The sequence below is a fragment of the Vicia villosa genome, linkage group LG1, assembly GCF_029867415.1.
Source record: "Vicia villosa cultivar HV-30 ecotype Madison, WI linkage group LG1, Vvil1.0, whole genome shotgun sequence".
Classification (NCBI taxonomy): Eukaryota; Viridiplantae; Streptophyta; class Magnoliopsida; order Fabales; family Fabaceae; genus Vicia; species Vicia villosa.
Window position 1 is genome coordinate 91804936 of NC_081180.1, and position 72089 is coordinate 91877024.

Genomic DNA, 72089 nt, shown 5'->3' on the forward strand with positions numbered 1-72089 from the left:
TCACCTTCATATTATCAATTCAATATGCAAACTGATGTGGTATTAACAAACTGATATGGTATATGATTAGTAAATAAACAAGTTGATATGTAAACAAACTGGTATGGTATATGGTTAGTAAATAAACAAAGCCATATGTAAACAAACTAAACAAACTGATATGTAAACAAACTGGTATGGTAGATGGTTAGTAAATAAACAAAGCCTACAAATAATATTTTGCCAAACAAACTGATATGTAAACAAACCAACTGATACATAACAATATTCCACTGCTACAAGCCAACTGATACATAATGATACTCCTAAAACATTCTAAAAACCAATACAGAGAAAATTACAGGAAACATAATATTCCAAATTTTTTTCCACTTCAAAATCTGGTTCATTTGAGTTTGAAGTTCCATCAACATTTTCCATAATTCTTCATTTGTCACCCTAAATTTTTCAGACTACTTTTTTGCATCATTAATTTCCTTTGCTATGCTTTTCCAACCTATTCATCATAAATTACCCCTTCTCATCTCCCACATTCTCATAGAACTAATCGAAATAACTGCACCCTTTTTGCAAGGATCCCTGCAATTTTCATAAATGTGTCAAAATGATTTTTTTCATACTTGGACAGAAATCAAATAAACTTAGAGCTTACCTTAAAATTTGGACAACCCCAAAAATTCTTTCCAAAATTCTTAATTGTTATTACCTTGCGAAACACAATGACAAGTAGGTTTCCATCGTGAGCTTGTGTATACATTAGAATCACAACTTTCATGGTTCTTTTGCTTCAATAACGATGAACATTAGTCAGACTTCATGCTTCGATTTCACGATGAATGGTAGGAACACGATGACCTAAATAAGGAAGAAGTTGGAGAATACAAAATCGCCCTAATTTGATATATGATACAGAACACGAAAACACACAATGGTAAACGAAGAAGCACAGTGGTAATAAGGAAGATGAAGTACTTTGCCAATTCACCTGCTACATATGCTAACATAAATGGACGTTTGAGAAAAACAGACGGAAATGACTTATATGCATCTATTTAAAAGTTAAAGGACCAATGCAATACGATTTAAAATTAAGGAACCAAACTGAACCCAGAAGTATAGTTAAGGGACCAAAAAAGGATATTTTTTCTTGATAAGGTGTATGACCTACTACGGGAGAGGTTTGAGGTAAAAAAATGCATGACTATTCTAAAACATATTCATAGTGTGAGTGAAATTTTCAAGAATGAAGTAAATAAGTTGATTTTTCCAGTTCTCCTTCGTCGTTGTTCTTTCTAGCTATTGAGCCCTAACCAACAACTTCCATCTTATTTGTAGCTCCGAAAAAACCCTCAAAGAAGAGGGAACAGTATATAGAAGCTAGTAGAAAAAATTAATGAAACATACCTAATTTATATCTTCCAACAATATGAGAATTATGAGGAATTTCACCAACAATATCATATTAAAAGTGGCTTATAAATCATCATATCTGGTTTGCTATGACAATAATATACCATAATCTTTTTAGAGACCAAACATTATTGTATTTTGAATGAGGATGCTCAAATTCATTTGATCCCAAATAAAAAGAGAATTTCTTTGGCCACCTCCCAACCTTCTAGCTCACCTCTGGTGAAAAACCCAGAATACCCCTGACTTCGGAAATGAACTTCCGAAATGCAGGAAAAAGGTGTTTTCGGAGATGCATCTCCGAAAGCGCCTTTTTTTAAAAAAAAATTGACTTATTTCGGAAATGCACTTCCGAAAACACCATTTCGGAAGTTCATTTCCGAAATACTGCGCGTTTTGCAGATTAAGCAAAACAGCCCCCTCCCCCTAATCATTTACCCTAATCTTCTTCCAAACTCACACCCCAAGAGATTTTTGTGCAAACCAGTTCCAAGCTACCTCAAATGCTCCAACTACTTGCTCTATTACATTCAAAAGTCCTCAAATCCATTCAATCGGTAAGCATTTTGATTTTAAGATCTATGATTAAAATGTATATTAGGGTGTTTACAAATAGCAAAAAATGTATTAGGTTAGGTTTATACTGATATTTAGGATGTTTAGAATGTGTAGACATAGGTTTGATGTTTGGTTTTGGGGTCTGCCATGGGAGTTGCAGAAAACTCCATCGCAGGGGTGTTTCGGAAGTTCATTTCCGAAAACACCTCCATCCCAGTTTTCGGAAATGAACTTCCGAACTGTATCAGAATTTCAATTATTTTTGTTTCTTCTTTTGTCTCGCATATTAATCGATTTCAATTGTTTACAGGAACATGTCAGGCAACCAACCAGCACGCATCAGACAGGGGAGAGAGTCTCAGACTGCGTCGGCTAGACGCGAGCGGGCGGCAGCGCAGCTGGTGTCGACCCAGGGACGGGGGCAGGGCCGGGGACGCCGTGTGCGAGTTCCCGTGGACGTGGGAGAGGGTACATATGCTTCAGGATCTAGGAGTCGGCTGGCTCGGGTATCTTCTTCCCGCCAGCGAGAGGAGGAGGAGGAGGAGGTGCCAGTGCCATACTACGAGCCGGAGGGTGTACCGGAGGCTGACCCTCCAGCCGGGGAGGAGGATGAGCAGGAGGATGGCTATCCGGGAGGGCCCTTTGACACTTCCGTGCTGATTCACTACCACGATCACGTCGCTCGGCGGATCTGGGAGGGAGAGGTATTTTTTTAATTTAACCGTTTATTTGTCACAATTTTTTATAATCTAACCGTTTATTTGTCGCTTATTTAATATATGTCCGCTTATTTAATATATGTCGCTTATTTGTTTTTTTTTTAACAGGAGAGAGAGCCGCTGAAAATGGTCAACCACGCCCGCAAGATTTTCGGTCTGTTTAAACCAGCAGCTGAGTGGTTTAACGACCATGTGCGAGGTTCAGGGTTCAGCGGGCTCTGCATGACGGGGTACACCACGATCAGCACCGGCATGCAGGGGGCATTTGTGGAGCGCTGGCACAAGGAGACGTCCTCTTTCCACTTGCCGGTTGGGGAGATGACGATCACCTTGCACGACGTGCAGTGTCTTCTCCACCTGCCGATTAGGGGGCCGCTGTTGACCCACTCCAAGATCCAGAGGGTGGAGGCCATTGAGTGGATGATGCTCTACTTGGGCATGGAGCACGAGGTTGCTCACTATGAGTGCGCCACGACTTCTGGGCCTCATGTCCGGTTCACCACACTGAGCACTTTATTTGAGCATCATCTGGACGTGGCTGCCGAGGCTGAGGGTGCGGGTAACGAGCTGTTCACAGAGTATCACCGCGGCTGCGCTCTCCGGTGCTGGTACATGCATGTGGTAGGCGCTGCATGCTTTGTGGACAAGAGTGCCAGGTACGTCGATGTGACCTACCTCCGCTACTTCATGGACCTGGATACCGTTCACCAGTGGAACTGGGGGGCAGCTACTCTGGCATACCTCTACCAGAAGCTGAATGAGGCCTCCAACTGGAGGACGAGGCAGTTGGTCGGATCCTGCACACTGCTTACGGTACGTTTTATTTTAATACATTATCGTATTTATTTATTTAATTATGTTTCGTATTTATTTTTAATACATTATCGTGTTTCTGTTTCAGAGCTGGATCATCTCCTACTTCTCCCGCATCCACGACTTTCACATCAATCCTGCGTACGTGGACGCCATGCCCAGGGCCGCCAGATACGATCTCCAAAGGGGGAACGATGCGGTGGGACCATACCGTCTGTACTTGGACCGCACGATGCACGACGACGTCACCTGGAGGCCGTTCGTCGACTACGCTCAGATTGTCCCCTTTGACGACATTGCTCTATATTCAGGCTGGTTGGCATGCGGGACCGGCATCATGGTCCGGTATCTCCCAGAGCGGTGCATGCGTCAGTTTGGATTCGTGCAGCGGATACCCAGGTCACCGTTTGAGGCTGCTCCCGACACAGTGACCCGAGTGCAGCTCACTGCCATATGGGCGGAGTGGCAGCAGCATGTGGTACCGCAGGAGTACCGTCTCACTCGGGTCACACAGGACTGGCACAGTGAGGAGGGGTATGTCACATGATTCTACCGGGTGTCCCATCCTCTACTGAGACCCGACGTTCCCGGCGCTCCTAGGCCAGCACATGAGGAGATCCTGGAGAACCAGCAGGCCGAGGATGACCACGCCATTGATCTCCTGCCGATCTGCCAGCGGATAGAGATGCTTGGGCGGGACGCCTTGGATCGGGGTGTCGTTCTTCAGGGCGGTCCAGACGCAGTCGCCGTGATGGAGGCGATCGTCACTGATGCGGGCCGTGCGGCGGGGTACAGGCGGCAGAGGAGGGCTCAGGGTGAGAGGGTTAGGCACACCCAATTGTGGTCGGGTTTATTTATTTTTTATTTTCGGATTGTATATTGCGCACACTATTACTATTTGGTTCGGCTTGTATATATTATTTGGATTTTATTTATCGTATTAGTATTTTCAGTTTATCTGTTGCTTATTTTATTTGGCGTTTGCGTTTAATTAAAATGCGAGACTGTTTAAGAAAAAACATAAAAAAAAAACACAGTTTCTGCATAATTCGGAAATGAACTTTCGAATTCACCCATGAGGTGTTTTCGGAAGTTCATCTCCGAAGATACCCCCCATGAGGTGTTTTCGGAGATGAACTTCCGAATTATGGAAATTTTTTTTAAAAAAAAAGCGCTTCGGAAGTTCATTTCCGAAGCAGGGGTATTTTGGGATTTTCGCTGGGGGTGACCCCCATAGGGAGGTGGCTAAAGAAATTTTCAATAAAAATACCAAACGACCTAAAAAATTGAAAATAATATAAAATTAATTAATTAATATTGTTTTGTAAAAACTACTCGAATCAAATTTTAAATTTCTTTTTTAAGTCAAACCATACGACTGACATTTATTTTATTTATTCATTATTAAGATATATTTTATAATCTATTATTTTTTTATATTTATTAATTTAGTTGAATCTATTTATTTTACTATTTCAATATTTCAAACATATTGTATATTTTAATTCTTAGTATATGATGTTTTACATGCAAATATTAATATTAATACAGATCATACTATAACATGCCATAACGACCCACATTAAGGATTTAAAAAACGATTATTTTGTATTAAATAAAAACAATTTTAAAATTTTAAAATGTATATTTTCCAATATTTAATTATTAAATAAAATAGTAATTTTATATTTAGCTAGTACTACTACCATACAAGTAAAGTTTTTCCATATAATTAGTGAGTTGATAGTGAATTAATTATATAGAGTTAGTGTCAAAATATATATATATATATATATATATATATATATATATATATATATATATATATATATATATATATATATATATATATATATATATATATATATATATATATATATATATATATATATATATATATATATATATATATATATATATATATATATATATATATATATATATATATATATATATATATATATATATATATATAGAGTTAGTGACCAAAATTACAAAATTATAAAATATAAAGAGTAAAATTTTATATATATGAGATAAAATAGGGAGTAGACTTAAACTAAACCTAAACTTAAAATAGTGTCAATTGGTTTCATTGTTGTTGTTTTGTTTGATATTTGAAAAGACATAACAAAAACAAAACAAAGCAACCAAAATAAGGTTTCATTTCGGCTAAAGCAGCGGTCTCCGGGGTCCACCGTAGCTCAGCTCAGCCACTTCTCCGACGAACTCCTTCTCTCTTCTCCCTCTCACACCAGGTTCCTCTCTCTCTTTCCTTGTCCTTCTTTTTTGTACCATTTAAAAAAAAAAAATTGTAAGCTTCGGTGGAGATTCGTGGATTCGTATTGGATCTGTGTTGTTTAGTTTCGGTTGAATTTTGATGGGTTTGTTCCGTTTCAGTTTTTTTTGAATGGTTATTGGCTTTTAGGTTTTGTTTTTTTGTGGGTGTGTTTGTTTTTGAGTTTATTGAGGACCGTACATGTCCTTGTTGATAATTCTGATTGGAATTTTTGTCTAGGTATCTCTTCTACTAAAAAAAAGTTAATTTTTTAGCTTTTGCTTTTAATTTCTCTAAAGGGTTTTTGCTACAACCTGTTCTTAGTTATTTTTGTCAAGTCTTAACTAGGGTAACCTCAAATCATCATTGATTGTAACTTTTTGACCTTAACTCTATGCTATTTTTGCATTTACCTTAAAGAGAAAGAGCTACTATACAGTGATTGAATAGTGTGAATTTGATTCTGATTGTTTTTGCAGATCAGCTGCTGTAGAGGGAAGAAGAGAGTGTTGTTGAGGTTGTTAAACTTTCGAGAAGTGTTGCTGAGGTTAAACTTTCGAGACGTCTTGCTGAGGTTAAACTCTTCTTGTACTCTTCAGATTCATGACATTCCGTCCTTTACACTTATAGTGATTATCTTCGTGGATTTGACTTAAAGTGCGGTTTTGGGGGGTGACAGTGCAAACAAGAAGCTCAAGTTTGACACTTATTTTGTCAAAGTGGTTGTTGCTATCACCGGACGATCTTTAAGAAAGACGACTCATTGGGTAAATTGCCTGTTATTAGGTTTTGTTGAGTGATAACAAATCATTATGGCTGTTGCCGAGAGGGGCAGCAGCAGCGAAGGCTCAACTTCATTCAATTGTTACAAAGTAGCAAACTTGACCGAAACCATATTGAACGCAAAGCAAACTTCCAATTTGAAAGACCGATACATTCTTGGGGAGCAGTTGGGCTGGGGACAATTTGGTGTCATTAGAACATGCTCAGACAAAACAACCGGAGAGGTTTTGGCATGCAAATCAATTGCTAAAGATAGGTTGGTGACTTCAGATGATATGCAAAGTGTTAAACTTGAGATCGAGATCATGGCAAAGTTGTCTGGGCACCCAAACGTTGTAGATCTTAAGGCAGTTTATGAAGAGGAAGATTTTGTTCACTTGGTGATGGAGCTTTGTGCTGGAGGGGAGCTGTTTCATTTGTTAGAGAAGCATGGGAGGTTTTCTGAATCTGAAGGCATGGTTCTCTTTAGACATCTAATGCAGATGGTTTTATACTGTCACGAAAACGGCGTTGTTCACCGAGATTTGAAGCCCGAAAACATTCTCTTAGCAACTAAATCCTTCTCGTCTCCAATTAAATTGGCCGACTTTGGTCTTGCGACCTACATTAAGCCTGGTACTTACTTTATTTGCTTCCTTTGCAAATATTATTCTTCTATAATGCGCGGTTTTCATCTTCAAATATTTGGGTTTGTTTAAACAGGACAGAGTTTGCATGGTTTAGTTGGGAGTCCATTTTATATAGCTCCAGAGGTATTGGCGGGTGCATATAACCAGGCTGCGGATATTTGGAGTGCTGGGGTTATTCTTTACATTCTGTTGAGTGGGATGCCGCCGTTTTGGGGGAAGACAAAGTCGCGAATATTTGAAGCTGTTAAGGCTGCCGATTTGAGGTTCCCTCCTGAACCTTGGAGTCGGATCTCTGAATCTGCTAAGGATTTAATAAGGCGAATGCTTTGCGTAGAATCTTCTCAAAGGCTCACTGCCCAAGAGGTTTTGGGTAAGTTACACATGCTTTTCTTTTGCTGTTCATGCCTATTTGCCGAAGCGACTTGATTCATATTCATAATTGTAGGTGTTCGCGGAATGAAAATAAAATTTTTGAGTTGTTGAAACATTAGAATGACTGTTCAATTGAGATGTAGATTATCACTCAATGATGGAATATAATAAAGAATATTGATTTGCTGTTGATAACAAAAAAGAAAATCTATTTAAAGCAACAAGTATATTTTAATAATCTTTATTTTTTTAATAATTTTGATACCAACTTTTCCTTTATAGACCATTGCTGGATGGAAAGTGATCCAACAAATCTGGAACAACTAAGTGAAAATAGAGTCGAAAATTGCGGAGAGTGGCATGTCGGCGGCGACTCATTCTCTTCATTTATGTCCAGAAATAATGACATCAGTTTTGGCGGTGGTTCACCTGCATGCGACGCTCAATCACCTATGTTCTCATGCAAATCATCGTTTTCTTCCATTTTCGTGGAACCAGTGACGCCTTTTTCTGCTTCTGGCGGGTTTTCATTTCAAAGCTCGGGAGGTCCAATTGGTTTGGAATTTTCTACTCCTGTTTCCTCTATGCCTAGCTTTGCATTTCTCAGCCCTAGTTCTTCTGTCGAGCAAAAGAGTCTTATATTCGAGTTCGATTCTAACGCGTCAGAAGTAAATGCTATTGCTAAAGGTATGTATAGAGTTTTTTGTTTAAATGAATATTTTATTATTATTGATTCTTTTTTTAGCTTATTATGTGATAAATATACTATTGCTTCTACTACTAGATTCTCCTCTTTGCCTTGGAAATGATGTTAAAGAAAAGGATCACAAGCCTATAGAGACTAAAAGGGCATGCGGAACAAATTGTAACCGGACATTGGGATTCCACAGCAAGAGAAACCGGACAATTGGACTCGGCGAGTGTGAGCAACTTGATCTTGTGGTGACCGAATCCGTCATTCGATGGTTATCATGCACACAACTTCCTACATCACCAAATTCATCTCTTGTCTGTTGAAAGGATATATTTCTGGACAGATTGGTCTGGTGTGGTGCGAATTTTGCCTGTCTAACAGATTGTACATCTTTCTTAAGTTTGCATTGTTGTGGTTAGTTGTGGTCTGGTTTGTGCGAGTTGTGGTTTAGTTGTTTCTAATCTTGTTGTGGTTCTAATTGGTCTGTTATTGCGAACATTTCATTTGTGTTCTCATGTTGATAATTATCATGAGTGAGTTACGAGAATTTCGCCGAAATTGAATCTTGATGGTAATCAAGTGTTACTTTGGTGTAATTGAAATGTTTGGAAATGAACTGTAAATTAATGTGTTAAGTTATTGTAAGTATAATTCTGTTGTGGGGAGGTGATTTTTGGTAATTGCAGCAGCAGTGATATGACAATATGCAGTAAACTTCACAATGCTTGTTTATTGGGCATGTTGAACCTGGAATGAATTCTCTCAAGTCTGTGATTTATGCACAAGAGAGTAAAGTGCAATCTTTTATCATTCATATTCATTCTATTTAAATGTCTCATGTATTTGTCTCTCTTGAATGCTGAGAGATCACACTTTATCTTCTTTTGTTGAGCTATTTTCGGAGGTTAAATGAAAAATGCATGTCTATGTGAAAATATAATGTTTTCTACAAACTATTGTTAGACTTGAAAGTTTATTTTTAAAAAGCTTTTTTTACTCAAACCAAACAATGTCATTCGAAGGATTCCACCCCAAACATTTAAGATTCTCCCACTTTTAAAAGAACACAAATCTTAGAGTTAGTGATGCCTAGTCGCCTCCCTTTGTTTGGTGTGGATGCCTCTTTCTTCCCTTTTGATGGTTATCACATGTTTTTTTGCTTCGTGTCTTCAAAGATTTAAATTTTCCCTCACCTTGATATGGGCAAATGCCCTTGGTTTTTTCAGGTTCTTAACCGTCCCTTCGGCCTTCACACCTAAAACTCTACACCTTCCTTTAATTCTTCATGAGAGGGATTGTAGTGGTATTACTTAGTTGAATATGCAACACAACAAATTAGAGAATTATACATACCAACCCTAAATTAGACCTGCCACCCCCATATTTTTTTATTCTAAAATTATCTTTGAGCAAGTTAGTAGGGGTGAAGAATGAAATTTTCGGTAGAATTTTTTAAAATTTTTAGGATATATATATATATATATATATATATATATATATATATATATATATATATATATATATATATATATATATATTTTGTATTACCGGAAATTTTAAATTTATGGTAGTCCAATTTTTATTTTTTTTTTGCAAAAATTACCGACAATTTCGAAAAATCCGGTAATTTTTTCGAAATTTTCGATAAAAACTCAGAAATTTTAAAAAATTCAGTTTTTTTTCGAAATTTTTGGTACACCCCCCAAATTTTCGGTAGAAACGCATATTTTTTAAAAATTAGGATTTTTAAGTAAGGGTATAATGGTTAAAGCATACATTGGGGGAGTGACATGTATAATTCTGGGGTCGCATGTATAATTCTCAACAAATCAAAACATTGCAACAGTAAAAAAGACGAAGCCTTGGGACTCAAATTAACAATAAGTTGGATTTTCTTTCTCCTTATGATGATAATGACGTCCAAGATGGCTCAAAGTGATGCAAGAACTACATTGACAAGAAGATTCTTTCTCATAAACTTGTCCAAAAAAATCATTAAGCACCGACCTAGCAAACATCTAGTGTAATCTGGTTGGTTTGAAGATTGTGGAGGCCGAGAAAGGTCTATTACATATTACCATGGAAATAATTGAAGAGTACAAATGTATCCTTAATGAAAACTCTTGGATCTTTCGTAATTTATGGAATGTGCTCACACCTTGATCTCAAAACATTTTTCTTAAGAAGCTACTTTCAAGTATGTCCCCAACTCACTTATATTTAAATTTTGAGAATATCCATCCAAATATGTTTAAAATAATAAATCAAAAGATTGAAAATTAAATATCCTAAATAAAAAAACAAAATCGGTATGATTAATTATTTACCAGAAATAATTTTTGCTCCTTCCGCTGTTTTATTTCAGGATCATATTGAATACATATAACAAAGTAAAAACCTCAAACATGAGTTTTAACTTTTAAGATAAAGATTAATGTTGAATGCTACAACAATACAAACTTCAAAATCTGTAGGCTCAAAGTAAATAAACAAAATATATGCAAGTAAGAAACTAATGAGAATTCCAACAAAACCGAAAACAAAAAAAAAACATATAAGACGAGTGTTGATTTCAAATCTAATGGGTTTGATATAAGATCCAGTGGTTTTGATTTCAGATATGGTGGTTTCAGTTTCAGATCCACCAGGAGGCTGTTTCATTTAAGTTAGTAAGAAGAAAATACATGTGCGAATTGAAATCAACAAAACCATGAAGAAGAACATATATTGATGATGCAATAGATGAAGGAGATTATTTTTGCAAAGAAGATTTAAATTTGAAAGTAGAGGGAGAATTTTTCTGATTATACCTTTGTAGAAGACAAAAAATTAGAAAACATAGTTTACTTTTTTGAACCAATCGTTGCTGACCCAGTTTGATTATAATAAAAAGTGAAAGCATATAGAAGTAGTAACCAGATGGTGTAATATAATAGTTTAGATGAAAAAAAGTAATATTTGGACATAAAATGTCTCAAAATCCATGACTTGGTAGAATTATAGACACAACTTCCTTTCTTGTATTATAGATTATTATATATTTTATTTATATGTTTTCTAAAATATATAAAATGTTTTTAAAGTTATAAAATATTTTTCTAAAAAAGTAACCTTTTAACCCATTTTATTTTTCTTAAATCCACACACTACCCAAGCTCCAAAAAGAAAATGAAGATACCCGACCCGTTTCTACAGAGGTTTTACCCAGTTAAGGTAAGCAGGTTCCTGTTGTACGTTAGTGCTACCAAGGTTTCTTTTCCTCTATGCTCCATCTCTGACTCCGTTTGCTCTATCCTCCATTTCCCCAGCGCCGTCATTTCCTTTCCCTACTTCGCACACTCCACACCCACAACAATCCTCACTCTTCACCAATGGACTCCACCGATATCAAGAAAGACCAAGCTCCACCAGCACCCGAAGACCCCGAGAAGAAGAAGAAAAAGGACGAAAAGGTTTTCAATCTCATCCCTCAATAACCCAGATTCGATTTGCATTAATAGGATTAAAAATCGATGCTTTTTCAATCCTTTTATTTCTTAAACCCTTTATTTGTAGCTAAAAATAATGGGTTTTCATTCTTGTTTTCTGATGTGACAATTTTATTGCTTTTTTCTTAGGCAAGGGAGAAGCAATTGAAAAAGGAGAAGTTTCTTCAGAAGCAAGCTCAGGTGAGTATTCATGTGTATTCTTCATTGACTATATCTCGTATGTATTGTTTGGTGAGTTTTTTATTTTATTGCTTTTGGTTTCAGCAACAACAAGCGCAACAATCAGCAGCCAATGCTTCCAAAAAGAGCGAAAAGAAAGCTGTGAAACGCGGTGCGGAGGATGAGAATCCGGCTGATTACATTGATCCGGAGACTACATTGGGTGATAAGAAGCAAATGTCACGGCAATTGGCGAAACAGTATAATCCGACTGCAGTTGAGAAATCGTGAGTGGTGAATTAGTTTCCGTGGTTGTTAGTTGTTAGCTTTCAATTATATGAAATGCTTATGTTTTATGTTTTGTGCTATTAGGTGGTATGAATGGTGGGAGAAATCGAAGTATTTTGTGGCAGATGCTAGCAGCACTAAACCGTCTTTTGTTATTGTAAGTGTGTTCTTGAGCTTTATTATGATGCCGTGTGAAGTTAGTGTTGTTTCGGTTTTGCTACTAGAGTTAAAAATAATTCAATTTTGGTGCATGCACTAAAGACAGTTATGTATTATTCGAGATTTAAACGTGAGAACAACTCACATGTGGCTTATGGAGTGTGATGTGATCTTTCTTAGGAAAAATGAAACTGTATCAGTTCATTTGTTAGAGTGGCTTACCGTATAGGTTAAGAAGTTTCAGAAATGAATTGTATTCCTATTGGTTTTTGATGGTGTCGGTTGAAATGCCGCAAAGAGATTCTCAAATTTTGTGCTCTTAATCAATGGTTATCTTTATTGCATTTTATTGATCCTGCTGTAATTGTGAAAAGATTAAGCTATAATCTTGTCTCTGCTTCCTAGGTACATACAGAATGGCTGTTCAAAATCAAATGATATGGAAAAGTTACGTTTTTTTATGCTCCCTTTTTATGTATTTAGAATCTCACTGTGCTATAATTTTAGGTTTTGCCTCCACCAAACGTGACAGGTGCTCTCCATATAGGTCATGCTCTAACAGCTGCAATAGAGGTATTACAGAATTCCCTTTTTCACAGTTCAGTTTTTCTGTTTATAACAGGTAATGGCAGTGTGGTATATTACTTGCAGGATACAATGATTCGTTGGCGAAGAATGTCTGGATACAATACTTTGTGGGTTCCTGGGATGGATCATGCTGGAATTGCTACACAGGTATTGTTTGCAAATTGATATGTTGTTCATCAGCTTTTTTGTAATTTACCATCTATTGTGGTTTTTTGTTATTTGGCGGTAGGGGAAGGACCCCTTGTTTGACTCAGGGTTGGATTTGATGTCGTTAAATCATGTTATTATTATGCGCAGGTAGTTGTAGAGAAAAAGATAATGCGTGAAAGGCAACTAACCAGGCATGATTTGGGCCGTGAAAAATTTATTGAAGAGGCATGTTGAATAGTCTTTGCAGTCAAAGTTCTTAATAATTTGATGCTTGATATTTTCTCTGTTAGTTCTGACTCTTCTGACATGCTGTAGTGAATATTGGTAAAAGTAGGTTTGGGAATGGAAAAACAAGCACGGGGGCACAATTTTGCAACAATTACGCCGATTAGGAGCATCTTTGGATTGGTCCCGTGAGGTAAATATGTAATCTGTTTAGTGTTATACCGTTTTGTGCATGTGTGTGCATGTATGGAGAATCTGTTGAAATGGAAAGAAAATAAGCTCAAAAGGAGTATAGAACAATCCATTGTGCTGAGTGTGTAGTTACGCCCTGATTAAAAACTTGTGCAAAAATCTACAATGAAGTAAGATAACTAAAATAAAGCCTGTCCAATGGGAGTTAAATAGCTATTTTTCATCATTATTTTTCTTTTGAAGTGTGATAACTGCCTTTCATAAGCATCTGCTTTCTATTCTATTCTAAGTCTTGCTCTATCTTGCCAGTGCTTCACAATGGATGACAAAAGATCTAAGGGTGTAACAGAGGCTTTTGTGAAGCTTTACAAGCAAGGCCTTGTCTATAGGTGAGATGGATGTTGATAATATGTATAGTCTTTACGTAATGCTTTTATTCATATATTTCCTTTCAATTTTAATTTTATAGTACACAACTTATTGAGATCCTTGATTGCATAAGAATGAGTTTTAGTCAATACATTGTTGGAAACAATATAGGGTACCTGATAAGGACTGCACTAATATTTACATAAAGACCAATGCAAATATAGTTGTGCCTGTAACTGTCTCGGATCTTTTTACTGTATGTTTCCCCTTCAATCTCTTGCTCCGCCTCTCCCACACACATGTTGCTAGTATAAGGCAAAAAAGCTTTAGATAAGCTTCCCGCCACGATGGATCTGTAGTCAAAACAAGAATCACATGGACTAAGGCCATATTTTGGAAACATGATATAATTGAAGCTTCAGTATAGGCCTATATATTTTAGTGGACTTGGAAACTTCTTGGCTGGCAAAGTAAAATCATATCATATATTTATGTAGAGCAAGTCAAATTAAAATATCATGCTGATGTGATTCTGTTTATTGAGCTGAGTGCCCTTTCAAGTTTTCTTAACATTTATGAATAAGTGAATCTTTTGTAGATACTACTTTTTTTAAGCATTTTTTTCATTACTGTTGTATTTTGTTTCGGGTGCTCCCTCAACTTTTCAGTTTCTTATATCCCATCTTATACTTAATATTACTCTTTTGTCCTTGTTACAGGGACTTACGGTTAGTGAATTGGGATTGTGTGTTGCGAACGGCAATATCTGATATTGAGGTATGTGATGGATGTACTTAGCTTCTTCATTTGTTGTGTTGCATATTTAATGTATTAATGTAATTACTTAGTAAGGGTATATAAGTAATAGGGAATGAAGTGATAAGGATGTTGAGAGTTCGATCCGCGCTCTCAGCATAATACTACAATTACTAACAATACTAACATTTTCTGTTTCAAAAGTTAAAGAAAGAAATTAAATATAATTGCTTGTTGCATGCAGGTGGATTATATTGATATAAAAGAAAGGACCCTACTAAAGGTTCCGGGATACGACAAACCTGTTGAATTTGGAGTTTTAACAAAATTTGCATACACTTTGGAAGGGGACCTAGGTGAAGTTGTTGTTGCCACAACTAGGATAGAAACTATGCTTGGTGACTCTGCTATTGCTGTACATCCTTCTGATGACCGGTACAGCCAATTTCATGGAAAATATGCTGTTCACCCATTTAATGGAAGGAAACTTCCTATAATTTGTGATGCTATTCTTGTTGATCCAAAGTTCGGGACAGGTGCTGTGAAGGTGATCACTAGTTTATTTAAGGTTAAAAGTTTCATCTGTTATTTCTCAAGCGATGTTGTAAATGTTACAATGCTTTCTTTATGGCTTGCAGATTACACCAGCCCATGATCCTAATGATTTTGAGGTTGGGAAACGTCACAACCTTGAATTTATTAATGTTTTCACTGATGATGGGAAAATAAATTCCAATGGAGGCTCTGAATTTTTGAACATGCCACGATTTGAAGCCAGGGAAGCAATAACAGAAGCTTTACGAAAGAAGGTATTGTTATAGAAATCTATTTTCATAAGAATTCTCTGGTGCTTAGGCAACTAATTTAACACCTGTTTCATATGAAACCATTTGGTGTTTAGGCAACACATGTTATGTGGAAAAATTGTGTTGGAAAGTTCGGGTGTGAAATCCAGTATCTTAAATGGAAAGTTGTCTTTGTCTCTGTTTAATGAAACACGATAATTGGCCATTCAATGTTTCATTTGCTTCCTTTCATGTAGGGCCTTTATAGAGGTTCTGAAAACAATGAGATGCGCCTCGGTGTCTGTTCAAGAAGCAATGATGTAATAGAGCCCATGATAAAGCCACAGTGGTATGTCAATTGCAGTGATATCGCAAAGGAAGCTCTTCATGCTGTCACGGATGAGGAAAACAAGAAAGTAGAGATTTTTCCAAAACAATATGTGGCTGATTGGAAGAGGTGCTTATATATGTTTGCCTTTTGCAATTTTGTATATTTAATAGTTACCCAACTTATTTTTCAGAGTACTCCTCTGAAAGTGGTCTAAGATTTAAACTTTTACAGATGGCTAGAAAACATACGTGATTGGTGCATTTCAAGGCAGCTATGGTGGGGTCACCAAATTCCTGCATGGTACGTCACTTTAGAAGATGATACACTGCAGGAATTGGGTGCTTACCACGACCATTGGGTAGTGGCTAGAAATGAAGAGGAAGCTCGGGATGAGGCTAACCAGAAGTATAATGGAAAGAAATTTAATTTAACCCGGGATCCTGACGTTCTCGATACATGGTTTTCTTCTGGTCTATTCCCGTTAACAGTGCTGGGATGGCCTGATGACTCAGAAGACCTGAAGGCGTTCTATCCAACTTCTGTTTTGGAAACTGGCCATGATATCCTCTTTTTCTGGGTTGCTCGTATGGTGATGTTAGGAATGAAATTAGGTGGTGATGTGCCTTTTAGCAAGGTGAGGTTACTATCTCATTCATCAATTGAACAAAGCTAACCGATCTAGTACATGCCTAGAAGTTTTTATCAATGGCCTTCTGACATAAATACTTACAATTATTTGCAGATTTATTTGCACCCTATGATTCGTGATGCACATGGACGCAAGATGTCTAAATCTTTGGGGAATGTTATTGATCCCATTGAGGTGATAAATGGGATATCACTGGAAGGTCTACACAAGAGGTTAGAAGGCGGTAACCTTGACCCTAAAGAATTAGCTGTTGCCATAGAGGGTCAGAAGAAGGACTTTCCAAATGGTATTGATGAATGTGGCGCCGATGCTCTCCGTTTTTCCCTGGTCTCGTACACAGCTCAGGTGTCAATCTCTTACCAATTGTTTACATATTTTTTAGCATCAACATAGCTAACTTTTGTGATTTAACAATTAACATCTGTTTTCGTTCATTTCAGTCCGACAAAATTAACCTAGATATTCAAAGGGTGGTTGGGTATCGCCAATGGTGTAACAAATTATGGAATGCAGTACGATTTGCTATGAGCAAGCTGGGAGATGATTATATTCCTCCTGCAACTTTGTCTCCCGATGCTCTCCCGTTTAGCTGCCAGTGGATACTGTCTGTGTTGAATAAAACCATATCGAAAACAACCAAGTCTCTAGAATCATATGAATTTTCACAAGCTACTACTGCTGTGTATTCTTGGTGGCAGTATCAATTGTGTGATGTGTTCATTGAAGTGATCAAGCCTTACTTTTCTGGTAACGACCCCAAGTTTACTTCCGAAAGACGCTTTGCTCAAGATACTTTGTGGTTTTGTTTGGACAATGGCCTGCGATTGCTCCATCCTTTTATGCCTTTTGTCACGGAAGAATTGTGGCAACGCCTTCCTTCGCCCAAGGAATGTAAGAGAGCAGAATCTATTATGATAGCTGATTATCCATCAGCTATAGAGGTTAGTTTGTTTTAATATTTTGCACCTTCCCCCGTCAATTTAATAATAGATAATTGTTTGTTTAGTCGAATCTTCAATTGTTCTATTTTTTTAATCTCAGGGCTGGAATAATGAAAAGGTTGAGAGTGAGATGTACCTCATTGAGTCTACTGTGAAGTCTCTCAGGTCACTGGCAAAAGAGAGACGTGACAGGTATGTCAGAGGCGATGCCCTTATAATAGCAGCACCTTGTATTAGTTTCTCTACTAACTAAATTATTATTCTATCGGATGTGCTTTGCTGATTTCGGCAATGATGACTATTTTGCCAGGCGACCGGCTTTTGTTCTCTGCCGAGCACAGGCGGTTACAGAGATTATTAACAGCCATCAATTAGAGATTACAACACTAGCTAATCTATCCTCTTTGACCGTAAGTGGCACAAGCTGTTGTGTTATCGTTAAGCATGTATCTCATTCACGTCCACTTCATTTGAGTTACATATTTCCACCTTTAATGCCGATGATATGATTCACAGGTAATCACCGAAAGTGAAGCTGTTCCTTCTGGATACGCTACTACTGTCGTAAATGAAAGCATTTCTGTTTATTTAGAGCTTCAAGGAGTTAATTCTGCAGAAGCTGAGCTTGGAAGGAAGAAGAAGATAGATGAACTAAACAAGTACGTTAATATCACTGTTTTTGGAGAATACTTTTATACATAGGCCAAGTCATAGATACAAAAAGGTTGCGAATAATATGTTATTTGCAATATGACTTAAATCAACATCAATCAATATATTAGTTGAGCATGCTTACATTTTCGGTGGAGTTTCAAATTTGTAGCTAAAATTTTTGAACTACACTTTATTATTTCCTTTATGTGGTGGTTTCAACAGAACTTGAACTTATAGACTTGAGATTTTATTATGCAGGCAAATAGAAAGATTAGAGAAGATTATGAATGCTCCAGGTTATGAAGAGAAGGTTTCACTACAAATTCGATCAAAGAATGAGGAGAAGCTAGTATCTCTAAAGGAGCGCTTATTGCTCGAGGAAACGGCTGGACTAAATCTCTAGTTTCAAGTCAACTTGGTTGAAGATTAATTTTTCCTTGCATGAGGCAGAGAAAGTTCCATTTTTAGTTTGAAGTACACATTCTATGGCCTAATTTTTTGGCTCTCCTACATTATACATTTTATTTAGCAGTAAAAACAAATTTTGGTAATCTAATGTCATGAGATGGACACATCTATTGTTACAATATAAACTTTGAATTGTGAAGACCTTGTTGAGTAGTAAGAATATGAACACAATTTATCTTGAAGGGCCCAATTATGTTGTTAATGCATATTGAAAAGAGTGGATGCTAATCAATATGATGTTAGAAGAGTTGAAAAATGATTTCTTTTCCTAGAAAAGTAATATAAATATGATTTCTAGACTTGGGTCCAAAGAACTTGAGCTTGTGGTTACACACCACAATGCATCAACAAGGAAGTCAAATATCTTAATTAGAGTGGATTAATGTAAGATTGGCTTAAAATCATAGTGGGTTAGAACAAAAAATAGTAGATGCTAATCACTAGCTTGGATACTCATAAGTCATAACACATCATCCAAATCCAAAACTTTTATTAAAATTATTAATATATAAAAAATTTCAGCAAAAGATTGTGTACACTTCTTAAAATTAATGTACACTTTTTAACACCTTATCAAGTATCAACACCCAAAAAAAGAACTTTATTTTCTCAACCTACATATAGCATCTGTACTTGTAAAAAAATCAGAAGTATAGACACTATTACAAATTGTTATTTTTGGTAAAAGACTATCCTACAATTTTCTACACAAACATAGTTGTTATTCCTAAATTTGGTACTAGCATTTTTCTTGAATTAAACTCAGAAAGTCCATAATGAAACTTCAGTATCTACAAAATCCACGTCATCAAAACAAAACTCGTTCCCCCAGTAACGTGCAGGAGACATAAGAACCATGTTTCTTAAATACTCCGGCACTGTATCCTCTTCTTCCTCTCGTTGCTCCATCGCTGTCTCCGCCGCTTCCACCTTCACCGTTGATGATTCATTATCCTTTCTCTCCTGGCTATACTCACTGTTCTGAAACTTAGTCTCCGGCCGGAAAGCCTCCGCTGCCTCCGCCGCCGCCTTTTGAATATCTCTCGCATCCGACGTAGCAGGAACCGGTAACCTCCAAGCAGAGTCAGCAAAATTAAGAGAAGCAGACTCTCCTCTAAGCGCAATCGCGGCAACATCATGCGCACGCGCCGCCATCTCAGGAGTAATAAATGTCCCTAGCCAGATTCTTGTCTTCTTGTTAGGCTCTCTCACTTCACACACCCACTTGCCAGAATCCCTCTTTCTGACTCCACGGTAAACCGGGTGGCGCGTTTCTCTGAACTTTTTCCTCCCCGCAGGTTTCTTCGGCTTAAGATACCTCTCTGAAGATGAACATGGATCATGTGACTCCAAAATTTGATTATTGGTAAACATGTTGTAATAACACAATGATAATAGAAGAAAGTTTGTTAATTCTGTTAGAAAAAAACTCTATGGATAAGAGTTAGTTATAGTAGTAGTACTTGGCAGTTGTTATTCTGTTATTTTTGTTATTTGTGTGGCTTTGATATTGAATGGAAAAGTGTGGATTGAAAGGGGTATATATAAAGAGTGAGAAATGAAGTGTGTTGAAGGAAAGTGACATGGTGAAGATGTTTAGTATTCTGTGAATGAGGAGAAGACAGCTAGTGATTTTTCACACGGTATGGACGACGGTTAAGGAAATGAAAGTGAGACATGGGTTTATTTTCAGAAACTCTGTATCTAACACGTGTGGTTTTTTGTTTCCCAAGATAGTTGTTTCTAGAGTTTTTTGAAATATAGTATTTGGATAAGAAAAGGTTAAATTTGACTGAAAGTGAGAGGAAGGAAAAAGAGAAGAAGGACACTAGAAGAGGGAGTGTGTCTTTTGTGCTGGTCACTCCATATGTGTCCATGTCTACGTTATTATTTAAAATAAATTTTAATATTTGTGTTTTAAAATAGTTTGTATGTATATTTTAAACATAAGTATGGTGATAAAGTTATAATGACATCATAAAATTTGGGATTGTGATCTAAAGGCATTGCTACGTGGTAGAGAGAGAATTGTAAATTGTCAAAGGACTAGAGTTAGATTCTGTGGGTTGGTTTGGCTGAGTTCAATGTGAGGGAAATAAAATATTGGTACAGGCCAGGGGGAGACACTCTTAGCTTATGACTGTTCTGATTTCTGAATATTTAACTATATTAGTATCAAAATCACATACAGCACAAGCTGGATTTTGGTACAGCTCATGCTTGGAGTTCAAATTCGCAAGCACATGTTACAAAACAGACAAAAAAATATTTTTGGTTACCCCACGCACGCAAGGGTATCTTTATTGTTGATTTCAATGTCTTTCATTTTTTTCTTATGCATACGTTTATTGATGATTTCTTTTTGAGCTTTTCATCATTTATTATCGATAAATATTACTAGTATTTAATTGGTTGTCAAAATTTAACTTTTTTTTGGTTGGATTTGAGATGTCTGAGGATTGGGCCGAAGCGAAGCCCAAATAATAGAGGGTTGACATTTTCTGGTTTAGGCAGTGGAGTAATAACGTTGCGGGTGGATACAAAAAAGAGTAAAATTAGTTTAATTTCGACAGCTAAACCGACGAGATTCAACATTGAATGCAACTTCCGAGTTCTGACATCTCCTCCACGCTTTCCAAAACAGTGTTGGCAGTTCATAACCGTCCTTTTTATTTTTTAACATTTAAATAAAATCCTATATAAAAAAGGGTCACGTACAACTAATGTAATTTTTTATAGTTGATTGAAGAATAAAAAATTTGAATTTTAAAGTTGAAAAATATTAACTTGATAGTAGAGATCATTTGCGTAGAAAAATATATTTTAAAAGAATACAAAGTATTTTTTTATAATTTTAAAAAATAAAGTATTACTTTTTAAAAATGACAGAATAATATTTAATCTAAATTAAAAAAAAAAGTAAGAGTTTAAATTTGCATAAATAAAAGGTTTTTTCTTTACCCACATCCCTATGGGGTCACCCCAGCGAAAAGGCCACTTTACCCCTGCTTCGGAAATGCATTTTCGAAGTACTTTTTTTTTTAATTTTCTAAGACTTCGGAAGTGCATCTCCGAAAACACCAAATGGGGGGTGTTTTCGGAGATGCACTTCCGAAAACACCTTTTTTCAGATTTTGGGAGGTTTCGGAAATGCACTTCCGAATTATGCAGAAATTGTGTGTTTTTTTGTAATGTTTTTCTTAACAGTCTCGTATTTTTAATTAAAGGAAAACGCCAAATAAAATAAGCGACATATAAACAAAAAATACTAATATGATAAATAAAATCCAAATAATATATACAGGCCGAACCAAATAGTAATAGTGTGCGAAAGATATAATCCGAAAACAAAAAAAAAAAAAACCAGGACCCCTACTGGGTATGCCTAACCCTCTCTCCCTGGGACCTCCTCTGCCGCCTGTATGCCACCGCACGGCCCGCATCAGTGACAATCATCTCCATCACGGCAACTGCCTCTGGACCGCCCTGATGAATGACACCTCGATCCAACGCGTCCCGCCCAAGCATCTCTATCCGTTGGCAGATCGGCAGGAGATCAATGGCGTGGTCATCCTCGGCCTGCTGGTTCTCTAGGATCTCCTCGTGTGCTGGCCTAGGAGCGCCGGGAGCGTCGGGTCTCAGCAGAGGATGTGACACCCGATAGAACCATGTGACATACCCCTCCACACTGTGCCAGTCCTGGGTGACCCGAATGCGACGATACTCCTCCGGTACCACATGACGCTCCCAATCCTCAAATATGCCAGTGAGCTGCACTCGGGTCACTGTGTCGGGAGCAGCCTCAAAACATGAGTGTAGTCGCTGAATGGCCTCCAAGTGACGTCATCGTGCATCGTGCGGTTGAGGTACCCACGGTATGGTCCCACCGCATTGTTCCCCCTCTAGAGAACGTATCTGGCGGCCCTAGGCATGGCGTCATCGTACTCAGGATCAATGTGGAAGCCGTGGATGCGGGAGAAGTAAGAGATGATCCAGCTCTGAAACACAAACACGATAATGTATTAAAAATAAATACGAAACATAAATAAATGTGAAACAATAAAAATGAAACGTACCGTAAGTAGTGTGTAGGATCCGGTCAACTGCCTGGTCCTCTAGTTGGAGGCCTCATTCAGCTTCTGGTATAGGTATGCCAGAGTAGCTGACCCCCAGTTCCACTGGTGAACGGTAGTCAAGTCCATGAAGTAGCGGAGGTAGGTCACGTCGACGTACCTTGCACTCTTGTCCACAAAGATTGCAGCGCCTACCACAAACATGTACCAGCACCGGAGAGCGCAGCCACGGTGATAGTGTACAAATAGGGCGCTATTCGCCTCCTCGGATTCGGCCGCCATCACCAGGTGGTGCTCGAAATAAGCGCTCAGTGTGGTGAACCGGATATGAGGCCCATTTGTCGTGATGCACTCAAAGTCAGCAACTTCGGGCTCCATACCCAAATAGAGCGCCACCCACTCACTGGCTTCGATCCTCTGGATTCGGGAGTGGCCAAACAGCGTCCCCCTGATAGGCAAGTGGAGAAGACACTGCACATCATGCAAGGTGATCGTCATCTCCCCAACCGGTAAGTGGAAAGAAGACGTCTCCCTGTGCCACCGCTCCACAAAGGCCCCCTGCATGCTGTGGCTGATGGTGGTATACCCCTTCATGCAGAGCCCACTAAGCCCTGAAGCTCTCACCGCGTCGTTAAACCACTCAGCAGTCGGTTTAAACAGACTGAAAACCTTCCGGGAGTGGTTCACCATTTTCAAAGGCTCTCTCTCCTGTTACAAAAAAAACAAATAAAAAAGTATGTTAAATAGACCGTTAAGAAAATATTGAATAAACGGCTAAATTATAAATGGTTAAATAATATAGTCGGGCAAATTATAAAAAATACCTCTCTCTCCCAGATACGCCGAGCGACGTGCTCGTGATAGGTAATCAGCACGGTAGTGTCACTGGGCCCTCCCGGGTAGCCCTCCCCTGCTCCTCCTCCTCCCCGTGTGGAGGGTCAACATCTGGTACCTCCTCCGCCTCGTGGTATTTCACTGCCTCCTCCTCCTCCTCCTCTCGCTGGCAGGAAGAAGATACCCGAGCCAGACGACTCCTCGATCCAGATGAAGAGGTACCCTCGTCCATCTGCACGGGAACTCGCACACGTCCCCGACCCTGCCCCCGTCCCTGCGTCGACGCCAGCTGCGCCGCCCGCTCGCGTCTAGCCGACGCAGTCTGGGTCTCTCTACCCTGTCTGATGCGTGCTTGGTTGCCTGACATGTTCCTGAAAACAATTGAAATCAATAAATATGCGAGAGAACAGAAAAAACTAAAAAAAATTCATTTCTGATACACTTCGGAATTTCATTTCCGAAACTGGGAATGGAGGTGTTTTCGAAAATGAACTTCCGAAACACCCCTGCGAAGAAGTTTTCTGCAACTTCCATGGCAGACCCCAAAAACAAACTTCAAAACTATGTTTAATCATTCTAAACAACCTAAATAGCAGTACCAACCTAACCTAATACAATTTTTGCTATTTCTAGACACCCTAATAGAAATTTTAATCATAGATCTAAAACTCGAAAACCTTACCGATTGAAGAGATTGGATGGCTTTTGAATGTAGTATAGCAAGGTTATTGGAGCCTTTGAGGTAGCCTTGGAAGTGGTTTGCACAAAATTTCTCTGGGGTTGTGTTTGAAGTTGAATTAGGGTAAAATGAATGGGGGAGGGGGCTGTTTTGTTTATTCTGCAAAACGCGCAGTATTTCGGAAATGTACTTCCGAAATGCTATTTTCGGAAATGCATTTCCGAAATAAGACAAACTTTGAAAAAAAAGCGCTTTCGGAGATGCATCTCCAAAAACAACTTTTTCTTGCATTTCGGAAATGCATTTCCGAAGTCAGGGATATATATGGTTTTTCACCAGAGGTGACCTAGTAGGTTGGGAGGTGGACAAAGAAAATCTCTAAATAAAATAAGAGAAATGATATATGTACACTCTTTTCAAACACTACACCATAGATATATACAAAAAGCATATTAAATTTAATTTTTTAATAAGACATATTTACTTTGGTTTCTGTGCTATGCTATTTTGTTTGGTAATAGTATAGCCATTTTGTTTGGTAATAGTATACGGTGTACTGTACGGTGTATGAAATATTGGTGTAGAAATTGCAAACCCTGATAAAATAAATGTTTAAAGTCTATAAATTATTATTGTAATCATTATAGAATGCCTATTATACTATGAACCATAATCAACATTCAGATTCTCCTCTATCTAATTTTTTTAATACGCGAACATTTATATATATATATATATATATATATATATATATATATATATATATATATATATATATATATATATATATATATATATATAAAATTTCTTTAATTTATATTGTTTTTTTCTATTTTTTTATCTATTATAGAAATAATGTTATAGAGAAAATGTTTATGAAAATTAAAATTAAAATGGGAGAAGGAGATTATACTTCTTTTTTCTTTTAGAAAAAAGAAAAGTTAAATAATTATGATAATTAATTGTAATTTTAGCAAATTTACTAAATTAAGGGGTGCCCGTATTTGTCCGTATTTTAATGCGCGACAGACCAAAATTTTAGACCCCCACCCTTTAATGTGATCGGCTGCTCCGCTCTGCTTTTTTATGTTGTTTTTACGGGCACATAAATTAACATAAATAAATTTTGACATTAAAAATTGTATCGCCCCGTCCCGTCCCATCTTTTTTATGAATTTTTACATGAGAGACCTAAATGAAACGGTATGGGTGTTTGTGACCCCTAATTATTATTGTAAGTTTAGAAAGCCGAATGTTATTTTTCCTAAATTAATTGTCATTGATTGAACTAAGATGATAAAATATGTCAGGATGAGACTGTATTTATTTTGGGAAAAGCTAACATGTGCCCCTAGGGCACAAGTTAATGAGATATTTATAAAAATATTTCTTTGGAATGCGTGCATTTAATGTATCGAAACTTTAAATATAATTTTATTGTATTTAATTACCTTTAACTTTTTCTAATTATAGTATTCTTAGGCTGACCCATTTATTTTTTCTTAGCACTCTAAATTAATCTTGCTATTAAAATTTACTATCCGGTATGATATATTTTCTTAGCACTCTAAATTAATCTTGCGATGTAAATTTACTATCTAATGAATTTTATAGAACTAAACGTTTTGATTAACAAGAATAATACAAATTTTCTATTTTATCCCTAGTCCTATAGGTGATCAATATCAAGAATAATTTTATCAAGCACTATAAGTTGAACTTACTCACTAATGAATAGTTGTAGGACAATTTACAATTGGCCAAACAATAACAAGTATTAAACACATACTAAAAATAAACTATACATGAATGATACAATTTCAATTGAAAAATTATTTTAGAGCACAAGGTTATTCAAATACTGGATCTCATCCCTAACACTAATAAATTTAACGATTCATAATTTTTAGTACGAAAATTTAACAAATTAAAGATATTATACATGATTAAGTTTTAATCTAGACATATATTGAACAATGCCTCCTCAAAGCCTATACTGTATTTATAAGTTTGAAAATCTCCTTAATCGTCAAAATTCTGATCTCTCTTATGAAAAATAACGTTTCCTTTAAAATAGTCAAATTTCTTTTGAATGGATAATTTTTTTGTCTTCTTCTAATCATGAGCAGAACCAAACAAAAATCTGCACAGACAGTAGAGATGACACAAATAATTCCTTTTGAAGCAAAGGAATTTTAAATGTCTTTTGCCAGACATTAACCATATCAAGTAACATTCCAACGTCTCTGATCAAAGATTCTCCAAGACTCACTTGTGCAAGAAGTCTTCTTCAACGGCTCTTTTCTGTCTCTTTATATAAGGAGCTGAAGACTTGAAGAAACTATCAACGAACTATTGACAAACAAAGAGCTGTAACTTTGCCAAATCAAAATTGCACACATTTATCTTAGAATTTCTTAACACTTGTATATCTTTAAAATTCTTAAGTCTTAAGAGTCTTTCTGTGTTGTATTTTGTTTACACCTCTGATTGTATATCAAGTGTAATACTCAAACAATCTCTCATTTGTAAGTTAGATTGTTATAAGTATATTGTTTGTGTGCTTGAGCATATGAAGTCTCTTGCTTGTGTGCTTGAGTATTATAAGTCTCTTACTTGTGTGTTTGAGCATTGTAAGCCTCTTGCTTGTGTGCTTGAGCAATTATAATTAGTAGTGATTATAGTGAAATCCCTTGGAAGTACAGGGTATTGGATTATTCCTGTTTTATGGGAGGAACCATAATAAATTGCATGTGTATCACTTTCTCTCGCTCTCTAACTCTGATATTGCTTTTATTCGCTGCAAACAACTTACCTTGAATCAGATTCTAGACCTTGTGTTCTGAATCTGATAAGAGTGTTTTGAAAAAGAAAGAAAAAGCCTACACAATTTAACCCCCTTTTTGTGTTTTTTTCAACTTTAGGAGCATATTCCAAATTTATTGGAAAAGGAAAAATTGAGTCTATAATTGATTGTGATAGTGTCTTAATAAAGGGTAACGACCCTATATAAAATCTTTTCAAATTGGGAAAAAGTAATCGATTATTTAGGTCATCCAATCAATTGGAACGAGGACCTAATTGATTGAACAATTAATTTTGCCCATAGATTCCTTTTTTGTACCAACCTCTAGCCTATAAATACAAGCCTCCCCCTTCACTTTTTTCACATCCAGAAACATGAGCTATCTCACCCTTCTCACTCTTTCTCTAAAATATTTTTATACTTTCTCTCATTTTAGGTTAGCTATAGGGCTTTGAGAAAGCCCTTGTGTTTAAGTGAGGAAACTTGTTCTTGAAAAGGTAATAATGTAAATTCATCAAGAGTTCTTTTTCCTCTTGAGTGAATATCTCTTCCTTAGGAAGTGTTTGTTTGGGTTCAAAGCTAAACCCATTAAAAGCTTTGTTAGAGGAATTTAATATTAAGTCGCTGTTTGGTTTGTGAGTTGAGCCACTTAAGGAAAAACTCTCTTTTCGGGTTCCTAAAGATAACCAATGAAAAATCTTCTCAAAATTGTTTCCGACCAATGTCTATAACATATCTAATTAATTTGGGAGCATATCCATCAAATATTTCCTTTTATTGTTCTAATTGATTATAAAAAATTCTAATTGATTAGAACAATAATCAAATCAATTAGAGATTATAACGATCATGTAATCAGTTAGAACGATAACCTAATTGATTAGGAAATGGATCTGATCCATTTTCTTTTCTTTTTTGGCCAATTTTTTCCTATATAAAGGAGTCTTTGCGCTCTTCCAAAACAAATTTTTTGATTAATTACTATTCTTTCTCACTCATTATATTTATTTAAATTGTTCATATACACTAGTCATTATCTTAGTGAAAAGAGAACAAAAGACTTAAAGTTGAGTTATGTTCTTCTGCTGTTTTGATCAAATTGTCTTGTAACTGAAATTCAAGAGCTTAATTCTCTTGTAATATTGTAACTGATATAAAATTTGCAATATGAATCTTTGTAAGAAATTGATGTAAGAAGGTTATGGACTAAACCTGGTATAAAAGCTCAAAGTTGTTAGTGAAAATCACAACGGGAAACTAGGAATGGATTATTCTGCCTGGTTTAAGGCCAGGCCAGTGTAATTTTTGACGTGATCTATCTACCTCTCTCTTTTTATTTTCCGTGTTTTATTTTCCACAACGTAATCTCATCTTCTCATGTCTTAAAATTAATCAACCTTTATCATTTGTAAAAACTTTTCAAAATCAAATTACACAATTTACCCATTCTTGTGTTTGAAGTCACTTGATCAATATTCCTTCCTCCTAGTGTTTTTTGTGTGTTTTAGGACTTTGTTTGATTTCGGGGTAGGGTTGCGTTCTATTGTATTTCCTCTGTTCACGCACGTCTGTAAATTACTTTTCGGAGAAAACATGCAGATGTTAATTTTTAGACATTACAAATACTATGACATGATGTAATATCTTTGGTACCTTTTTCTTATCCCGCATTATATACATTTTTTGTTTGTAATTCCATGTTTGGATGTTTTGGATACCTTAGTGAGATTGGATTAATAGATACTTGTAGTTTAATTTAGTTTGATGATGTTAGGTGCTTAACTCATGTTTAAGGCATCAATAAGTAACTCAGATGTTTTCTTAACTTAGGGACATTCCAACATCTATAGATTATTGCATCAATGATTCTTGAAACAACAACATCATGGGAAATCTTCTCACCAAAACACGTTTGATTTCAATATATCCAGCATTCATAAACCATCTTAGTTATGGGACATTGCTGAATTCTAGTACTGCACCCTTTTTTCCTGCATAAATCTTTAATCCAGTTGCTTTCTTCATTCCAAGTATTATGCCTATGGTTCATGTGCAGCCATGTTAGCACTTTATTCAAAATCCTACTAATAGCACTGCAGCTAAAGAACAGATGATCGATCGTCTCGCAATCCCCACAAAAACTGCACTTGTCATCCGCCAGCATACCAAATCGTTGTAGCCTCTTGTTGCACCCCAAAATTTGCCCTCATATATTTGCAAATGTCATTTTATTTCAAATAAGTGAAATAGCTCAGTTGGTAAGGATTTGAGTGTAAGGCTTATGATTACACCTTGGGGAACAAATAATCAATTTTTAGAAAGAATTAATTAATTTGGTTATTCTTGATTAATTATTTGGTTATTCTTGTATAAATAATGTCTCAATTTTTCATCACAGTTTTCACGTACAATTATATGATATGGTTTAGTTCTGTTTTGTTGGTGGCTACTGTATTGCTGCTGTTATTATGCAAACTGGTTTTTATAGTTTTTTTTCTAAGTTTGGTTGTATCATAGCACATCTTGTGCATTTTAACTTAATAAAATTACCTTTTGACTTGTGAAAAAAAATGATATGGTCTCATGGTCTTTTTTTCTTTTTTTAAAATTATTTTTTGATCTAACAACTTTAGACCTTTCTTACAATTTTCACACTATCAAATTTTCACACACACAAGTCAAAATCACTCACTCTGTATAACAACCCACATGTGCAAAATTCACCACTAATTTTCATTTTTACGATTTCAACACAAAAGTTTTGCAGTAACATTAAACCTCACTTTCACATTCATACACCAAACTACCACCACAAATTCACATCTCCCATTAATAAATAAGCTCCTCACCATTATCAAACTTCATGATTTCTTACCATTAACATACAATACCATTTAGAGAGAGAAGCTCTCCCCTCTCTCTAAACTTATGGTTCCCCATGTTCCCCTCTTTTGATGGGTGTCACCTCCTCTCTTGTAGGGGCTCCCCTCCTTCATGGAGGCTATTCACCACCATTATAGTGGTCATCTCCTCTTCATTGGAGGTTCCTCCCCCACTGTAAGTTTTCCCTCCTCTCTTTTCATTCCTTTGAAACCCTCACTCATGTTAGATCCATACATGCTTTTTCCTCCAACCTCCATCAAGCTCTTACTCCTCTCCACCATTAACCATTAATCGTTTGCAACTCCAAACTCACCTCCACCAACCAATGACCTAGAGTGGTATCGACATGGAAAACGACCTTCACCGGAGCCGCCACCACCGGAAGATAAGGAAGCCCAGATTTTATGTGTGTGTTCATGTAATAGTTTATTTTATTGTGCTTGTTTTGTTGTGGGTTCTATTTTTTCTTGTTTGGTTTGTTTTGTTGGGTGTGTTGTTATTAGACTTAGGTTGTTTTGAGTTTGTGCTCAAGGTATTTGATGAAATTCCTCAAAGAAGCTTGGACGAAGGAAATGTGTTTTGGAGTAAGAATCTTAATATGGATGTGGCAAATCAAACTCTTCTTTTCAGTCAACAATTGTTTCATTCACAAGTTGTGAGTTTAATCAATATTGTGAACTTGAATAATCGATTTGAGCGTGATAAAACTAATGTCAAAGCTAAAGATATGATCTGTAATTGGATAGATTTAAAGATTAGAGTTTCAAAACTCACATGTCTCTTGTGGAAGAATTTTGCTTGGTTGATTGGATTAACGTTTTGGTTTGGTACCTTCCTTTTGGTTTCTATCCTCTCAAAGCTTTTTAATGTCCATAGCTTGTTAGTCTTAATTATTAGTGATGTTGTCAATGTGTGGATGGGAAATGTCCTAACACATTTTCTTTCTCTATGTTTGTACTCTCTCTTTTTCATCTAATGAATGAGATTGTTTTCTATAAAAAAAACATACGATACCAAATATGTAGAAAGAATTTCAACTTTATCATCTCTATAAGCCATGTTTCAAACTAACACCACAACACTTATAATTGTTTGCAATCCAATTCAATATGACACTTTATCATGTTTTTTTATGAACAATAAGACACCATTTATCACATGTACTAATACGTTTTTAACAAGAAGGAACATGAACAGACAAAACAAAAAGAGAACAAACTTTCTCTAAACAGAGGTGAAAGGAAGAAATTCAAAGCCAAGAGGAAAGAAATCAACGGAAGTATTGAAACTGAATTCTAGCCGACAAGACCAGATACCGACGCGACGCAGGCAACTCAGCCGTGACAATTCGCTCTCCGCGTATTAGTCGCCCAATATCATCCGATCTCCACGAATCCGCCCCGGATACACGAACACCCAGCACCGCAACGACGCCGTGCTGTTATATTTATTTTGATAATTTTTTTTCTAATTTTTTTTGTCCACATGAGTTTTTTTATTAATTCACTCATTGCAGGGGTAACATACTTTTTTTTTGTTTTGAATATAAAAACAATTATAAAAAAAATTATGTCCATGACAATATAATTATCCTATGATTACTATGAAAGTAATATCATCCTTAGATTTAATTGAATTGAAATCGTTTTACTTCTGGTAATTTGTCTATGAGAGAAGCATATGCCTTCAAATCTATTAACTTTCAATCTCACACTTGGAGAAAGCACTTGTGTAATCTAATCATTCCTCTCTTTAAGGCTTTCCTTGTTTAGAGTCTTTGTCATAATAAAATACCTAATGATGATAGTCTAAGATTGAGAGACATGAATTGGAGCCCTCAATGTAAGGTGTAGGTGTGTTCGCGGTGCGGTTTGGACGGTTTTGACGTGAAAAATCATCCGAACCGCAATAGAAAAAAGTGTGCGGTTCAGTTTGGATCGGTTGACTTTTAGAAATAAAACCAAACTACACCAAACCAAACCAAACCAATGTGGTTTGGGTTAGTTCAGTTTTTTTACAAAAATTTATTGAGTCATACATACACATATAGGTGACAACATAACTTTGTATTTAGTCATTTATGCGTTATTAAATAACAACAAAATCATCATATTTAGATAACAACTTTTCATTTAATATACAAAAATAAGATTAGATAAAAGTGGAATAAAAAACATAAATGTGGCATAAAACAATTTAAAAATATTATTATGAAGAATAAGTGATATGTACTTGATAAAGAAGATGAGAAGAAGACGCAATACCGCGTGGAGAGATTTGAGAAGACTTAAACTGAAACCGTAAGTGTGAGGAAGAGAAAATCATTCGTAATCGTAAGGCTAAGGCATAATAGGTTTGGGTTTAGGTTGAATATAGGTTAAGAGAAGTTTTAGGGTTGTAACATAATGCGGTTTGGTTCGGTTTATAAAATACAAACCGCAAATCGAACCGCGCGGTTTGTTAGAAAATGACCCAAACACATCCGAACCAAATGCGATTTTTTACGGTTTCGGTTTGGTTTGGTTTTGTGGTTTTCTATTGAGCCGGTTTGGTTTTGAACACTCCTAGTAAGGTGGTTATTCAAGTTGCAATTGTCTCCATTATCAACCTTATCTGGTACTCTCGTAATCAATCCAAAGTAAATAAGCGCTTGTTTCATTGGTAGAAAACTTTAAATTTGGTTCATTTTAAAGTCTCATTTATAGGAAACATTACTAAAAAGTTTTCTAACTCCTCAATCAATGACTTCACCATCATCAAGAAATTCAATGTCAAAATTCAGCGTTCTAATTCTCCCTAAATTATACAAGTTTTGTGGGAACCTCCTTCACGTTGTTGGCTTAAATGCAACACTGACGACTCTTTCTCTACACATTTGGCTTCTTCTATGGATTAATCATGAACTTTAAAGGAGATTTTTTCCATGGTTTTGCTGAGTTGGTGGACTTCAATTTCTTTTTTCTAGCCTTATTGTTTGGAAAACTCTCCTTTCTTTCCTTGCTCCTTTACTCATTTACAATAAGATAGGAATGCCAAGCTTTATATTTGTTAACCATTGAGAGGTCCCGTTGGATTTTGTCTTTTCCTTTATTTTTTCTTGAATTATAAGGTTCTTGGCTTAAGAAAATGACAATTAGTTACATTGTAACTTAATTACATACTAATAAATAAGAATGTCATGACTCACACTCCTTTTTATTAATATTTATATTAATATTCGTTGTTTATTATCAGACTTTTCATGTTTATATTATCTATTAAATGTTATTTTACACAATATTAATATTATAGAATTGTTATATTTGTCTGCTAATTATTAAATTAATTATTTTTAAGTTGCAATATTCATATCTAAAATAAATAGAAATCGTAAAAAGTTATAATTATATAAAGGGAAACACTATTAATATGGCAGTAGAGTTAAATGAAAACATTTTTTTAATGTTCAAATTATAAATGATGTTAATATTCATGTAACATTAATAAATTCAAATAGATAATTGAAATTATATCAAAAAAATTAATAAAAAACTTACGTGGACAAAAAAATTAGCAAAAATTAAAAAAAAAGTATTTTTCCCCTCCAATGTTAGGGTCATAATAATTTTTTTTTCAAATAAAACAAATTTTTTTAAAAATTGATAATAAAAAATTCCACGTGGATTTTAAATAATAAATAAAAATTAAAAGAAAATCCACGTGGGTGTGCCGCGTAAGCGAAATTGAAAATTCTATACCACTTGATTAACTGAGGGGCTAAAGACATGAAATCTTAATATTACAAAGAAGAATTCAATTTTTTGTACAAGAGATAAACCAAATCTTGCTAACATTACATGGAGATTTTGTATATTTAACCTTTAAAAATAAGGTGTTAAAAATATGATTTTTACATTTGTTTTTCAAAAATCCAGTATAACTCATAAAGCTCTAAATTTTTTCAATAAAACGTCATGTAATTTTTTAAAAATCAGATAAAATCTCAGAAATTTTCCCAAAATTTGGTATGCACGCATTTCTTTTTAATAAGTAAAATTTACAAAGGTATAAAAGCACTTTTATTAGATTTGAAGGGTGTAAGATTTAAAAATGGGGTTGACAACTAAAAATCTCAAGGTGATACATGCATAACCCAAGCTTCAAGTAAAAAAAAAGAAGTAAAGTCCAACTTAAATAAAAGGGGATAAACCAAGCTCAATACATTAGCACTTATGTCAGACTCTGACCCTCCTAAAATGTATGAAAAGATCAAATACTCTTTTCAAAATTTTCACCAAAAAACTTGAAATCTTTTGGACGATGCCGAATTTTCTTTTAAAAAGTGAGATTTTATTGTAAATTTTATTAGAAAATTTTAAAATTTTCAGTAGATTTTACTGAAAAAATTTTTGAAAATTCTGGAAGATTTTATCAGAAATTTCAAAATTTACAGTATTTTACCACAAATTTTGAAATTTCCAAAAATAATTACAACTTACCAAATATTCTAAATGAATTACTGAAAATTTCGTATATACTAAATTTTTTCAATATTTTACCGAAAATTTCGTTCGAAATAAATTATTCCTATTCCACCAAAGACATTTCTAAAATAATAAAAAATAGGGGAGTGCCAAGTATAATTTAGGAGATTACATCCCGAAGTAAGTTTTTTTATTAGTTTTGGCAATTACTCAAGTTGGGCTCATTACATTTATGTATCTTTATAAAGCCCATTTACCATATTGATCCAAATACAATTCTTGTCCTAAATAGCTTTTTTTTTTGACTATTAACCCTACACTATTTGACTTAACTAAGGGTGTTCAAAACCAAACCAACCCAATAGAAAACCGCAAATTAAACCAAACCAAACCAAAACCGTAAAAAATTGCATTTGGTTCGAATTAATTTGAGTCATCTTTTAACAAAACCGCACGGTTTGGTTCGGTTTGCGATTTGTATTTTATACTATTTTCGGATTAGTCACTCAACTAATGGACGGTTTTCCCATTTTCACGATACTATTTTCTTCCTGTTTTTCTTCTTACTTTTAAGTTATTGACATTGCCATTTTCACTTGACCATTTCAAGTCTTTATCCATAATTTTCTTTTGCGTGTATATATATCCTTGTCAAATTAAATACTAATCATAGTTTTTTTAACGGTGCATTGATTTCTCTTTAATACTATTAGTAGGAGTATTATTTATTAGGACATAATCTTTTATTTTTTTCTCTTTCCTTTTTATTTTTTTCTTTCATTTATACAAAAATTAAGTCTTAATTTCTCTATCTAAGGTTCTGTTTGGTAAAACTAGTTGGTAGCTGGTGACTGGTAGCTGGTGACTGGTAGCTGGTAGTTGATAGCTGGTGACTGATAGCTGGTAGCTGGTGATTGATAGCTGATAAGTTAATTTGAGTGTTTGGTAAATTAGCTGTTACACTAGCTGATAAATACAAAATGACACAAAATGACATTCTTATTAAGAAATTTATGATTTATTTATCTTATCATATTATATTATTAAATTAATTTATATTTGATAAAAATAAATATATTAATACAAACTTACAAAGCAATTTTAATATATGTGAAAAATTTAAGAAAATCAAAATATTTTAAATTTTTATATAAATTATATAAATAAATTTAACGAAATACATGAAATTTAAATTCAATTCAATTAATAGTAGGTTTGATGTTTGATAGTAGGTTTGATTTTTAATTAAATTGATATGATTGATTGATCATATTTTAAAAATATTAATATGATGAGGTTGCATGCAACAATAAGTATGAAAATCTTATATCCAACCTATCTTTATACTCTTGTGTAGAAATGTACACGGGTTGGATTGAACCGAGTCCAGTCTAATCTGTTATTCAATCCGTTCAAACTTCAATAAAATGAGTTCATCGATCAATCCGTAATTTTAAGGTCAAAACTAACCCGTTATTTTAAGGGCTGGGTTGAGTTTGCGCTTGTGTTTCAAATAATTTTTTTAAATTATAAAAAAATTATAAAACAATTCAATACAATTACATTCATTTATAAAATTCAAATTGCATGAAATATATCATATAATGTTTAATAAATTCATCTATGTGACATAACCTCATTGGTCTAGTACTAGTGTTGGTGATAAATGTTTTTTTTTTTTTGGAAAAACTGCGATTAGTAGTGAGATATTAAAATTATATTTTATTTAAAATAATATTAAATATAAAAAATCACTAATGTCACGTCAATAGATTGGGTCAATGTGTCTACATCTTGAAAAATTCAAACCCGACACCCAAATTAAAATTATACGGATTTTTGCGAGTTAAGTTGAATATACTTATAAATAAACGAATTCAGATAATTTATCGTTAGCAACAGATTTCTGAATAGACCTGTACCCATATACACCCTACTCTTGAATATTTAATTATAATATAAATATTTTTGTAAGGATGAATATGAGTATAATTATAACTATAATATTGAATTATATATATATATATATATATATATATATATATATATATATATATATATATATATATATATATATATATATATATATATATATATATATAATATTGTTTTTTTAGTAATTTATTGGCTTAAATTCAGTTTAGGTTTCTCTTTTATAAAAAATAAAATGAAGTTGGTGAGGTTTAGACTACCCCTTATAAAATAAATTAAATTTTAATCTATATTAATAGATCGTTTTGATTGAATTTTTGTTGGCTTAAATGCCATTTTAACCCTCTTATTTTAAAAAAATTAAATTAAATTTTTGTATCTTTTAAAATTTTTTTTTTTATCAATTATCTTTATTTTTTTTCCCGAGTTTTGGCCTCCACTCCATTCACTAGTCATATTTGTTGATGTGTTAATAATAAACCTACTGTATCTCTTTAAAAGTATTATTATAGTGGTTTAAGATACTATTTTTTTAACAAAGAAATACTACTTATCTATCATATTTTATTATTCTTTTATCTTAGATTAAAATAAGTGTCAAACTGTGATTTGTAATAAGAAACAAATGGCCAAAATTCAAAGAAAATTTTCTTAATAATATTGAAAAAGAAAAGAAAAGGTGGTTGTAGTCAAGATTCGTGATGGAGAGTGATTGACTAATTGTAGTATACGATGGCGACTGGATGAGAGCAGAAAGCGGAATTAGCCCCTCAACCGGGCCTCATCTAATTGCCTCCCTTCTCTCTTTTAACATTAATAGTATTAAAGATTTTGGGTCTGCAATCAAATCCCACTAATTCTCATATCATTCAACACAAAACTCCAAACCAAAGAGGGACAGTGTTTTACTATAAGCGGTAAACTTTAAGTGCAATTCAACTTTTATTATTTCTTTAAGAACTATTTTCCTTATCTATTGAAAGGGACTCCACACTCGACATAGACTTTGATTCTGGGAGGGGGAGAAGAGAATCAAACTCAATTATACATTCTCGGATTTCTTTTTCTTTTTCCATCACTTTTTAAAAGAATGGAATATAATAAATAAGTTAAATATATTTTTGGAAAATACTAAAAGCTTAGTTGACTAGCACCTACAAATGGTAGCTTATGAAAACCATGATAAAAGAAGTCCAAACTCATTAATAACATGGCAAAATTATTTGCAGAGAGATTCAATAACTCATTGTGGTTTTATTTGGAGGGGAGGGGTTGAACAATTACTTTCTTTGATTCTAACACGACATACACCACTTTTATTTGGAAAATGATCATCATCACTATTATCATAAGGATCATCTTTGTTTGTCCATTTTCGATTAAACACTAGCATTTCAAATAAAGCACATACCAAATATAACTTTTCTAACTCATTCTGAAATTTACCAACATTTTTTCTTTGTGCATGTAATTCTGGACTTTCAGTGTTTGTGTTTTTTCTTGATGACTAAAGTATAACCTCATGCCGACACCTTCTCCAACACCACGAACACGCCCACCATGTCCATCTGTTCTGATAGCTTCTACTAGTATATCATGTCGCAGTTCTGAAACAAATGTGCCTTCACGGGCCTCCTCTCTCTCTCTCTCTCTCTCTCTCTCTCTCTCTCTCTCTCTCTCTCTCTCTCTCTCTCATCTCTCTCTCTCTCTCTCTCTCTCTCTCTCTCTCTCTCTCTCTCTCTCTCTCTCTCTCTCTCTCTCTCTCTCTCTCTCTCTCTCTCTCTCTCTCTCTCTCTCTCTCTCTCTCTCTCTCTCTCTCTCTTCTCTCCTCTCTCTCTCTCTCTCTCTCCTCTCTCTCTCTCTCTCTCTCTCTCTCTCTCTCTCTCTCTCTCTCTCTCTCTCTCTCTCTCTCTCTCTCTCTCTCTCTCTCTCTCCTCTCTCTCTCTCTCTCTCTCTCTCTCTCTCTCTCTCTCTCTCTCTCTCTCTCTCTCTCCTCTCTCTCTCTCTCTCTCTCTCTCTCTCTCTCTCTCTCTCTCTCTCTCTCTCTCTCTCTCTCTCTCTCTCTCTCTCTCTCTCTCTCTCTCTCTCTCTCTCTCTCTCTCTCTCTCTCTCTCTCTCTCTCTCTCTCTCTCTCTCTCTCTCTCTCTCTATATATATATATATATATATATATATATATATATATATATATATATATATATATATATACTATATATATATATATATATATATATATATATATATATATATATATATATATATATATATATATATATATATATATATATATATATATATATATATATATGAAATTTCTTCACCCACCTCCTAACCTTCTTACTCACCTCTGGCGAATTTACCAAAATACCCCTTATTTCGGAAATACATTTCCGAAAACGTACTTTTATTGGAAAAAAAAGGTGTTTTCGGAAATGCATTTCCGGAAACACGAAAAAAAAGGTGTTTTCGGAGATGCATTTCCGAAAACACCCCTTTTTTGAGTTTTCGGAGATGCATTTCCGAAAACACCCCCTTTTTGGGAGAGGAGGGTGTGTTCGGAGATGCATATCCGAAATATTCCAAGACCAAATTGGTCTTGGAATATTTCGGATATACACTTCCGAAAAAGTTCAATAATTATTAAAAAATTAAAATCAAGGTGAATCAATACAATTAATAGGTATAAAATGAAAGTGAATCAATAAAATGAAGGTGAATCAATAGAATCAAAATTTACTAAACAATTTTAAAGTTAAAAATTATTTTACTAACTTATATAAACCAAAAACATTTTAATTTCATAAGTAAATTTTGAATGGTTTAGAATTAAATATAAAATTTATTTGTTAAATAAAATTAAGACAAAATCTTTTTTAATTTTTTTAAACTAAATAAAAAATTATAACTCATTTTTAATTATGAATCAGAATAGAAATATATAAATATATAAATATATAATAATAATTATCCATTTTGTAAGTGAAATATATAAATATATAATATATAAATATTTAATAATTATTATATAAATATATTAATATATAATAATTAATCTAAATTAAAACACTCATTTTTTTAATTTTTATAATTATTATATAAATATATAAATATATTTACAATTAATATATAATAATTACTATATAAATATATAAATATATAAATATATAATAATTTTTTATAAATATATAAAAATTATTATAAAAATTATATAAATATAAAAATTAAAACACTCATAAATTATTATTATTATATCAAAATATATAATTATTATATAAATATATAAATATATTTATAATTAATATATAATAATTATTATATAAATATATAAATATATAATAATTTTTATAAATATATAATAATTATTATAATTACTATATAAATATATAAATTAAAACACTCATAAATTATTATTATATCAAAATATATAATAATTATTATAATTACTATATAAATATATAAATTAAAACACTCATAAATTATTATTATATCAAAATATATAATAATCATTATAATTATTATATAAATATATAAATTAAAACACTCATAGATTAAAACACTCATAACTATTATTCATAATTCATAAATTATATCAAAATATATAATTATTATTATTCATTACTCATAAATTATATCAAATTTATGATATATGAATTAATTAATATCCTAAAATTAATTTTTGGGATTTTTTTAGATTTTTTTATTGTTTCGGAGATGCATCTCCGAATTTATTCAAAATCCCAATTTTTGGGATTTTTTCGGAAATGCACTTCCGAAGTCTGGAAAAATTTAGAAAAAAAAAATTTGGAAATGCATTTCCGAAGCGGGGTAAAATGAGTTTTTCGCTGGGGGTGACCCCCATAGGGATGTGGGTAAAGAAATTTTCTATATATATATATATATATATATATATATATATATATATATATATATATATATATATATATATATATATATATATATATATATATATATATATATATATATATATATATATATATATATATATATATACAAAGCATTTAAATAATACATAACATAAGCAATTTAAAACAAATCCTACTTACAATTTTTTCCAGCAATTACTCGTGACGCATCTGAGGTGTACTCTCCATTTGGTCTTATTCGAGTCATCTTCCACTTCTCATGTCTTGACGGTGGAGATGGGATGTGATCATCTCTCGTTTGTTGTTTTTTCTTTAAGCATGATTGTTTTCTCAAGTTTCCAGTAACTCCCACGAGAAAATCTACATGGGTACATGTTTTTTTGCCTTGATTTGTATTCCTATTTTGCCTTTAACTTGTTACTAACATAGTAACAAATAAATATGATTAGTATCTATAATATTAGCATAAAATTATCGGATAAATAAGAATAGTACTAACTTTTATTTTCTCAAAACGACGGTCCCCCCGCAATTTTTTTTCATTGATTCTTCGATATAAAACTATATCTTATACATGGACGAGCAAGACCAAGCTTAAGCTTCCTAATGTAGTCAAGCGTGAGCCGTGATTTAAATCCCTTCCAACAAGTACCGACATAAGTGATCCACTTTTTTTCAACTTTTGTCATCGGTAAACTCAAATCTCAACTACATTTAAATCAACAAGTATGTATTAAAAATTATAGAAAGTGATATTGAATAAATGAAAATTAAAATTATTACCATAACGTCTGTCCACATGCTATCTTTGATATCATCTGACATTTTTTTAATCATTTATTAATATACTAAGTTTGCTACGTACTAGGAACACAACATAACTTTTAAAAGTAGAGTAATATTCACAATCAACTACTTTGTAGAATGAATCAAACATGATCAGAAATTTTTCACCTGAATTACAAACTTTTATGAATTGAGGCATCATTGTGACACCTCTTTGTGATCTTTTTGTTTGAGTATCATTTGTACTAGTATCATTTGTATGAGTTTCTTCGTTAGTAGATAAAGAATTCAACAATGTCGACATCTATGTTGAAAAACAACAACAACAACATAAACAGTAATAATGATAACAACAACATAAACAATAATAAGATAAACAATAAACACAAATATCATTAACAACAACAACATAAACAACAATCACAACATAAACAATAACAACAACAACCTCTTTTATATAATATAACCATCTAATATTATTTTCACATATAACAACTAAAGATTAATCATACACATTAACAACAACAACATCCACAACAATGGCAAATGAAGTTTAATATAGAAGCATGGGGAAAATATTTTATGTACCGTAAACTTGATGACTAAGTAAAGGAGAATTTTGAGTTGGTGTTGGTGTTGTCTTCCTTCCCGATAATGACGACGATGTTGGTGTTGTTTTCCTTCTTGAAGATGACGAAGGTGTTGGTGTAGTCTTCCTCCTTGACATCGACGATCGTGTTGGTGTTGTCAACCTCCTCGATGATGTTGACGAAAATGACAAATACACAATGAACAAAGTGAAAAAAGAGGAATGCTAAATAGTGAACGATGGTGTTAGGGTTGAAATCGTTTCATAGTATTGAACGATAGAGTTGTTTCGTCTTGTTTCTTTTTTCTGTGAAAAATGGATACTGAAGAGACAAGCTAGCTAGAACTGAGAAATATTTATAAAGATACCACCACGATCAATACTATGAACCTTGATGATATATTATTTGCATAATAGAATTTCAAAAAGAAGCGCCGGTGTTTAACCATTAAAAATTTTAAATAAAAAATAAAATATAGCACTACGGTTGAACAAATCAACCGTAGTGATATCCCTTTTATTTATTATCTAAAAATAAATAAAAGACGCGTCTTTACGTTAAAGAAATAAAATATTTAAGGGTGTTGAGGTTCGAACCCATGAAAGCTTGATTGTATCACCACAGTGAGTTCATCGATCGTTATTATATCCAAACATTTTTTAATTAAAAATTTAAAAATGTTAGCGCCTGAGTTTAGAGATGTCACTACGGTGTTTGGAAGAACCGTGGTGACTTAGGCGTTGTTGCATTCGTGTTTTGTAATAGTGAAATAGTCCAAACTAGAGGTGGCAAAACGGGTTGTGGTCCGCCGATCCGGTCCGCATACCTGCCAAACAATGGATGGATGAGTTGGGATTTTGGGCTCTCTGTCCACCGAAGTCTGTCCCGTCAAAGCTCGCTTCGCCAAAACCCGCCGCCCGCCAAAGCCCACCCTGCCTATTCGTTAAGCCCGTCCCGTCAAAGCTCGTCTCGCCAAAGCCCACTTTGCCTATTCGTTAAGCCCGTACCGCCTTAAGTCCATGTTTTTTTAATTAATTCTAGTCATTCCAATTCTTGATGATTTTATTTAGACATTTATTTGTTAATATATGCAATATTTTTTTAAGTAAAGTTTGTTAAGAAGATACTTTATAAGAAATTATTCTAAAAAATAAATGAAAAATCTAATTTAAAGATAAAAAAATCTTGTCCATTTTCATTTGACTAGCTTACCCGCTCCACTCTTTTTTTGACGGACATAAGACGGAGCGGGGCGGTCGGCCCATTGTCACCGGTAATCTAAACTATAATTTCTCATTTCATAGCAATCCCTCTTGTCATCTAAGTTATATATCCAATAAAAAGAGAGAAAAATAATCTTAGAATTCGAGAATCAGCTTTGACTTCAGCCACCTTAAAATTTTAGAGTAATTTGTAGAAGTTAAATCACAAGTAACAAATATGAGAAACAAATTATAACAAATAACCCTCCAAAATACAAGAGACACCAACTAAATTAAATGATCTCCTGCTTGAATTTTTTTTCTTCTAAAATGGAACCTATCCTAAAAGAAGACAAAAAAAAAAAAATCCTGCACTCAAAAGAAATTAACATAATAGTCTTCTTATTTAAACATCCATAAAATTTTCAATCTTCATACAAAAGTTCTTTTTTTTTTCCCTCCATCTCTCTTCTCATTACATCAAATGACATCACATTACTCTTTTTGTTTCTTTCTCTTCAAGGTATTATTCAGGTGTATAGGTATCCTTGATTATTTTTTTTGTCAACATGTTATAAATATAAAATTTCAACTTCCCTTTTGTTTAGTGCTGACTAATCTCTTTGCGGCACACTTGAAAAACACAAATATAATATATGTAACTGGTTAATTGTCCTAATATGTCAAACATGACCAAGAAAAAGTAGTTTCCTGTTCAAATAGAGGCGCCTTGGTGTGATCAACAAATCAACATTCTATCATAACCTTCGGCACAAACTTTGCATCCTGTCGGCAATTCCAAAATCTAGTAATGGTAGTAATTTTCTGTCATAGAAAACACTAGAGTGTTTGTTCTATATATATTTTGATCCATATGAGTTATTTTCAACAAAAAAAATGTTACCGTATGTAATTTTGGTCTAATAGTCCAAGAAGTTCTTTGTCGTTGTACACATATACATGCATGCAAGTGGTCTCAGACACAACAAAGAAAGGAAAAGCAGTAACTGTCATCTGTGTTATTAATAATGCGTCAAAGAACTTATTGTGTAATAATTGTCCGTTTCATTTCATAGGTAAAGGTTTTGATGCACTCAGAAATAACATTTATTGATAGAAAAAAATCCTACTTTGCAATCGGAGTTGCCAAAGATGATTGAACACCCTGCCCAAAAAAATCCTCCTCCAACAAAGATCCCAAACATGGTTTTATTCTGCACTCTGAAACGACAATTGCGGCTGCAATATTGCTGATGCAGTAGTATCTGCAACTACATCACCCCCGCAAGTTGGGACGTATTACCTGCATCTGACAACTTCGTCCGTGTTTCTTCTCATGTAATAATGTGCATTGCAGTAACCGCAATGACTACAATCGCAACACCTGCAAACCTCATTTGCGACCGCAACTGCAATTTAAAACCATGTCCTTAACTAAATAACCTATAATACCTACCATCTAACATTATTGCATGAGTGTTTCACCACCTAATTATCTAAATTTTTATATAGCAAAAGAAATTCTGAAGTCTCAAAAACAGAAACCTGCTGCATACCAGAAATAACCAGGCCATAGCTACTGCCATGAATGTGATTATAGTATATGGTTCATAAATTAATGTTTCTTTTCCTCCAACACTGACCTAAAAAAGCCTAGAGACTTGTTCTTGATTTTAATGCCAATTCTTTGACAGTACATAATGACAGAAAAAGAGGACTATCAATTATCTCTTTTGACTCAATAATAGAGAGTGAATTTGAAGCCTCAAAGAGACATATACAGATCATGTACTAATTAGTTTAAAATTAATCACATACTAACAAACTTCTTAAATGCTAGGTTAATCAGCTATATATAAGATGAAGAAAGTTATGTTATGATCATATGTATAAACACCCATAATTTGTACACTGATTTTTTGTACAAGAGAATCATATAAGGTTCTACTTATAATATATGTATGGCAATTCCATTCATTGTAATAGCTTTTATAATAGCTTAAACATATGTAATATCCAGAAGCTAATTTCTTCAAATATGAACACCATTATCTGGAAGTTATTTTGCAAAAAGACAGCACTGTGAATCTCAGCATCAGATTAATTTTTATTCAACAGAAAAAGTGCAAACCCCATACACAGATCATGAAATGATATATTGATAGTGTAACAAAAAAGACCCAGAATCAAAAGTTGAATCTTTTTACACTCACATCAAATCACATATACATAGGCTCTAACTCTAACATAACTGATTAGATCGTACGGAATTCTATCAGATTCAGACAGATCCTTACCTAAAACAAAAACAAACCTATTTGATGATGAAGTGAAAATGACCTAATTTAAAGAACCCTCCTTATATTTACACACTGATTCAAGATCAATGGAAAACCAAGTTAGGTAACTGCAAATTCACAACAGAGAAGCACAATCAAAGTCCTTTCCTAGCTAGAAAAAGAGGGTAAATTAAGATGTTCCGTACAAGTCACAAGACCAAAAATCCAAAATCAAACCAATTCAAAGAGAAAAAGACAGAAAATGAAAGAATCTGCCTGTCTTCAAAAAGTGTAACTCCAAAGATTATCATCTCCTCCATCAGAATTCCTCGGTGAATGATCATCCGACGAATAATTTGAAAACGGTGTCATCCTTGGTGGACTAACCTGCATTCCTCTAGCCATATCGTCCAACAAATTCGGCATATTCAACAACTCATCCTCGTCAATATATTCATATTCATAACCTTGTTGTTGTTGCATTCCACTATTAGCTGAAGAGCTTCCCTCAAAATCAAAACCAGGGTTTTGTTGTTGTTGTTGTTGTTGTTGCATTCCACTACTAGCTGAAGAACTTCCCTCCAAACCAAAACCAGAAGCGTTTTCTTTTTCTTGCTTCTGTTGTTTTCCTTGTTCTAGTTGATCAGGTGGTTTCACTCTCATGATTTTCGCCTGTGCAGCGGCTTCAGCCGCAGCACGAATATCAGTCGAAGACAAAGAAGCAGGAATAGGGTAAGAAAGCACCGAATCCGGAAAGTTAAGAGTCGTATCAGGTCCTTTTAAAGCAAGAGCAGCAACATCATAAGCAGCTGCTGCCATTTCTGCTCTAGGGTATGTTCCTAACCAAATGCGCTTCGTTTTACGCGGCTCGCGTATCTCAGACACCCATTTCCCACTCCTACATCTGGTTCCACGGTATCTTCCAACAACAACACCGGCCGTCACGGCCGGAGTTGTTGAAGAAGATGAAGGAGTTGTTGGTGCAGATGAAGATGTTACTACTTTTGGAAGTTGTATAGGTGGTGGTGGAACTGTTGGAGAGTTATAAGGGTTGGTGCCATCCATGAAGAAGAAGAAAAATAATAAAAAAATGTTGTTGGTTTGGTTGTTGTAGGTTAACTAAGCACATATGATAAACAAATGGTATTAAAGAGAATATGATGATAGTGGCAGTAGTAATACATATATCATATATGAATGGTATGTTAGGTAGGAGTAACATATATATAACTATATGTGTAGATATAGATATATCGACAATGTGTATGAATGAGGAGTAGAGAGATATGTGTGATTTGATTTGAAGAAAAAGAAAGTGAAAGTGATGAACGAATGGGATGAAGCCGTGGGAAAGTCGCGGATTTGATTACAAGAAAAGTAGTTAATTTGATATGAGGGTGAGGCCACATTGTGAACACGTAATAGCCACACCATTTTTGATTATCTGTTAATATACTTATACGAGGAGGATCGTGGGGTGAACTTCACTTGTATATGTCTTTGTCTTAATGGCTATTGAGTACTGTTGACAACAAACATTGTCCCAAAGATAACGACTTTCTTTTTTTCTTTTGTTTTAACTATCGATTCACTTTTTAGGTAATCTGTTTTTTTAAAGTTTTTCTTAGTTAAATTAAAATAGTTATATAAAAAAGAATAAGTTCCTCGTATGATTTGGCTTGCTTGTTGTTGGTCCCTTTGGATTATAAGGAACGGTGTTCGTTTTCGGAAGGATAAATGGAGCGTTAACGATATCGTTTGGAATATCAAATTATTGGCTTGGAAGTGGATGTTTTGCGGTAAAATTACTCATCCCAATTTCTCATATTACGAGTTCGTGATGGACCCTTTGTTATACCTCTCGTAGTAGTAGTTGGTTTGTAATTTTCCTTTTGGTTGGATTTTTCCGTGTTCGGTTGTAATGGGTTGGAGAACCCTTTGTTCTCCTTTTGTCTTAATAAAGTTTCTCTTGCTTACTAAAAAAACTCCAAGTAAATACATAGGAAGAGAGAAAGAGAAAGATGTATATGTGATCAACAAGATTCCATGTGCACTAGATTAGAGAAAATTGATGGAATTTTTTGACCTACTAAAAAATTAGGTCAAATCAAATATATGTTAATACAATTAGAATTATATAAGAGGTTGCTTAATGGCTAGTATATGAGTATCCATTAACATTGATGTAACGCGTGATATGAGATTATGTTGATGGTTAAAAAATTTTATGCTAACATGGAAGTTGCACCACAAATTTTCACCTTGACTTTTGACACGTGATAATTCTTGAAGTGATTTAACTTCAAGTGAAATATACTAATTGATCATAGAGTTGATATTTCTTTTGGATTATGGTTGTCGGTAAAAAATTCGGAGTGGTTTAATTTCAATTGAAGTATATTCTTCTTTTGGTGGAGTATGATATTGTAGGTGAAGACAATGTGAAACAATTTTTGGAATGATGTAATTTAAAGTAATTATACTATTTATGGTGGAGTATAATAGTTCTTTTAATTTATGATTGTCAATGAAAACAATAGAAACTAATATATTATTGTCAATCTTAACTCAAGCTAAATACATAGTAAGAGAGAATAAGAAGTGTTATTACTTTGAACAACAAATAAATTAAAGATTATTTTAATTGTCGATAATATTATAATACTGGATCTCATTTCTCATGCTTTTAAAGTTTCTTAGTTTTCTTTTTCTATGCCTTTAGGGTTCGTTTTGTTGGGAGGGGAGAGGAGGAAATATTTATAATTATATTTGTTTGGTTCATTTTTTATAAGGGGAGGGGAGAGGAAGGGAGCAAAATCCATCCCAGACTCAGTTTTAGCTCCCTCCAAATTTGGAGGATTTGGAGGGAAAATTCATTGACTAAAATTTTATTATTTTTCCTAATTTATCCTTATTCTTTTAATTCCAAAATTGTCCTTATTGAATTACTACTTCCGTCCCAAATTATCAGACATTTTGGATATTTCACGGAAATTAAGAAACATAATTATTACTTTATGGAAAAGTGAAAAGATGTACGACTTTATAAAAATGTCTTTCAATAATTACATTGGAAAGTGAAATTAAAATAATTGTTAGGCTATCAACAATGGTTTTTAAATTCAACACACTGCTTTTTCACTTTTTACACTCCACATCATCATCTCTCTCTTTCACCTAATTATTCTATACCTATTCAATTTTTACTTACTACAATGATGTTGTCTAATAAAATTCAATACCCTACCCCACCACTTTTATTTATATTATTATTTTCTTTTATATTTTTATTTTTGTGATTATATATTAATAACAATTATCGGTTAAAATTAAATTAAAATAATTAAGAGTTAAATAATTTATTTTAATTTTTTTTAATTTAATAATTTATTTTTATTTTATTTTACTAATTTTATATTCTTAATTAATTTTTTCCTTGCAAGTAATAAATACGAAATATAGAAATATAATTGAGAGGATAACTAGTGGAATTTTGAGTGTTAAAAGGGTTGTTGTTGGAATCCATTTCACTAAAATATGTTAAAAGCTACAAACAAGAAGGCTAAATAAAAAAATTAGAGAGAAGAAAGTTGCTTTTTTTCTGTGTCCAAATCTAATGAAACTAGTCTCTATTTATAGAGAAAAAAAATAATGAATTTTGGTAAAAATAAAAAAAATAAAAAAAATTTACTATGAAATAATTGACCCTAAATAATTATGATAAAATAAAAATATAATAACTTACAACAACCAATAATATTTTGGCAAGTTTTTTTGTGGCCCCCACTCTCTCTTATTCAACATGTTGAATTTATTCAACACAATTTAATCCATCTCATTGCACCCATTCAACTACTTAATAAATTATTCAACATGTCCATTGTAAGGCTATGAACAATGGTTTATGGATTCAACACCCTTCTTTTTTACTTTTTACACTCCACATCATCTTCTCTCTCTCTCTTCCACCTAATAATTCAATACTCATTCAACTTTAACTCACTACAATGGTTTTGTTTAATTCAACACCATACCCCATCACTTTTATTTCATATTTTTACTTTCTTTTAGATTTTATTTTTTGTGATTATATATTAATAATTATTGAATGAAATTAAATTAAAAGTTAATTAAATTTATTTTAATTTTTTTCTATTTTAATAACTTATTTGAATTTTATTTCTTTAATTGTGTATTTTTAATTAATTTTTTTCTTGCAAGTAATAAAGATGAGATATATGGATAATCATTATTAACACAAATAAAGTTACAAAATTTAAAATAAAATACGGTAAAATAGAATTATGAATGTTAAAAGGGTTATTGTTGGGATCATTTCACTAAAAAGATGTTTAGAACTACAAACAAGAATTTATTAGAGGCTAAATAAAAAAACTAGAGAGAAAAATGTCGAATTTTTTTTGTGTCCAAATCAAATGAACCAAGTCTCTATTTATTGACCAAAAAAATTATGAATTTTTGTGAAAATAAAAATAAATAAAAAAATTAATTTATTATAAAATATTGTTCTAAATAATTATGATAAAATAAAAATCTAAATAATAAAAACAATCAATAAAATTTTGCAAAGTATATGATGTGGACCCACTCCCTTCTCATTCAACATGTTGAATATATTTAGTACCAATTAATCCACATCATATTCAACATTTCATTCAACACACCATTGGAAATAATCAACTATGGAAAAAATTATTCAACACCCCATTGTAAATGGTCTAAATGGTCTTAGAAGAAAGAGAAATAAATGGAATATATTAGACAAAAAGTCATTAATGATGTATTGTGATTGTAAAGTGACTTATAATTTGTGACAAATATTTTTGATAAAGTACCTTATAATTTGGGACAGAGGGATTACTAGAGACTATGTTTTTTTTCCTGTTATTTTACATTTTATTTTTCTTCTATTGTGCGGCTGCTATCTGTGCGTTGTTGCTCTCAGGTGAGTTTTTTTTCCTTTTTATTTTGTTAAATTTTCCTTTTGGATATTATGTTGTTTATGAGTACGTTGTTCTTCTATAACTTGGTAGTGCTATATGTTAATATAATTATTGTGATAAGTGAATTCTATGGTTGTCGTAAGTGAATTCTTGTTGTTGTGTATCCTGGAATTTAATATTTAATTATTACTAAGTGAATTCTATGGTTGTCATAAGTGAATTCTTGCTGATGTTTATCTTGCAATTTAACATTGTCGGTAATACCATATGTTAGTGCTTTAAACCGTAACACATATAAGGTTTGCTCTTAAAAACGTATAGTTTATGTTATTATTATAACTTATATCAGGTTTAGTTTTAATATATAATAACAGTAACAAACAATGTTTTAAAAACCAGATTGAACCGGTTGGTTGACCCGGTTCAACCTTGAACCGTTGTCTAATTCAGTTCGGTTTGGACCAATAAACGGTTAAGTCTATAAAATTGGGATAAAATTACTTCAAATGCAAAAAACCAAAATAACCCTAAAATCGGGACCGATTTTGATGAACGAGACGGTTCAAAAAATCAAAGATAATTTTTTTATGTTTTACATGATTTTATTTCTTTGTTTAAATCTAAAAAATTAATTATAGCAAACATTTAAAATTGTATGGATGAAAAATAAAGAATAAAATTGAGAGACACGAGACAATGTAAATGTAAATAGAAAGAAAAGAAATAATGTAATTTTTACGATAACCGATGTTGGTCTCAGAAGAGATGTGAAAAATTATACTGATGAAGAACGTATGGCTTAAATATTGGTCCTTTACTAATTTTATAATTTGTTATTGGGTCTTACATTGCATTCTTTTTAATTTGTAAGCTTTTTATTATTATCGTATTTATTTGAGAATTTTATTTTATAAATTATGATATAAATCAATTTTATTAGAATATTTATTTAGTTTAAATTTAATATACGGTTCAACCACGGTTGAACCGATTGAACCATGACTAGCATGTTTTAACGGTTCTTTCTCCGGTTCGGTTTTTAAAACATTGGTAACAAATGACAATATTTATAAGGATAAACAGGTAATTTAATTTTAAAATCCCTCCCCTCACATTTTGAACCAAACATACATGTTGTTAAAAATCCTCCCCCTCCCCTCTCATTCTTTGAACCAAACATATATTTAATTAAATTCCCTCCTTTTCCTTCCCCTTCATTCCCCTTCCCTCTATTAAATTCTCTCTCCTCCGTTGAACCAAACGGATCCTTAGTGTTGGTGTAAAAGAACACTAAGAAGTTTTACATCGCTTGCTTAGTTTTGGAAAAGAATGGGGGATTCAAAATTATATAATGTATTCAAATTCTGGATTATGAAATGCATTAATAAAAAACACTCTGAGCCTATATTTGTTTTTAATGTATTTTTGTGTTTAGATATGTGCTTTGTGGAGTGTGGGTTTACTAAGGTTGTAAACATGGTTGATGGAAGATGATATGTAGTAACATTTTCCACATAGTATTATTTTCTGGTTGTCATTTGCCAAGAACCATGGTTTATTCTTCTGTTTTAAAGTTTCCATGTTATGTTCTTATGAGAATATGTCAGTGGTTAAAGAAATTCATGCCAACAAGGAAGTTGCACCATAAATTTTCAGCTTGATTTTTGACATGTGAGAAATCTCGAAGTGATTTAACTTCAAGTGAAATATATTATTGATGGTAGAGTATTATAGTTCTTTTGAACTATGGTTGTCGGTAAAGACAATGTGAAAAATCTTTGAGTGGTTTAGCTTCAATTGAAGTATACTCTTATTTCTGTGACGTATGATATTATGGATGAAGACAATGTGAAATAGTTCTTAGAGTGGTGTAGCTTAAAGTGATTGTACTCTTTCCAGGGGAGTATGATAGTTCTTTTGAACTAGGATTGGAATTGATTGATGATATATGACTCTGGAATCAAAAGTGTTGATCTATTGTTGTTCTGGACTGGGCCAAGGGTAGGCCCAACTTAGTTTCGGCCCAATAGGCCTCAGAGGCCCAGGCTCCTCGGTGGCTCATCTCTGGGTCTAAAAGCACCCATCTTAGATGTGCTCAGCAAGACCATCTTCGCGGACCAAGGAGCACCCGGTCGGATTGGACCCCTAGTCAATCAACCCTCGGCATCACGCTCCCCGCGAGTTGGCTTATGCCCGGCATACGCGCTCCCCGCGAGCACCTTCATCGCCGAGGACCCTGCTCCTCGCAGGGCTCCTTCATATCCAACCCTCCGAATAGTACGGAGCCAACGTGGCCCCTAAAAGACCGCGTCTCCCTTAAACTTCGGAGCGGTTAACCAGGACAGAGGGCACTCACGCACCTCCGATATTTCCGCTCAGGAAACCTGGCAGTCTCCTAGTTGGGCTTGGAGGTCCAACCCAGTAGCGAGATCATGGCCCAGCGCTGGGGGCTATAAATACCCTCTTTCACTAGAGGGTCAGGTATTCACTTCTTTCTAACCTTTAGCTAGTACTCGCACTCCTTTGCTCGTCTACTCACTTTGGCATCGGAGTACCTTGCAGGTATACCCCCCTCCTCCTTCCAAGAAGATTCAGTCCGAGCAGCCAGCGACGATTCTTCTGATCAGGTACGATCAGTGGCGCCGTCTGTGGGAAACTTGCTTCCCCATCTTTAACAAACAAAGATCAAAGCTAATCCTTTTCTGATCGTCATGGCTGACAACAATAACAACATCCCAAGCGCTGATCCCTTCCTCCTGCAAAATCTGATCGAGGAGTCCACCCGCGAGGGGGCGAATCGTCGTAGGCAGGAAGGAAATCGGCATACACCCTCCGGGCAGAGAAGGCACGGGCATGAGACCTCGCAACCTAGGAGGCAGCAGATCCAGAGCATCCAGCAGCTGCAGGGCCTCCAACAGGTTCAGAATGTCGAACAAGTCCCTCCCGAGGGACACGTTCAGAACGGGGAAGACGAGCAGGCCCGAACCCACAATGGGCCAAAAATCCCCAAAATGAGAATGAGACTGACGCCAGAGACGGACATGCTGCTTCCTCATTCACCCACACCTCCGACAGGCGGAGAGCCCGTCATGAAGAAGAGGAAGAGCCGCTCAAAGAACTGCAAAAGACGAACAGCCTCCTCCGAATTCAGGACGACCGTATCCACGAGCTGGAAAGGAAGCGACGACACCGCTCCCCTCCGTGGAGACACTACCGGTCGCGCTCCTACTCCTCCTCGCGCTCACCACCGAGGAGACACCGTCGGCGTTCCCCATCTTCTTCACGCTCTCCACCTAGAAGACATCGCCGCCGGAGATCATATTCCCGCTCTCCACCAAGAAAGAGCAGGAAGAATCAGAGACCAGATGTCACTGAAGCAAGAAGCCTCTCCCCTGAGCAGGATCATCGGGGCCCTTCCAAAGTTGTGCTGAAACCCTGCGAGCGTCCTCCGCCTCGGGACAATCGCGTCAGTCCTGACAATGACCAGGGAAGACCCCGGCGAGGCAGACACTCAACTTCACCAGGACCGAGCGACGAAGAGGACTTCCGCAGCCCTTTGTCCAAGAACATCCGGAGAGCCCGCCTCCCTCGAGGGATGGAAAAACCGCCAGTGTTGGACCAATACGACGGAACCACTGACCCCGACGACCATATTCGGAGCATCGAAGCGGTCATGAACTACCACGTCGTCAAGGGCTCTATCAAGTGCCGCATCTTCCCGACCACCCTCAGTAAGGGAGCAATGACTTGGTACAGAAACCTCCGACCCAACTCCATCCATTCCTGGACCGAGCTCAAGGAACTCTTCTTGAGCCACTTCACAGCCTCCCGACGACAACCGAAATTGGAGGCCAATCTCGAGGCCGTGATACAAGGACCCAACGAACCCCTTCGGGATTACCTCGACAGGTTCAACAAGGAAGTCGTCCAAGTACAGACGGCCGACTACATGAAGAGATACCTCTTAGAACGAGGACTTTTCCCCAGCAGTGACTTCAAGAAGGCCATTAAAATCGAGAAGGTGCACACTATGAACGCCCTCCTCCGCAAAGCAAAAGCATTCATCGATTTCGAGGAGGGCGAGGCAGCCGCGATCAAAGCTTCGAGGGGCAACGATGCTGCTCGTAGCTCGAACCTCGACGACTCAGGCTCGCGTCGAGGACATGATAAGAGGAGAGACGATAGGTCCCGTGACACCAAAGACCGCCGAGGACCGGCGGGTCGGTTCAACGAATACACTCCCTTGAACGTCTCGCGCGAAAAAATCTTGGCCGACTGCCAAAACACCGAGTTCAAGAACTCCAGCATCAGGCCCCCGAAGTCAAATCCCACCAGACCGGGGACTGACAAATCCAAATACTGAAAGTACCACAAGAGTCACGGGCATCTGACCGACGAATGCATACATCTCAAAGATGCCATCGAGACCCTAATTAAAGAGGGCCGCTTGTCGAAGTACACAAGGAAGGGAGAACCTCCCCGAAGAGAAGCCCCTCGGAACTCTGACGAGGGCAATTCACCAGACAGCCGACCGCTTCAAGTCGCGTTGTCCATAACTCGACCGGAAGACTTCATCCCTTCGGTCGGCGTGACGACTGCCTACAGCACCTGGGAACACTTCCCGACCGCAATGGTCATCTCCAACGGCGGTGACCCCGGCTCTCTCACCATCAGCTCAGTAAAAAGGAAATTCGATGAGCTGATCAGCGCCAATTCAGATCTCGCCCCTACTCTGCGGAAGTTCAAAGGGAAATCAGATCCGATCACATTCTACTTGGAAGAGCTGCCCGGCGGAGCTCTGAATGCCACGATCCCTCTGCTCGTCCGAGCCAGGATGGCTAACTTCAACGTCCGTCGATTCCTGGTCGACGAAGGCAGCTCAGTCGACATCATGTATTCTCACCTCTTCCGGACACTTCAGCTAGACGACTCACACCTCACTCCTTATGTGGGTTCTGATCTCTAAGGCTTCAACGGGGCTACCACCAAACCGTGGGGTTACGTCAAACTGATCGTCACCTTCGGGGAGGGGGAAGCATCCAGGCAGGTCAAGACGAGATTCTTGGTTATCGACTGCAAGACTCTCTACAACTGCATCATCGGACGCCCTTTGCCGTCCCTTCCACCGTGCACCTCAAGATGAAGTTCTACACAAAGCGGGGACGAGTGGTCACTATCAACGCAGACATCGAAGCGGCCAGAAGGATCTTCGACGCCTCCGTAAAGGGGTTGCAGCTGATCGCCCCTCCATCAGACCCAAACAAGAAGCCGAGGGCCGAAGACGATCATCCTCGGGAAGATCAACATCTGCCAAACGTCAGCTCAATCGACTTGGATGCTCGGTTCACTGACGAAGAGATGAAGAATGCCGAAGAGAGGAGGCCAAATGTAACTCACCCCGTCAGGCCTATCCCAGACGGGGACTTTGACCTCATTCCGCTGGGCGACAACCCCGACAAAGCGGTAAAGATCGGCAAGGACATCCCAGATATACCGAGGAAGCAGCTCGTAGCATGTCTTCAAGCCAACGCCGACTTGTTCGCCTGGAGCGCAGCGGAAATGCCCGGACTCGACCCTGAGGTCGCCTGTCACCACCTCTCCATTGATCCAGCCGTGAAGGCAGTAGTTCAACGTAGGCGTCGACAGTCTCCCGAGAAAGCGGATGCTGCCGAGAAAGCTGTAAAAGACCTCCTAGAGGCAAATTTTATTTCCGAGGCCAAGTATTCAACTTGGCTCTCAAACGTTGTACTTGTCAAAAAATCTAATGGAAAATGGAGAATGTGTGTTGATTATACCGATGTTAACCGGGCATGTCCCAAAGATGCTTATCCATTGCCTAATATTGATAGGCTGGTCGACAACTCGGCCGGCTATAAACTGTTATCATTTATGGATGCTTATTCAGGTTACAATCAAATCCCCATGGCGAGGTGCGACAAGCAGTGCACGGCATTCATGACCGAGTCGGGTAACTATTACTACAACGTAATGCCCTTCGGACTCAAGAACGCCGGAGCCACATACCAGCGGATGATGAACAAGGTTTTCCGAGGAGAGATCGGCGACACCCTCGAGGTATATATGGACGACATGATCGTCAAATCTCGAGAAGACTCCGATCACACAGCACACCTTGAACGAGTATTCGAGCAGGCCAGATCCTGCAAGATGCGCTTCAACCCAGAGAAGTGCACCTTCGGAGTACGGGCAGGCAAGTTCCTCGGTTTCTACCTAACCGAGCGAGGAATAGAAGCCAACCCCGATAAATGCCGAGCATTCTCAGAACTTCCTACCCCTAACAATAAAAAATCTATCCAAGTATTAAATGGAATGCTCACGGCACTATCCCGCTTCGTCGCAAAATCCGCCTAGCATGCCCTCCCATTTTTCAAGTTGCTCCGGAAAGAAGCGACCTTCGAATGGTCCGAGGAGTGCGAGCGAGCACTATCCCATCTCAAACAAGTGCTCTCCAAACCGCCAGTCCTCTCCCGACCAGATAGCAACGAGATTCTATATCTCTACCTGGCCGTCTCAAACGAGGCGGCCAGCGCGGCCTTAATCCGAGAAGCAGAAGACGTACAGAAGCCAGTATACTTCACGAGCAAAGCCCTACAAGGGCCCGAGGTGCGATATCAACAGATAGAGAAAGTCGCACTGGCCCTAATAACTGCTGCCAGGAGGCTGAGGTACTACTTCCTCGCCCACACCATTGTCGTCCGGACGGACCAACCCATCAAACAACTTCTCAGCCGACCAGACATGGCCGGGAGAATGCTAAGATGGTCCCTCGAGCTATCCGAGTTCGACATACAGTACGAGGGTAGGAAAGCACTAAAAGCTCAGGCGCTCGCCGATTTCGTAGTCGAGATGACCTCAATTTCCAACTGCCCGACTCCCACCGAAAATAAATGGACCATCTATGTAGATGGCGCTTCGAGCAACTCGGGGAGTGGAGCCGACATCATCCTAGAAAACGACGAGGGGATCATCATCGAAATATCCTTGGTCTTATCTTTTACCACGTCGAACAACCAGGCCGAATACTAGGCTCTCCTAGCGGGCCTGCGTCTCGCCGAAGACGTAGGCGCTCGAGAGGTCATGATTTACACCGACTCCCAGCTCGTCGCCTCCCAAGTCAGCGGCGATTACCAAGCCAAAAACGACACACTAGCCGAGTATCTCACTCTCGTCAGAGAGAAAATGAAAAGATTCTCAAAGGCAGACGTAGCTTATATTCCCCGGGAACATAACTCACGCGCCGACATATTATCCAAACTTGCGAGCACGAGAAAGAAAGGAGGAAACAAGTCGGTAATCCAAGAAATCTTGCCCAGAACGAGCATAAGCAAAAACGCGCAAGCTCTACAAGTATTCGCTATCGGGGACGACCATTGCTGGATGACCCCGGTATATAACTTCCTCACCAAAGACGAACTTCCCGCTGATGCAAAGGAAGCTTCAGCTATTAAGAGACGAGCCTGCTCGTACACCATCATCGAGGATAAACTATACCGATGAGGCTTCTCCATCCCTCTCCTCAAATGTGTCGACGCCTCGCAAGCATTCAAAATACTCCAAGAGCTCCACGAGGGGATCAACGGCCAACATCTCGGCGGCCGATCACTAGCGAGGAAAGCTCTTAGAGCCGGTTACTATTGGCCGACCATGCAGCAAGACGCCAAAGAACATGTCCGGAAATGCGACAAATGTCAGCGTCATGCCGACATGCACTTGGCGCCCCCGAACGAACTTAAATCGCTCTCCTCGCCTTTGCCCTTCTCCACCTGGGGAATGGACCTCCTCGGACCTTTCCCGGTTGGTTCGTATCAGAATAAATACCTAGTGGTCGCTGTGGATTACTTCACGAAATGGATAGAAGCCGAAGCGCTCTTCAAGATCACGTCTCAAAACGTGCTCCGTTTCTACAAGCGAAACATACTCGCTCGGTTCGGGGTACCACATGCTATAGTCACCGACAATGGCACCCAATTCACTGACAGAAAGTTCCAAGAGTTTGTGGCCAAGCTCGGCACGAAACAACATTTCACCTCAGTCGAGCATCCTCAGACGAACGGGCAAGCCGAGGCAGCCAATCGGGTCATCCTCCGAGGATTGAAGAGGAGACTCGGCGAAGCTAAAAGGGCTTGGGTCGAAGAATTACATAGTGTACTTTGGGCTTATAGGACCACCCCCCACTCGAGCACGGGCGAAACTCCATTTAGACTAACATACGGTACCGAAGCCGTGATCCCCGTAGAAATCCGAGAACCTTCTCGGCGCACCGAATCACCCCTCGAAGAAGAGCTCAACGACGAGGCCATGAGGGAAGAGCTCGATATGGTGGAGGAAATCCGAACAGGATCATCCCTCCGAGAAGCAAAATTAAAACAGCAGATAGCTCTTCGCCACAACGCCAAAGTTATCAAGCGCGAGTTCGAAGTCGGCGCCCTAGTGCTCCGCAGGAACATGAAAGACTCACGCGAGGGCAAGTTAGTCCCAAATTGGGAAGACCCATACCGAGTTTACGATAAAACCGAGAATGACGCCTATTACCTCGAGAACCTTCTCGGCGAAAAACTTGCTCGACCTTGGAACGCTGAAAAACTCATACGTTATTACAGTTAGACACAACCTAACGCCCCCGGACATCTGTATCGAACACAGGTAATAGCCAGGAATGGACCCGCGTCATTGGTACGAACGCGAGTGCTCCACGACAGCAACGGTCGAACTCCCCCATCAAATGGTAGGACCGACCACCCGGCGGATTCTACACCTAGACCCTCCGGGGAAGTACCTGCACGGCAGAACCCCAGCTCGCGATGGGATCGTTCACGCCGCGAGTACTTGGCCCCCAACCGCGGTCTCGCGCTCGCTATTAGCGCACACCTGCTATGCGTACCAGGACCGTACACAACATGCTCTAAGTTTGGGACTAACTCCCCGGAAAATCCGAGCATAAACCAATGGTTATCAAAACATTCTAAGTTTGGGACTAACTCCCCGGAACATCCAAGCATGACCAATAATTATCAATAATATTCTAAGCATTGGGATCACTCCCCGGAATATACGAGCATGCAACAATAAAATTTCGAACACACAAGGCTAAATGGGCATGAGTAAACGAAATTATAAAACATTAACTGCCGACCAAATTGATCGGCGATATCCAGATATTACAAAAATGCCGGGCGCGCAGGCCCCAAAATAATCCGGGCATAGCCCAACAAACATAAACTGGCACGCAGGCCGAAGAAAACAGGCACGCAGGCCCAAGACAAAACTACCTATTCTTCGCCGTCGGGAGATTCGGGCACCAGAACCCCATCCACGATCTTCGAAGAAAGCCCAATGTTATCCTCCTTCAAGCCAAGGTTCAGAAACTTCAGTTGATGAACCGCACGGTCGAACCCAGCTTCAGCCATGTCGGCGAGGCTCATTTTCAGGCTGTCTATCTTCTCCACGAGCTCGGCCCTGGACTTTAGAGCAGCCACGTCCGGTAACTCGTCAGCCGAGGGAGCCCATTCAAGCTGAAGGTCGGCAAGCTTCTTCTTCTCCGCTGCAATCTCCCCGTCCTTCTGCTTCAAAGCCGCATCAATTTTCTTCTTCAGCTTCTCACGATCGGCCTCCATGGTCTTCACCTTGTCCTCGGCAGTCTTCCTAGCCGCCTCCGCCTTCCTCAGAGCCTCGGCTGAACCCGAGCCACCGTTGGCCAACACTTGGGCCATCCCCAAAACTCTTATCACGGCGGCGCTATCGCTCGCCAGCTGCTTCTGGAGGGCCGGGGGATCCATCTCGCTGACCCGGCGGGCTTCATCCAGAGAGGTGACCAGGGGAAACTTTTCAAAATAACCCCCATCTTTATAGTAAGGGGGCAGTACGAAGCCACGCTCGGAGCCCAGATTCGACGGCTCATGACGAGGCTTCTTGGGAGACCTCTCATCCAAGTTCACCCGAGGAGAGCCAGCCGAGGCCGAATTCTCTCCAGCACCAGTTCCCCGAGCCTTCTTCTGACAAATCCTCTTCGCGTCCTGAGTCATCTTCAGGAGCTTGTCCTCTTTCTCCGGCATGGCATCTGAAAAAAGGAAAACGAACAGGTTAGCAAGAACACCAAATAGAAAGGGCAAAACAAGGTAAATAGACACGAGCTAACAGCGCCCGAGTCTCCTCGGGGGTCCGACAAGATAACAGGGCCTTAGTGTTAATAGCCCGCGGCTCCATAATCGGTACATCATTCTCGTCCAAAACGGGATCCCCATTCTTCGTCACCCACTGAGACAAGGTGAAACCATCCACGTATTTACAGAAGGCCGAGTACGACTCTGTATCCTGCTCGTCCAGATCTCCATCTTCCCAAGCATAGTTTTTCGGGGGTGACGAGAAGTGGCCCTTCCACCAAAAGAACGGGAACGCCGTGCAGAATTCCCTTACTACCTGTCCGTCCTCGTCCCTCTCTAATTCCCCGGCCTCGTCCCGCGCGACTACCATATCAGACACCGCAGAATAAGCCGCCTGGCTGCGCGGACGGACGAGGAAGTACCGGTCCTTGAAACCTTTCACCGAGCCGGTGTACATCTCGAAAAGCTTTCTGTCGGCATTTCTGAACGAGACCCAACTATACCGCCCATCTGCCGTCTGCCTTTGGACACGAAAACACATGCCGAACAGAGCGGTCGTAGCGCCGATACCCAGATAATCACAGACAATCTCGAATGCTCGCGTAAAAGCAAAAGCATTCGGATGCAATTGGGACGGCGCCAGAGTAAGGAACGCCATCATCGAAGTCTGGAAGCCGGAGAAGGGCAACCGGAAACCGAGCTCTTTGAATACATATTCATACATCGCAAAACTGTCCCCGTTAAACCGAGAACATATACGCTCGTCTGGGGACGGGCAACCTATCTCGTAATTCGGCGCTTCGCCCTCTCCCAAAACCTCAATTTCTTTGAAAGCCCCATCTAGAGACTCGGTGTATCGAGAAACAACCGTCAGAGGTTCATCGGCTACCCAGTCGAGCGCAACCGTGCAATCATAACTGAACAAAGGCATTGGAGAAACCCCTCCCTCGGCATCAGAACCGGGGGAATCAGCATGGTCATCTGCGGCCGGGGAGGGCGTATTTTGAATCTCGACGATCTCAACGTCGGAGCTACTCGCCGTCGTATCCTCCGATCCACTAGCCCACGAGTCAGATTCCGAACTGGACCCCGAACTGGCACTCGAATCAGATTCACCTGCACGCAGAAGGGAGAAGTGAATTCGACAGTTCACCAAATCCACCCTTCCACCGTAATGCAAGCGAAAGGGTAGAGCAGGAGCAGTAGAGCCCCGGGCTAAACCCCCATCGAGGACAGACACCCGTCAGCCGAGGACTCACAAAGAAAAAATAACAAGGGACATCACAGCGGAAGTCGGATCTAAACAGGCGCGACGACCCAACCGCGATCATCATCCATCCCACAAACTAACACTAACCCCCGGGCATCGCCTAGATAACCCGAGGAGGAAGTAACGACTGGGCGTAAGACTCAGCCGACATAGCTGGCGAGGACCGCGAAAGTAAGAAATCGCAGGATCCCTAAACCCTACGGAAAAAGTATCAAACAGCGAAGAGGTTCGTGAACTTACTTGCAGACATAATGACGATGGCTAGGAGAAACTTCTCGGCGAACGGCGGTTAACACAACGAACGATAGAATGAACAACTGCTTCCGGGGATCGTCTGCCTGGAGCCGAGCAAGTGAGCAGAGAGAGAAAAGCGCCTAAATGTAGGGACTCACACCTTTTTATAGGAAAAAGGCTCGGAAGGCGAAACGTCGCGCCCCCTAACAAGCGCCACCTCCTAGACCCTAGGCCATCATTACCTATTCCACGTCAGCGCGTGTCGCACACGCGCGACTTTTTCGTTCCAACCCACAGATCATTCTTCCGAGCACGTCTGGTAGACGAGGATCCATACCGCCGGGCATCACCAAGGTCATGGAGTCCGAGCATCATCAAAGTCACAGCTTCTTGACCAGAAAGCTCCGACTTGGGGGCTCCTGTTCTGGACTGGGCCAAGGGTAGGCCCAACTTAGTTTCGGCCCAATAGACCTCAGAGGCCCAGGCTCCTCGGTGGCTCATCTCTGGGTCTAAAAGCACCCATCTTAGATGTGCTCGGCAAGACCATCTTCGCGGACCAAGGAGCACCCGGTCGGATTGGACCCCTAGTCAGTCAACCCTCGGCATCACGTTCCCCGCGAGTTGGCTTATGCCCGGCATACGCGCTCCCCGCGAGCACCTTCATCACCGAGGACCCTGCTCCTTGCAGGGCTCCTTCATATCCAACCCTCCGAATAGTACGAAGCCAACGTGGCCCCTAAAAGACCGCGTCTCCCTTAAACTTCGGAGCGGTTAACCAGGACAGAGGGCACTCACGCACCTCCGATATTTCCGCTCAGGAAACCTGGCAGTCTCCTAGTTGGGCTTGGAGGTCCAACCCAGTAGCGAGATCATGGCCCAGCGTTGGGGGCTATAAATACCCTCTTTCACTAGAGGGTCAGGTATTCACTTCTTTCTAACCTTTAGCTAGTACTCGCACTCCTTTACTCGTCTACTCACTTTGGCATCGGAGTACCTTGCAGGTACACCCCCTCCTCCTTCCAAGAAGATTCAGTCCGAGCAGCCAGCGACGATTCTTCTGATCAGGTACGATCAATTGTACTGTGGCGTGGGTGGACCTACAATGTTAGCACTCTAATGCACAAGTCAGTTCAGATCCCAAGACGAGTATAGTGAAAAGTGAAGATCAGAAAAATGTACCTTGGATCTCACATGTGCTAACTATATATGCATTGGATAATATTGATTAGGATTGTGTATTGGGCTTTTGGCCGACTCAAAACAGTTTCCCCAAAGGCTTGATGGACATATATTAACAGGGAAGTCTTCTAGAGTTGTGGCCGACCTCTAATATTTTTAACTAACCATAGTTTGAAGCAAGGAGGTTGTGGTACAACTATAAAACAATTGAGGGATTGGGGATAGATGCATTAAATGTTCTCCCATCACTGAGACATTTCATCACTTCATCTAAGAGTATGGCCATAAGTCTTCAGGTTATGGTGTGGTTTCCCTGCCTAGGGTGCTCGAGTGCATTTGAAAAACCAATGCTTCCAAAGAACGATTATTTGCTATCCTTAGAGTTTCCTTCAACTTTTGATTTGAACCATTTTTTCATGCTTGATTTCCTTATAAAACATTGGCTCCTGGCAAAATTTATCTTTTTCTTTGTTTGTTATTCAATGTTCTCTCCATCTTCCCGAGTTTGCTCTTTTTCTCATGTGTTATAGCGCCTTAAACTTTTTTTGCATCTTCACTTGCAGATCATTCTTCTCATTGATCTTCTTCTCTAGGTATATTATCACCTTTACCCTTTGCGTTGCTATGGTTAACCCCAGAGATGTACCCATAAAATTCTCTTGACATTAATTTTGATTACTCTTCATCATTTGGCGGAGTAAAGAATCCATAACTCGTAGACATTATCTACAGGGTGGAATCTCTCATTCTTGTTCTGGGTCAAGGTTAGAATCTTCTGACAACGAGGGCGATTTGCTGATAAGTCAAGGTGTCATTCGTGATTTCTCTCTTGCTCGCATCGAATTTAAGTTGGGTCTTAATTTAGTTTATTTATGTTGACTTGTGTTACACTTACCGTATCTTTTGTTCCCTTTCAAATGAGATCTAAGGGGGGAAGAAGTTTTTCCGCACCTGGTCGACCTTAGTCCAGCTGATAAGCCTACCACCCTCCAAGAAACGAAGTAAGAAAAAAGATCGCAGCTAGGTGCTCGACCGAGGAAATCCTACTAAGAAACCCAGGATGTTTGGGAAGACTCCTATTATTCATCTATCTCACAATATCAGGATCCCCCCTCGAAATTCCCCTCCTTAAGTATCAAAAGGTGGAGCTTTCTTTGGAGACCTTGTCCTTAAGTGCCTTGGTTGCTAGAATAGAGCTTGAGGAGGAGAAAGTTGTCCATTCGTGCGAACTGCAGATTTTCCAGGAGGAACTGACTGGTCTAGACAAATAGCTGTTAGATCTTTCAACTGAGGGTCTGGAAGAAGCTGAATTCTAGAATGTTGTGGACTTGTTAGATGTTGGTTTTTTTTTCACAAAACTATGTTAAAGCTAGATTGTCACATGCAAGTATACATGTTTTGATTGCAGCAAGTAATAAGTATAAAAGTATCGAACCCACAGGGAATAATTGTTGCTTAGATTTTACTTTGCAAAGACTTTATTCTCTCAAATTAAGCAATGAGTGAAGAAATATATATATTGATGGTATCAAGTTCAAAGTTAATTAAATCAAGACTATAAGTAGTGAAGTGGAATGGAGTGAAAATATAAGAAGAGTGATTGAGTTGAGCATAGATCCGTTAATACCATTTGTGCGTTTATGTGTTATGTTATGTGGAGTCGTTACAGAAAAGGTCAGAGTGATCTTGTAACCCAAATATACAAGGGAAAGGAAACAAATCTCTAAGCCTCACTTATAACCCAAATATACGTCTTTTATTAAATCTAAATCTCTAAGCCTTATCTCTAAGTAAACTAGGTCAAGTGAATATATTTATCCTACTTTTCAACCATTTTTACTCATGAAATACACTTGGTGTTGGATCTCTCTCAACAACAAACTGTTGCATATTTCTAAGTTGATCACTAAAAGAAATACAATTTTGAAAAATAAACACTTGGTAAAACAAGCACTAACCACACAATATATAACATAAGCACACATTAACATTAACTTCACTTAGCTTAACTACAAAGGTTTTAGCTCATGGTGAGCTGAGTACAAACACCAAGCGAAGTTCTTATAATAAACATCTAAAGACAAGTGAATGACAAAAGATATAAACCTAAGAGAGGACTTGAAGGACTCCTTAGGATGGATAATCTTCATGAGGTTACTACAGTCACGGTACTACTCATCAGTTAGCACCAGAATGGATGAGGAAAGAAAACTCTCTCACACTTCACTATCTAAACACACAAAACTCTTTGTAAAGTGATTTCTCTTACAGCATCCGAACCTCCTTGTCTTCAAGTTTTCTCTCTCTATTTATAGGCTAGGGATATGGGTTGGTGTCTCACATTGGATCTCGGGTTTGAACTTAGGAAATCACATCCAACCCAAATGGAATTACGCCAAAACATACTACCATATGCTTAGCAGTCAAGGAACTTGTATAAAGGGGACATAAGTGGGAGACAAGGTGGAGTGTGGCAGGATCCACAACAGGTGTAGGCGGCATGGTCTGACCACAGCAGGGTACGGATGTACTCGTTTTTGTCTTCTAGCTCCCCCACTACCAACTTTGCGTTTGAATAGACTTTATCCTCTTTTTATGCACCACCAAGCTATCCATCCATTTTATTATTTCATTCCACGCTTTCCTCAAGAGCCATCATCTTCCTTTATCACATTCCCTTTTGCCCAATATTTCCTTTCATTATGTCAGCTTGCGTTACATGCAATAGTCCATTGCAGTCTTGCCTAAGGTTGACCCTACTAACCTTTGATCACACAAAAACACAAATAAATAATGAAAAAGGGAGCACCTATTGTGCTCTACACTAAACACTAATTTAACTACAAAGTTCATGAAATTAAACTAAAAATCATTTAAAATACTAAATGAAATTCTGGTGTTTAGATTCTAGATGTCCTATGACTTGTTGGGACATCTGATCTGATACAACATACAACAGACTTATATCCATGAATGAAAAACAATGTTGGAAAGTAATTGAACACACAAAATTGTTTACCCAGTTTGATGTATAACAACATCTACTATGGGGGCTACTAAGCCAGGAAGAAAATCCACTATTAGCAGTATCAATTCGAAGTAAAACAACCTTCGGTTTACAACTTCTCACTTAATCCCTACCCAATGCAACTTCTATCTAAGAACTTCCTAGATAATAGAAACCCCATCAATTTCAATCACCGCAGTGATGTCTCACAATAACTAACCTAGTTATTGATTTTTACGGCCCTTTACCACAATCTTCAATTACAAACAATACATGATTAAGACTCCTTAATCAATAAATACTTGATCTTTCTTAAAAGCTTTGATCAAGAACAATAGCTTGAAACACAAGCAACACACACTTAGATAATTGTATCAATGATACCTAAGTGACACACATACATTTAATACTTAACAACCTATGAATGCATGACAGAACTTACAACTCAAAAACTAGTCCTGCTCTTCTATCAACATGATATTAGAAAGGCTCACAATTTGCTTGCTGAAGGTTCATCTAAAACACCTAGGACGAGCATTTCAAAATTTATTTGGAGAAAGGAGGAGTTGGTAGACTTTTTAAGGTCCTAATGTTAGAACAAGAATTGTTCTGATCAATAATCTTAGTTTTGATGATAACAATGTATATGAATTTTGCTCAAGATAATGTGGTACTCTAATCCTATGCAATTTCCTTTTCAGGAAATATATAAAGAGTATGCACAAATCAGCGCTAAGAAGCTTTGACTTAGAAGGTTCAGTATGCAACTTCAGCACATGGTCTGGCAAGACATCAGAAGATGGTCAAGCAGAATCAGAACATGGTCTATTAGAAGCATCAGAAGAACTTGAGTTCAAAAGCAGAAGCACTGAAGTCATGGAATCACGCTCAAAAGCATATCAAGATCAGAAGATCAGAAGATGCTCTGCACCAAGCTGTTTGTACTCTGATGATTTTCAACGTAGTTTTACAAAGAACAAATCAGAATCAAGTACTAGATGGCAAGCTACGCTGACTGACAAAAGGAACGTTAGAAGCTATTAACTGCAACGTCAGTAGTCACAGCAAACGCAAGGCTCGAGGTAGTTGACAAAAGTGTGAAACATTAAATGCAATGCTGTACGGAATACGCAAAGCATTAAATGCTCCCAACGGTCATCTTCTCAAATGCCTGTATAAATGAAGTTCTGATGAGAAGCAAGGTTACCAATTCTTGACAATTTCTGTGAATACTAACTTGCTGAAACGCTGTTCAACTCAAAGCTCAGAAACTTCATCTTCATCAAAGCTCACTACATTACTGTTGTAATACTTTAGTGAGTCTAAGCTTAAATCTGTAAGAGAAATATCACAGTTTGTGATTATCGCTTTTAAGAAGCAATTGTAATACTCTTAGAATTTGTTTACATTAAATTGTAAAGGACTAGAGTGATCGGGTTGTGATCAGTATACTCTAGAGAAGTCTTAGAAGGTCTCTAAGCAGCTGTTCCTAGAGTGATCAAGTTGTGATCAGAAGACTCTAGAAGACTTAGAAGTTGTCTAAGTGGAAAACCATTGTAATCTCGTGTGATTAGTGGATTAAATCCTCAGTTGAGGTAAATCACCTTGTATAGGGTGGACTGGAGTAGTTTAGTTAACAACGAACCAGGATAAAAATACTTGTGCAAATTATTTTTATCTTACAAGTTTTTGAAACTACACTTATTCAAACCCCCCCCCCTTTCTAAGTGTTTTTCTATCCTTCAATTGGCATCAGAGCGCCGGTTCTAAGGTGGAAGCACTTAACCGTGTTTAGAAAAGATTCAGGAAGAGAAAAACGCTTCAGTAAAAGATGGCTGGTGAAGTTCAAACAAATCCAACTGCATCTACATCTGGCTCTGCTGAGCAATACAATGGTAACAATGGTTACACTAGACCACCAGTATTCGATGGTGAAAACTTTGAATATTGGAAAGATAAACTGGAAAGTTACTTTCTTGGTCTGGATGCTGATCTATGGGATCTTCTGTTGGATGGTTACAAACATCTTGTTAAAACTACTGGTGTAAGGCTCACGAGAAGCGAAATGACTGATGATCAAAAGAAAGATTTCAAAAATCATCACAAATGCAGGACTGTTTTGCTGAATGCTATCTCTCATGCTGAGTATGAGAAGATATCTAACAGGGAAACGGCCCATGACATATATGAGTCCTTGAAAATGACTCATGAAGGAAATGCTCAAGTCAAGGAGACCAAAGCTCTTGCACTAATCCAGAAGTACGAAGCCTTCAAGATGGAGGATGATGAAGACATTGAGAAGATGTTTTCAAGATTTCAAACTCTGACTGCTGGATTAAGAGTTCTGGACAAAGGCTACACCAAGGCTGATCATGTAAAGAAGATCATCAGAAGCTTGCCCAGAAGATGGGGCCCAATGGTGACTGCATTCAAGATTGCGAAGAATCTGAATGAAGTTTCTTTGGAAGAGCTGATCAGTGCCCTGAGGAGTCATGAGATTGAACTTGACGCAAATGAACCTCAGAAGAAAGGTAAGTCTATTGCATTAAAATCTAATGTTAAAAAATGCACTAACGCTTTTCAGGCTAGAGAAGAAGATCCTGAAGAATCAGAATCTGAAGAAGAAGATGAACTGTCCATGATCTCCAGAAGGGTAAACCAACTCTGGAAGAGCAAGCAAAGGAAGTTCAGAAGCTTCAGAAGTTCAAAGAGATTTGAACGAGGAGAATCTTCTGGTGACAGAAGATCTGACAAGAAGAAGGCTGTCTGCTATGAGTGCAATGAGCCTGGACATTACAAGAACGAGTGTCCAAAACTTCAAAAGGAGAATCCCAAGAAGAAGTTTCATAAGAAGAAAGGTCTTATGGCAACATGGGGTGATTCAGAATCAGAATCAGACTCTGAAGGAGAGCAAGCCAACTTTGCGCTGATGGATACAGAAGATGATGGATCAGAATCTACATCAGAATCAGATTCTGAAGAGGTATTTTCTGAACTATCTAGAGAAGAGTTAGTTTCCAGTTTAACAGAACTTCTGGAACTCAAGGCTCATCTTAGTATCAAATACAAAAAGCTGAAAAAACAGTTTGAATTTGAAACTAAGAAGCTGGAATTGGAAAATTCTGAACTGAAGGAAAAAGTTTTAAATCTATCCAAAGATAGTGGATCTCCTTCTGAAACAGAAAAACCCATTCCTATCATGAATCATATTCTGAAAGAATATGACTCGAGCTTCAGAAAGTTCTTATCTAGAAGTATTGGCAGAAGTCATCTTGCTTCTATGATATATGGTGTTTCTGGAAACAGAAGGTTTGGCTTTGGCTATGAGGGTGATACCTCACATAAATTTGAACCTATTGATGATCTGAAGATCACATACAAGCCATTGTATGATCAGTTCAAATATGGCCATGCTCATGATATTAGGCTCACTTCACATGCACAGAAGTTTAACAGTGTTCACACCAAGAAGCATGTGACACATCCTAAGAAATATCATGCTGACAAACCTAAAGAATATCATGTTGTTCCTCCTGTTAAATATTTTGCTAAACCCAAGTTCAATCAGAACTTGAGGAGAACTAACAAGAAAGGACCCAAGAAATTGTGGGTACCTAAGGAGAAGATAATTTCTGTTGCAGATATCCTTGGCGGCAAAGAGGACAAAAAGCAAAATGTCATGGTACCTGGACTCTGGGTGCTCGCGACACATGACGGGAAGAAGGTCTACATTCCAAGACCTGGTGCTTAAACCAGGTGGAGAAGTCAAGTTTGGAGGAGATCAGAAGGGCAAAATCATTGGCTCTGGAACCATAAGTCTTGGTAACTCTCCTTCCATAACTAATGTACTTCTTGTAGAAGGATTAACGCATAACTTATTGTCCATAAGTCAATTAAGTGACAATGGTTATGATATAATCTTCAATCAAAAGTCTTGCAAGGCTGTAAGTCAGAAGGATGGCTCAATCCTATTTACAGGCAAGAGGAAGAACAACATTTATAAGATTGATCTTTCTGATCTTGAGAAGCAGAAGGTGACTTGTCTTATGTCTGTTTCTGAAGAGCAATGGGTCTGGCACAGAAGATTAGGTCATGCTAGTTTGAGAAAGATTTCTCAGATTAACAAACTAAATCTGGTCAGAGGACTCCCAAATATGAAATACAAATCAGATGCTCTTTGTGAAGCATGTCAGAAGGGCAAGTTCTCCAGACCTGCATTCAAGTCTAAGAATGTTGTTTCTACCTCAAGGCCGTTAGAACTCTTGCACATTGATCTGTTTGGCCCAGTCAAAACAGCATCTGTCAGAGGGAAGAAATATGGATTAGTCATCGTTGATGATTATAGCCGCTGGACATGGGTAAAGTTCTTGAAACACAAGGATGAGTCTCATTCAGTGTTCTTTGAATTCTGCACTCAGACCCAAACTGAGAAGGAGTGTAAAATCATAAAGGTCAGAAGTGATCATGGTGGTGAATTTGAGAACAAATTCTTTGAGAAGTTCTTCAAAGAAAATGGTATTGCCCATGATTTCTCTTGTCCTAAAACTCCACAACAAAATGGAGTTGTAGAACGAGAGAATAGGACTCTACAAGAAATGGCCAGAACCATGATCAACGAAACCAATATGGCTAAGCACTTCCGGGCAGAAACAATAAACACTGCATGTTATATTCAGAATAGAATCTCTATAAGACCTATTCTAAATAAGACTCCTTATGAATTGTGGAAGAACAGAAAGCCCAACATTTCATATTTTCATCCTTTTGGATGTGTTTGTTTTATTCTGAACACTAAAGATCATCTTGGTAAGTTTGATTCTAAGGCACAAAAGTGTTTCCTTCTTGGATATTCTGAACGCTCTAAAGGCTACAGAGTATACAATACTGAAACATTGATTGTAGAAGAATCAATCAATATCAGGTTTGATGATAAGCTTGGTCTTGAAAAGCCAAAGCAGTTTGAGAATTTTGCAGATTTTGATATTGATATCTCAGAAGTTGAAGAACCAAGAAGAAAAGTTTCAGAAGCTGATAGTCTCCGAAGCAATGGATCAGAAGATCAAGTTGCTGCATCTTTAGAGAATCTCAGGATTTCTGAAGAGCCAACAATCAGAAGATCATCTAGACTCACATCTGCTCACTCAGAAGATGTCATTATTGGAAAGAAAGATGATCCTATCAGAACAAGATCATTTCTAAAGAATGACAATCAGGAGTAGTGATCAGAATTAGAAGGCGTAAAGCTTTTTCAGAAAAATACAGCTGTCATCTAATTCCAGTTGGTAACACGTGTCTACCCTATTTGGACAAACATGCGTGCAGTTGAGGAGGCGCCTTTCCTAGGTAACTGTTCTATCACTTCATTTGTCATAATTTCTCTCTCCTCTTGTCACGTAACATTAAATGCCATTCATCATTTCCTTTATTTTTTTTATATTCTTCAAACGTTTCAGTTTTTCCCTCTTTCATTTCTCTCTTTGCGTTCAGTTTTTCATCGTTCACCATCTTTCTCTGTCTTTCTGCATTTTTGCATAAACCCTAGTTTACTCATCTTCAACCTAGCATTCATCATGAACCCATCTTCAAGTAACTCTCGGTCTGAAGAAATGTCTTCATCTCAACTGGTTCTCAACAAGTTTGACTTTGTTCCTCTGAAAACTTGCTCCTTGTCTCCATCAGAAATGGAAGTACTGTGTGAGTCCCCTATGGACTTTGTTGACTTGGCTGCATATGCTTTCAAGCCAGAAGCTAGGTTTATGGCTCAAGGATGGGCTAACTATTTGGGTAGATTGGTTGGACCAGTCTTTCCCGCTCTTGTGAAAGATTTCTAGGCGCACGCCACCGTCACTCCAACCGCCATTCTCTCTTTCGTGCTAGGGCATGAAGTTGTGGTCACTGAAGCTCTGATCAGAAAACTGTACAATCTTGATGATGAAAAAGGTGAAACTGGCCCTCTTGCTGGAAGGGTTGATTGGAACAAAGTTGAGAAACTTATCTCAACCGTCACTGGTATTAACTCCAACACGACTGGCACGTTGAGACCTCTATTTCAGGTGTGGGCTGAGATCATCATGGGTTCTCTTCACCACAGAAAGAAGTCTCTCTCCTCCACTTTCATCAATCCAGATCAGAAGTATACTCTCTATTGTATTGGAAAGAGCATTAAACTTAATATTTCCAACATACTCTTTGAAAACCTGAAGCTGGCTATTGAAGAATCTAGTGATGAGTATCGGGAGCAGTATCCTCATCTTCCGAAGAATATTATTCCTTTCGGCAGAATGATCTCAGATATTCTGATTGAAAGTGATTTGCTGGAGTCTCTTAAGACTTGTGGAACTCCTTCTTTCTTCAGAACTGATCAAGGCACTGTCTTCTCTGGCTTTGATCTGTTAAGAATGAAACTGGTGAAGGAAATAATTTCTGTTCCAACTGTTCTCTCTGA

At 37.2% G+C, this 72089-nt stretch overlaps 4 protein-coding genes across 5 annotated transcripts; 2 read left to right on the forward strand and 2 right to left on the reverse strand.

The window, feature by feature from the left end:
- Positions 1-5573: 5573 nt before the first annotated feature.
- Positions 5574-8936, forward strand: LOC131643527 (calcium-dependent protein kinase 26). Of its 2 annotated transcripts, none has more exons than XM_058913773.1 (6): positions 5574-5758; positions 6258-6352; positions 6458-7176; positions 7264-7560; positions 7845-8249; positions 8347-8936. In XM_058913773.1, the coding sequence occupies exons 3-6, from the start codon at positions 6591-6593 to the stop codon at positions 8577-8579; spliced, it is 1521 nt and encodes a 506-aa protein (XP_058769756.1). In that variant the 5' UTR covers positions 5574-5758; positions 6258-6352; positions 6458-6590; the 3' UTR covers positions 8580-8936. The 2 variants fall into 2 exon arrangements, with proteins under 2 accessions (XP_058769756.1, XP_058769757.1); XM_058913774.1 differs by having other exon boundaries at positions 6263-6352.
- Positions 8937-11481: 2545 nt separating this feature from the next.
- Positions 11482-18648, forward strand: LOC131643528 (valine--tRNA ligase, mitochondrial 1-like). Its single transcript, XM_058913775.1, has 20 exons — positions 11482-11708; positions 11874-11924; positions 12009-12190; positions 12276-12348; positions 12858-12923; positions 13002-13085; positions 13236-13313; positions 13423-13506; positions 13815-13894; positions 14594-14651; positions 14875-15177; positions 15269-15439; positions 15673-15872; positions 15978-16380; positions 16489-16740; positions 16836-17336; positions 17437-17528; positions 17647-17746; positions 17853-17995; positions 18249-18648. The coding sequence occupies exons 1-20, from the start codon at positions 11628-11630 to the stop codon at positions 18391-18393; spliced, it is 3147 nt and encodes a 1048-aa protein (XP_058769758.1). The 5' UTR covers positions 11482-11627; the 3' UTR covers positions 18394-18648.
- A 301-nt stretch (positions 18649-18949) lies between these two features.
- On the reverse strand, positions 18950-20159 carry LOC131643530 (dehydration-responsive element-binding protein 1A-like). The gene has a single exon (XM_058913776.1). The coding sequence runs from the start codon at positions 19830-19832 to the stop codon at positions 19221-19223; it is 612 nt and encodes a 203-aa protein (XP_058769759.1). The 5' UTR covers positions 19833-20159; the 3' UTR covers positions 18950-19220.
- Positions 20160-44684: 24525 nt separating this feature from the next.
- Positions 44685-46136, reverse strand: LOC131612209 (ethylene-responsive transcription factor ERF027-like). Its single transcript, XM_058884017.1, has one exon. It carries the CDS (start codon positions 45932-45934, stop codon positions 45152-45154), a length of 783 nt encoding a protein of 260 aa, XP_058740000.1. The 5' UTR covers positions 45935-46136; the 3' UTR covers positions 44685-45151.
- Between the last annotated feature and the right edge of the window lie 25953 nt (positions 46137-72089).

What these genes read in the sequence shown, in the direction of transcription:
- LOC131643530 (XM_058913776.1), bottom strand. Translation starts at nt 19,832, where the DNA reads ATGTTTACCAATAATCAAATTTTGGAGTCACATGATCCATGTTCATCT.
- LOC131612209 (XM_058884017.1), bottom strand. Translation starts at nt 45,934, where the DNA reads ATGGATGGCACCAACCCTTATAACTCTCCAACAGTTCCACCACCACCT.
- LOC131643527 (XM_058913773.1), top strand. Translation starts at nt 6,591, where the DNA reads ATGGCTGTTGCCGAGAGGGGCAGCAGCAGCGAAGGCTCAACTTCATTC. An exon ending in TGCGACCTACATTAAGCCTG is followed by an intron (nt 7,177 to 7,263) that starts GTACTTACTTTA and finishes TTGTTTAAACAG; the next exon opens with GACAGAGTTTGCATGGTTTA. An exon ending in AGTAAATGCTATTGCTAAAG is followed by an intron (nt 8,250 to 8,346) that starts GTATGTATAGAG and finishes TTCTACTACTAG; the next exon opens with ATTCTCCTCTTTGCCTTGGA.
- LOC131643528 (XM_058913775.1), top strand. Translation starts at nt 11,628, where the DNA reads ATGGACTCCACCGATATCAAGAAAGACCAAGCTCCACCAGCACCCGAA. An exon ending in CCGACTGCAGTTGAGAAATC is followed by an intron (nt 12,191 to 12,275) that starts GTGAGTGGTGAA and finishes TTGTGCTATTAG; the next exon opens with GTGGTATGAATGGTGGGAGA. An exon ending in TCGGGACAGGTGCTGTGAAG is followed by an intron (nt 15,178 to 15,268) that starts GTGATCACTAGT and finishes TATGGCTTGCAG; the next exon opens with ATTACACCAGCCCATGATCC.